We start from the raw sequence: 54,965 nt of genomic DNA on the forward strand, positions 1-54,965 counted from the left end.
AATCCGGCAAGTGTTAGAAAGTGTAGGGGCTGTGGAATCACTTCACCTGAAAATCATCATTGTGATCCCAAGTGCGCTACTTGCGGTGGCGCACAGCCAACTGGGGACCGAAAATGCAGTCGAAGATTCCAGATGCCTTATATTGTGAGGCAGAGGCGTCGAAGGCGCCAACGACAGCAAGCACGCTATACACAGGTGGCCGACGACATTGAAGACAGCGACAATTCCCAGCGCAAAGGGGTCGTACAAGAAAATGACGCCAACTTGCGCTCTCGCACGAGAGGACGCTCCAGCTCACGAGGGCGCTCCCGCTCCAGGGGGCGTTCTCGATCCAGAGGACAACCCAGCTCTGGAGAATCTTCTGGTGTCGACCCGCAACCCCGAGGACCTGGGGCAAGATCGAGGTCCCGTTCACAGTCGACCCCAAGAGCAACCTCGACCGATCGAGTCAAGAACGGAGGCCTTGGGAAACCAGGACAACCGACAAGGGCAAGGTCTAGGAGTACTAATGGTAGGGCACAGCCGGAACGTGAGTCAAATCCCCGAATATTGGCATTAGAATCAGAAAATCTGAAATTAAGGCAAGAACTGTCTGAGCTCAGGGAGGCTTTCAAATCGTTTAAAGAAGGGTCCGAAACACCCCGTAGACAACGGCTCCAAAACTCTTGACCGGCAAACCTAAACGTAAAGCCCCCCACCCTGTTCCCATTAGCGAAACAGAGGAGGAAGATTAAGAAACCTCTGAGGCAGAGGAGATGGGAGAGAGTGAGGCACCCCCCAAACACAAAAAAGTCAGAATAGCCGCAAGGTTAGCAACAATAGACAGGACTCTGGCGAAAATCATGCAGCTCATCACTAATCTAGATGCTCGAGTGGGTCAACTAGAAAGGCCCAAAGTTAAGGCAAAGGCAAGCGCAGCGGCTGCATGGGCAGTCCACGGAGGCACAAACGGTAGCCAGAGCGCGGACTCTAGGGGTTTGGGTAGTCAACCAATGGTATCATTTTTGGCTTCAAACGACAACAATAACATTAAAATATGGCAGTGGAATTGTTCGAGTTTCCGAAGGCGCAAGGCTCCCCTGCAGCAGCTCATTAGATCGGCCAAAGTTAAGCCGCACGTTATTCTCTTACAGGAAACACCAGCTAAGGAGGATATCTCTCTACCGGGTTACAACTCCGAAACCTTGACCATTCCAGGGGGTCGGGGAATAGCGACTTTGGTTCGAAAGGGTACCTCCTATGAAACTCACGAGCTTCCCAAGTACAAGGTTGGTCTAGAAGCACAAATGATCGAACCCATCCTGAAGAACAAAAAAGCAGCTAACGTGTATATAGCTAACGTTTATAGCTCTCCGCAAGATAGGAAAAGGAATTTTAAGACCCTCTTGGGCCGCATTTCCAGTCAGGCAGATACAACCCCACTCGTAGTGGCTGGGGACTTCAACGCTCCCAGCCAAGAATGGGGCTATGGTCATCAGAGCGTCAAGGGAACTAATTTAGCAACCACGGCAAGTGAACTAAAATTCGCTCTTACTACAGATGCTAACTTCCCCACGGGAACTGGTACCTCCACTACCAGAGATACAACCCCGGATCTAACATTCCTTCGGGGAATTGAAGGCTCATGGGACAATCTGCAGGAGAATTTAGGAAGTGATCATTACATAATTGAGGTCTTCTTACAGACGCAACCACCACCACTAAGGAAATATGAGTACGTGGACTGGGATCTCTTTCGTAAGTTGCGTAAGGAAACCAGCATAGATGACGAATCTTATGAGGAGCTTTTAGATCAACTAAAGGCAATGATTAAGAAAGCTACTAAAGCAGTCTCAACAGAAATCGAAGTCCCAAAAATGGACTCCAAGCTAGCTCACATGCTGGAAGCGAAAAATTCTCTTCTAACCAGATGAAAGAGTCACAGACTTAATAGAAGACTTAGAGCCAAGATCGCCCAAGTTAATCGTGATATCGAAACATACGCGGCTCAACTTTCACGTCAACAATGGGACGAAACTTGCTCAGAAACAGACTGCAGATTGCGCAGACGAGGTAAATGGAATCTATTAAAGAGCTTACTTAATGACAAGCTCTCCAGAGGTACTACAAACCTCGCCATAAACAGACTCGTCAATAAACAGACAACTATAGGGCGGACAGCAAGAGGTCGCAAACTGAGCTGCTGCTCTTTAGACAGGGGAGACAAGGTGTTAGAAACCTTGCGCCTTTAGAAACTCTGCCAATTAATATCACAGACAACACAGGACGGGTCATACCCAGAGTAGAGAAAATTAAAATTCTGGGTCTTCTCATTGACGCAAGGAGCTGTAAAGCTACGGCCCTGAACCGTCTCACAGGTCAGGCCAACATTACTTTAAAGCTCCTGGGCAGGGTTTCAAATCAAAATGCAGGCCTCAAGGAGGACAATCTCATCAGAGCATATCATGCATTTTTCATCAGTCATGTGACGTACATTGCATCATACCTGAACTGGGGAAAAGGAGAGAAGGCTAAGCTAAACGTACTTATATGCTCCGAACTCAAAAGGGCTCTGGGACTCCCGCACGGAACGAGTACTGAACTCCTCAACAAGTTAGGACTTCATAACACTATAGATGAGCTCATTGAGGCACATTCGATATCACAAATTGCAAGACTCTCAAACACTAAGCCAGGGTGCGAAATTCTAGATGAAGTCGGAATACTGCCTCGAGGAGGAGAAGTCTCTAAGTTCAAAATACCCAAGGAGGTGGAGACACAGTTAGTTGGACCCCATACCTAGAAATATTCATCCTGTCCACAACAAGGGCAGAAGGGACGCCAGGGCCAAATGCATTCTGGGTAAACTGCACCAACAACACAGCTATGCTCTTTTTGTCGATGCAACTAGTTATGGATCGGGCAACCGCTACGCTATTGCCGTGGTCGATGAGAGCGGTAAATTAATAAGCGCGGCGTCACTAAGAACGAGCTCCATTCATGCCGCCGAAGAAGCAGGCATTGCACTTGCAATTACAATGAGGAGAGGCTCCGCGATTTTCTCCGATTCCCGTACAGCTATTAGGAATTACTCAGCCGGCTTCGTCTCAATGGAAGCACACAAGTTACTTATACACAGTATTAATACTCATAATTACGACCAACTGGATAGCTCACACCTAGTCTGGTTTCCGGCTCATCAGGGCCACTCGGTCAGCCCCAATGGTTGCAATCCTAACGAGCAAACTCACTCTGCTGTGCGAGATCTCACATGCCGCGCATCAGATCAGGAACTGCTCCAGGATGACTGCGGCTCCTACAAAGACCCACTTACTACTTTTCACGAGATCACCTCACACTATAGGGACGGCAGGAGGTTTTTTCCTCCCCCCCATCAGAAGGTCAACAGAGCTCAGGCAGTCACATTAAGAATGATTCAAACTAAATCTTATCCCACACGTTTTGTGCTTAACAAAACTGACCAGGATTTTCCCGCGGAATGTAAAAGTTGTGGACACACTCCGTGTCTATTTGATCATATGTTCTGGCTGTGCCCCAACCAAAGGGCTTCGGATCTCAGCAGTGAGGAGGACTGGAGTCGGCGCATATCCAGCGACGTCCTCCAAGATCAACTCCTGGCCGGCCGGAGAGCTCACGACATCGGGAAGGCCTTTGGCCTACCGGTGCCTACGTGGGCGGAGCCACCGACTTAGCCTGGGGGCTTGTGCCCTCGAACCCTAGTTTCTCTGGACTAAAATAAAGTTCTTGCCATGCCATGGTAAAATACTGACTTTCAAACACTTTTTAAGAGCAACTTCGTTTCATTCCGGACGTTTTCCCACCTGTTATCTTAAATGTATTGTTAGTTCCTTTAGCGCTGTCAAAATTTCGTGTACGTCTCCCCCATAACGGCTACGTGGGGAACAGCGCGCTACTGTGCGACGTTTGTGTATACCGGGCCTCCGATACGCTCAAGTTATATATCGTAATAATGACTTCTGCGAAGGCCCGCAGGGCGGTTGGGCTTTTATCAAAGAATGATTTGTCGTCCGTCGCGTAGCAGTAAAGCGCCTAAGGGAGTTTATTGTCACGTTCATTCCTTCGGCCATAATTTCGGCGTATTGTCATGTTGCATTGATGTCCTTTGAGAACTATTCCCATAGACAAAAATTGTGAGCACGAAAATCTGTTACGCCGTTCTCGTTTGTGCCGTTCGTATCGCGCACACGTGGCGAGGCGCATGACAACGCTCACGGTCAGCCGCGCGGTGTCCCAGTGCTTTCAAAAGACATAAGGATATGTTTAGAGTCCCTTAACATATCAAACGTTGGTTGGGGACAAGGCTGAACGAATTCGCTTTTCTCAGAAGGGAGCAATATGACTATCGAGGTGCGCTGTCTTTTGCGCACTGAAGCGAGAACATTCACACATAGAAGGTGCGCGATCGTACCTCTGCAACTGCAAGCAATTTAGTATATTTTCGCTGACGTACCAATAGGCCGCGCTAGCTGTTTGCGCATAAATACAGCTACAATGCGCGTGAAGAGGCGCTGTGATGCTGTTGTGCAAGACGGACGTAAATTAAGGGTATCGGCTTTGAAGTGAAAATAAATAAAGAATCGAAGTGGTATACGCTTTTACGATCCATAACATCTGCAGTGCCACCGTTACCGGTGCTGAGGGATTGGTTACTTACGAAAAACACAGCAAGCCACTGGAAACGTAGGACAAATTAGTGACGTACGCAGGATATATAGCATACATATCAGGCACTCTAACATCAAAAAGGGGGCTGACAGATGGAGTAGCACGTGGTACAAAGGCAACGGCCATCGTTTCTATAGGAGGACCTGTCATCGCCAAAGGCGAAGATGGGTCCTCCCATCGAAACGTTGGCCAGCCTTTCTGAGGCACCTTATCCTTGTTTATAACGTTTATACCATAAAAGGCACTACGTAAGTTGGTTTATGGAAAGTAATATCGATAAATGTAACCAAAGGTTTCATCTGAGCTAGTGGTTCATCATTACTTCTCCTTATTTTTTTTCGGGGGGGGGGGGGGGGGGGAGTTGTTTGTCTGGAACCATACATATTGCCAAGACGTAATTATGCAATATCGCTTCTTAATTAGGCTGACAGGTAGTTTGATTTACGTGAGAATCGTTAAGTGAGAATTTTTGTTCATATGTGTGTACATTCGCCTTCATCCATTATGAATATTTCCTGTGCCTTAAATAAAGATTTCAGCTGCTAGTCAGCCATGTGTCGTGTTGCCTCCTTCATGTCATGCCTGAAAATTTAGGTTGTACGTTACAGTAATCGACAAATAGAGTCGAATTTCAACCTTTTTCTGTACTAAGAGAGGAGCAAAAAAAAAACAGTTTTCTCAATATATTCTCTCAGTCACTTGGAAATAAGCGTACTACTGTTGAAAACATCCATAGCCTTGACTTATATGAAAACATCTACCTTTCTTTCCTTCCTTTTTCGTCCTCCTCCTCTACCTTTCTAAAGGAAGTAAAAAAAAAGGGACACGCACATTATATCTATATGGGTTTAACACCTTTGACGTTTGTTTCACTACAGTGCCATACGAGATAAAGGGAACAACATATTTCGCTAATATTTAAGACATATGCTATTCGTGAAGAATCAGAGCACATTTCACGCTCTTTAGAGAGGCCATCATAGTGATGAATAACGGAGATTTACGAACAGTTGACAAGCACATGTAGAAAGAGTTAATAAAAGAATTGGGGACACAGTCCACCTCGGACGACTCCACCGTCAGCTCATTTTTACAAATGAAGTTTATTCCTCCACCTAGGATGGAAGCTCACAAGACCAGAAAAATTTTACTAGAACAGTACAGAAGACAACGTTAGGCTCGTTAGCCCGATAAAGTTGCTGCCAAATTACGAAGACGAGCCTGAAACGCACCCGTGTAGTGGTCTTCTCTGTACGTCTTACGCGCAGTGAGACAAAGCAAAAATTCAAAGTGCGATTTGTTTGATAGCGACTTTTTTTCTCCTTCACAGAATGTCCTGAATGGGTTTGCTTTCCCAGAGTTACCTATCAAATATTACGCTAACACGTGTATACAAGAAACACTACGTAAATCAACCCTTTGTTTTATTCAGATCGGAAGCAGGCTTCGCTTCCTATGGATACTCATATATAATGCGAGCTAGTCTACCTCCGCAAGCTTGCGGAAACGCTTACTTTCGATCCCGCGCGAGCAAATTAATAGCTCGGCTAGGAAATTAATAGGAGAAATGGACAAGCACTCCATACCTGGCGCAGAATCGGTCGATCCGAACTTCGAGAGCGTTGGGCGCGCTGCGGATATCCAATGTGACGACGCTGGCGTCATCGTTCGACAAAGACGCGCTCACCGAAGCCGCGCATACGTGCATGTAGCACCGCTTTCTGCAGGAGAAAGCGTCGCCGGCGCATGACAAGCCACAATTTCCAGATTAGTCTACGACTATCCTAGCCACGCCGCATCTGAGTGAACGAACGCGCGCGCACGAAGTCCTCGAGTTGGCGTCGCTTTGACAACTGGCTTCCCCGCGTGGAAACACCTGTCGCAGGCGCTTGGGCAGGGGTCACGTGACTCGACTGGCGGCTTCCCATTGGCCCGCCGCAATTAAAGGGAGGACCGGGGGCGAGTGCGTGGAGCGTATTTCGCCCGGCTTTTGCCGTCATCGGGATCGCTGCGTGGCATGGCACGCGCTCGTGCAAGCACGCGATTTGAGAGGGAGGGGGGAAGGTTTTTGAACGGAGCGCCGGGGATGGGGAGGCAGCTTTGAAACCAAAGTTGCAGGGGAGGCTTTGCGCGGAACGAGGGGTCCCTAACTCGTGTGCACGCTTTTTATGAGATCTGTGTGCATTGCTTGAATTGCGAGGCGCGAAACAGGGACCGGTGAATAAATGAATCTGGCGTCCTCGTTTGCTTCGGTGAGGCCTCAGAACCAGCGGTTGATGCAAGCCATGGTTAGCAACGTTTCTGACCTTTAGAGTGAGAGTGCTGATCGATATAGACGCTGAATTTTACCATTCAGCGCTTCTTTTTTTCTCACTTTCTTTTTCCATTTTCTTTCTTTCTTTCGTTCTTTGGCAAGGAACATAAGAATACGAATATTGAACTGCCAAACGCAGACGCATATATTTAGGGTAGGGATGTTTATTTTGGTATAATCTGGTACGACGCCAGTACTGACAGGTGCAAAAAAAAAAAAAGAGAATTCTGACCAAGACAACTAAAACATCAGTTTTAAACACAAGGTCATTAATTGTCATATAAAAGGAAAGGAAAAAGAAAGAAAGAAGAACCTGCACGACTAAAAATAAATTAAATTATGGGGTTTTACGTGCCAAAACCACTTTCTGATTATGAAGCACGCCGTAGTGGAGGACTTCGGAAATTTTGACCACCTGGGGATTCTTTAACGTGCACCTAAATCTAAGTACACGGGTGTTTTCGCATTTCGCCCCCATCGAAATGCGGCCGCCGTGGCCGGGATTCGATCCCGCGACCTCGTGCTCAGCAGCCCAACACCATAGCCACTGAGCAACCACGGCGGGTAACCTGCACGGCTAGCCTCTCAACATTTTCAGAGGCTACTCGCAAACAAGCTTTCCCAGAATCAATGCCTGCTTATGACTAGCTTTCCAAAAATGCTAAATAAACGGTAGCGGAAGAAAGATTAGAGGTTGTGAAAGGAAACACGTTAAAGGACTTGTGCGCTGTAGACACATCTGAAGGAACCGTTTCAAGGAATATATCGCTGGTTGTGGCATAATTAAGAGATATAACTGCTAGGTGATTACGTACAATACAAAAATAACTAAATGACAGACTACAAGCAAGAATACGTGCTTGTCGGGTAGGCTTTCACCGCGAAACCGTAAACAAAAAGCTTGCATTACTAATTTCGTTTGAGCAATTGCTTAGAAAAGTATTGTCGGTGCCTCACTTCCCGTAATTTGCGCTAGTTTGCTTAGCAGACAGAGAACAGCAGCCAGACTTTAAGAGTCTGTGGTTGAGAAATAATTCGTTAGTTTCGATATTCGAAAATACCAAGTAGTTTATTCTCATACGAATAGTTAGTGCGTAATATTCGATTCGTATTTGAAACTTCGAATATTCGGCTGCCCTTAATACATATGTTTGTCAAAAGCAAACGGAGCTTTGATGCGGAAATATGTGTTTACAGAGGCTAGCTTTTTTTTTATATTCTAAGGACATGATAATTCATAAACTACATCATGTTACATCATCACTTCACGCTAACTTGTGGACGGTGCCCATATATGCAAGCAACTCAATTAAAATACGGTAGCAGTAAACAAACATATGGGTCGTGGTTCGCAGACTAAAGAAAGAAGAGCATATTTGTTTGTGCAATTACCAAAAATCATACTAAGCTGATAATCATAGTTTAATTTCTTCTCTAAAAAGAAACATTAATGTGCATTATTCATATACAGTATACAATATGCATTAATACAGCAATACGAAACTCCATGTTCGCTTCGATGTGACTGGTGTGCTAGTTTTTGCAACACTATGACAGATAAGTATAGATGAACGCTATGATTAAGTATAGATCATGTATATAAATTTGTGACAATCGTTATATATGCGTGCATTGACGGTATATGGCCCACTGTGCCAGTATTCCGAGATTAATTCTGACAGACAGTATTCATAGGAACCGTGATGATCACACGTAAACAGACTTTTCTCACAAGTGCGGTGGATGTTTTCAGCATAAAATAGCATTATTTTAGCTCGAGCAAATTGTGAAATACTGAACAATAATCAAAAAGCAGGTGAGCAATAATTTTGCGATAAAATAAAAACGACACATTGGCAAACTGCGACGCAGAGCAAGAATTTTGCGATGAAGAGATCAAAAATGTATACGGAGAAATGAAATTAATAAATGTAGGAAGAGGGTACGCGTAATATGAAATGTCTAAACAAAACACGGCGTTTTGAACGTTTTGCTCAAAAGCACGCTATGGCAGCGGTGGGATTCGAACCCACGCCTCCTGAGAGACTGGTGCCTAAAACCAGCGCCTTAGACCACTCGGCCACGCTACCGACGGATAATCGGCGCACTATACGGAGGTTAGGAACATGGCAAAAGGCATGAACCTCTTTAATCTTCATTTGTTTTTTGGTAAACAATAAATTTAGACTAACAGATCATCCGCAGTACAGACAAAGCTTTTATCTCCTATTTTACATAAAAAAGGTGGTATCCAGGCGCGTACTGCTGTTTCGCAGACACCAATATGGTTGCCGGTTGTTTACTTCGTCCACGTGAGTGGCCGCCGGTGTTTATGAGGCGCGTATGTAAATGGTTATAACTGCGATCATTTCATGAAATACGCTTGAAGAGTGCAAGAAAATGTCTCTTTCGGAAAGTAGGAAGAAAATGTTCCAATATTCGCTTTCTCAGATAGAAACCTGCATTAAAAATGGTACGTTCGGCAGGGCGCTCGCGCATTTCTGCGTAGTTTTCAAGCTGCGGCCGTCTACGAAGAACGATCTCAAAGAGGCATTCTTGCTCGCAGTAGGTGAGATTATCACCGTCGTAAACCTTTCTGTTGAGAACTGAGTTAAGGAGCCACGATTTCGTGTCTTGCCGTTCGTTTACAGGTAAACACACCGATAAATTGGAAGCCGAGGAAAGATGGACCGAACTGTTCGATTGCTACGAGGAACTTCTGAAAGCATATTACTCGTGTGAAGAGCTACACCATTCGCTGGGAGCATTGTTGTTAAGGTGAGCGACTTCTTAAGAAATGTCGACATCCTTAGCTGGCTAGCACAATGTTCATGCTTGTCGTGTTCGTCTTTCGTCTTGCTCGTGTTACCTTGACGGGGGGCTGACAGAAGAAGCGATGGGCCTGATTTTGTCTGTGCAAAATTCGTTGCTTCGTAAGCACTTGTGTTCTGTTCTTGCCAATGACATTCAGTACATTCTTGCGACTTGTCGAAAACGACTCAAGGACATCCGCAACGCTATTGTGTGATAATATTTTCATTTTGGTAAGCTTGCTTGTATAGTCCTTGAAAAGGGTTTCTGGCAGTCACAAAGAATTCGGATCAGGCCACAAGCAAACAGCTTCACCACTTAGTAAGTGCTGCTAATGCAAGTGCAAACGCATGATCGAACTTCGTCATGCATAAACGAATTTAGTGGGAGTTTTTTCGAGTACATATAAGCGTTTGTTTTATACCTGTTTAACCTGCTCACCTACTCAAGCGATTTTTCAATGTGCGCCAAGCCCACTGCTGCTACCATATCTTGAAACCTTGGCAGTGTTGCACCTGTAATAGGCTGATCTTCCAGTGTGAAATAAGCATTCACTTGAGGTGCTTCTCCTTGAATTTCCCTGTACTGCTTTTATTTGCTAAAGCACCACAAGGTTCCAAGATGAAAAGCTAGGCAAGTTGCTACAAATTCACATTGGTAGGGCTAGTGTGAATGAACGGGCAGAAATAGAACAGAAGCTCATACGTCCATTTCTGTTCTACTTTCTTCTGTCATTATCACAATGAACCTACCACAGTTCAAACTTAAAAAATTGAAGTGTTATTCAAAAGAGTAATGTAGAACTTAATCACACGAACCTGCTTTAGTCTAAATTGCAAGCATGACTTCCTTATATGTTGGAATGATAGATGCAACAGCTCCTACTCTACTGTGATGTACTGCTGAAGTCTATGTTTTGTGGATCAAAATAAACAGCCTCATTACTCTAGAACCAGCTGACGCAGTGCCCATACTAATCTAGCCATGTTTTCATGGAGTTGCTGCGTGTACAGTTATATGTCTGAAAGTCATGCTGCTTTGAACACACTTGTTCACAGGTTTTCTTTATACCATGAAATGTGCTACATCAAACAACTCCTGCAGGCACGGCCACATAAAAGCGGCAGCATGCAGTATACGGAAGGCACTGGAGATCAACCCAAACTTCACAGCAGCTCGTCAGAGCTTGGATGGACTGAGGACGTTGCTCATAGAACGCTGGCACTTCCGGATGTTGAATGACTTGTCAAGAAATGAAGCTTTTCACGATGCCATCACAGCTGCTGTCCAGAAGGGTCATAAGAATGTGCTCGATATCGGAGCAGGAACTGGCTTATTAAGGTTTGTGAACCTTTAAATGCATAGAGCGTGAGTGTGATCTCCAGTGCTGCATTTTGAAAGCAAGCATTTTCTTTATATGGACACCAACTGCCATTTGTAGTAAGGGAAAAACTTCATGATTGTGAGATCGTGTTAGGTTGCTTGCATGGCATTCATTATAAAAGAAGCTCTCCGCTCCACAAACATGTGGCCAGAATCTCATTAATGTGCCAGAATATTTATTGACATTAAAATGCTTGGTATGCCTGTGAATGAAACGAGTGGCTTGGTAGAGGGCACCATTGCTGCACGGCTCAAATAAATCGCAGGATGCAGTATCTTGAAATGCAGGCAAATTGAACCGATGCAACTTCTTCGGCTATCATTGTGTGGATTTGTGTGCATTGAACAGGACTTATCTATTATGTCACATCCTCTGACTTGCTCATGGCACCATTTGTGGTGGCTCTGCAACTACGGAATTATGAGCAGGAGGTTCTGAGCTTGACAGTTGGCTGTGGTCGCTGCCTTCTGATTGGAGTGGAATGCAAGAAATGCTTACTATCACACTTTCGGTGCACACTAAAGGTGCCTATAGGGGATCAAAATTAATTTAGAGCCGTCCACTATGCTATCTGTCATAGCCTGTGTGTTGTGTTGGGACGCTAAATCTTCTCAGTATACTCCACTCATTCATGGCATGTTGAACTGTATCATTACTGTGCAGATTCCTCTGCCGATCTATAGCTAGTGCCACAGGTGATCTGTGACACTAGTGATCTTTGGAAATGAGCAGGCAAAATTACACTAAAGGCCCTCTGAGGGCCATACACACCGTTTGTTAACCTTGTTTTCCATCTTTTAATGTTTGCATGCATGTGTCATTTGGCATTGCTAGAACATAAACATAATTTCATGTGCTGAAGTTTGGTGTGTTAAACTGTGTGACACTTGTGAAAGATTTGTCTAAAGTGTGCCGACTTCAGGTTGAGCTGCCATGTCTTTCCACTTTCTTGCTAGCTAGTAGTGAGTGCTGCTGACACACAGTGAGCATGCAGGGGCGTAGCCAGGGAGGGCACACCGGGCACGTGCCTCCCCCTCCTAAAATTTCTTTGTACTAGCATCCAGTCTCCCCAGCCCCCTCTCCTGCCCCCCTCCCATCCGCCCTTTCTCTGAAAAATATTCCTGGCTACTCCACTGGTGACATGCAACTGGACCATTCTCATCAGATTTCTAGCCTCTCCGATCCCATTGCGGATGCTGAAGTCACAATAGATGCGGCATACGGAGCAGGTTGAAATAGCTTTTGATGGTTTTAGAGTGAGTATGAATAATGATATGCACACTTGTGGCTATTGCAACAACTCTATGTAACCTAATTTTTTCAATGGTCAGCAGCCTTTCGGTCTTGCACGTATGAACACATATGTGTGAACTAGTGGTTGCTATGAAAGGAAAAAAAAAAATTATGGGGTTTTACGTGCCAAAACCACTTTCTGATTATGAGGCACGCCGTAGTGGAGGACTCCGGAAATTTCGACCACCTGGGGTTCTTTAACGTGCACCTAAATCTAAGTACACGGGTGTTTTCGCATTTTGCCCCCATCGAAATGCGGCCGCCGAGGCCGGGATTCGATCCCGCGACCTCGTGCTCAGCAGCCTAACACCATAGCCACTGAGCAACCACGGCGGGTTGCTATGAAAGGAAAACTCAGTGTTACCAAAGAACAAAGTTTGCATTTGTTGGCTTCTTTTCATGCTTTTTAGGCGAGTGTTCCATTTCTGAATGTTTCACACCGCCATTTCTTGCAGCTTATTTGCCCTCTCTGCAGGTGCAGACAGGGTGTACTCGTGTGAAATGTCCTCGACTTCATGTGAAGTTGCACGCACTGTATTTGAGGAGAATGACTTTGGCACCAAAGCCTGCGTAATTAATAAGCACTCCACAGAGCTTGCCATTCCTGGTGATCTTGACGAGCGGTAAGAGTTATTGTCATGTTTCTGCTCAGTGGAATGGGCTTTATAGAGAAAAACAAACAACCTTTGGCTTTGTATTACTTGAAATTTCGTATGAAAGTATTACGGAATGCAGTTACCTTGGCATTTTGCAGCTCCATTTTTTAGACTTTACCAACACCTTATTGCTAAGTTTCCTGCCTTTTGCATAACATAAGGCTTAAACATTAACCATATGCATGCAATATTCAAGTGACGGTAAAGTGACAAGTTTGGCTGTTACAGAAGCTATTCCGACTCTGTTGCTTGTCATGTCACCGGTTTTTGACCACCCAGAAATTTTTGCTTCTTGCTTGAACGTCTGTGTACTACAGGCCGCCCCCTTGATATCACAACAGAAGTTACTGTTGTGGCTAAAAGTAAAACTAGTAAAAACTAGATAATGTTTGCAGGTTAGGTAATACAGTCCAAGACTAATATAAGAGCTCCACTGCAGTCCATGCATTCTTCTTTAGTGTTTGCATTTTTTGTGAGCATATGATTGTGTTCATTTGAGCAACAATCAAAGTTTTTTCAACTTTTCTTTTTTTGCAATGTCGCACATCACAATGCAACAGCATGATTGGGCCCATATGTTGCATTGCTTGGATATATCTGCGTGCAGTGGACTCCTTACTATCATTATACATAGATGCAACTGGAAAAAAAGATGCGGGCACAGCGTACAGCGCAAGTGCCATATCTTGTGTCTTCATGTCCTCGTATTTTTCATGCTCAAGCCTCAGCACGCTTTACTGTTGACTATAGGTGGGCAAACTCATTCACGAGTACACTTATTCATAATCGCTCTACACTCGTTTCACAGGCATGAGATAACGTGCTAAATGAGTGACGAAGGGTGTGAGTGGATGTATGAACGGGAGTGAGTGCCAGTTAATGCGAGTACAAATGAAAGTCAGCAACGATGAGTGTGAGTGGCCGCAAGTATGTACGTATTTGAGCGAGTGCTGGTATGTGGAAGTTGACATGAATATGAACATGAGTGGTGCCAGTTAGGGGGAATGGAAGAGATTATGAATGGGAGAATGAGCAGGAAACTGAATGAGTGCCGATCAACTTGAGTGCACATGAGTGTGAGTGATTACATAGCCTCCAAAAAGGTTGACGAGTGAGCATAGTAAAGGTTGTTCTTTTTTCTTTGAAGATGACGAAGTTTCTTCAAGGTGTTTATCCGTATTGATGAATCAAGAGGCAGGTTAGGGATGAGAAAATTGGAGATATATTGAAGGCAAAAATATTTACAAAGTCAAATGCAAAGCTTGCAGAGCAACACAGATGATAAACAAACAAGTAAACAGTGCCTTACTCTTCTACTTTTCCTGAGTTAGAGCCTAGGACAACTGTCACTACATACAACAAACTCTCATTGTTTGACCGCCAAGTGGTTACGGTACAGACTAGTGATACTTCATACGGAGTCTTACTGATCTATCAGCTTAGTGATTACAGCCTGGTAATGAATGAAATGGGTTCCTACAGCTTTAAAGTGCATTCCAGTAGACAAATAAAAGGGAGTGGCAGCAACTGCTGGCCCACTTTGACATTGCACTAGCCAGTGAGGTCACAAGTAAATATTAGCTGCCACCTACTGGGTTGTGCCTAATCTTGTTAGCAGAGTTGTTAGACCTTAAGTGAGCATTTGGCACTCTTTCGCATCGTACCTCTCTCCTATTCCTAGTTGCATGGGTGCCTCTAATTTTTGTCCTCACGCTTGTGCTAAAATTGTCCGATGGCTCATTGTCATAGATATCTAGGATGCCAGAAGTGAGATGCGCACCGGCATTATACAAGCACTCCGTCAAAGCAGCGTGTTTGTCACATTCAACGTTGTAATTTCACGAGGTCTCTTTGAGCATTCGACGACTGGTATGTTCTCTGTTTTGGAATTCTTGGCAATGTCTATGTGCAGGTCGGGAGACACACAGGATTTGTTCTTGCCATTGTGCGTACTTTGCCATAAGTAGTTAGACATGACAAAAGGAAGGGCAGTGTGAAGTCGTTGCCCCACCTTTGGCGACGGTGGTATCACTCCCATTTTCATGGGCGGGGGTCAGTAAGTAATTACACCTGCAATCAAGTGCTGCATGCACCGTCAGTTACTGTACAGAGTGCACATGCAGTGCGCCACATCACTTATTCTGCATGCTCAAGAGATGAGCAGCTTACACTCATGATCAAGTATTCACTTATTCTGTCGACCTATGCTGTTGACAGTGTCAAGTTCAACAGTGGTTGCATTAAAAACAATGCTAAAAATGTTTAAAAAGCTTTTTTGTTCAGTGGATAAACCCTTGTTTATGTATTTCCACAGTGAAAACAGTGATCAATGAGTGAACAATTGCATGCTGCCATGGCATGCAGTATGTTTCTGGCATGCATGCTATGCAGCATACACATAAGGAACAAATAGGAACCTGTAAACGAGCAACCCTGCTGTCGGCTAATGCCTCTTCATTGCTCTTCTGAAGGCCTCATCTGCCTGTATGAATAATAAACTGTTCTATATATTACGGTGACTCTTGCCTCTCCATCTGTTGCAATAACCTGCAGATCTATGACCAGAGCTTCTTGCTTCATACTTGGTTTTCAGCACCATATGAGGCGAGTGTATTACTGTGGCTCTGTCTCATTGTTGAGAATGCCTTTATAGTTCAGTTTTTCAAGTAGGCAGGTGCTATTGCAGCAGCAAAAGTTATGGCATAGAAATCTACTTGCTCCACATCGTCGTGCGTCCAAGATGGCCAACCAGTAGCCTTAGTTTTGGTATATGAAGTTGTAGCATCAGTTGCCATCCCGTTGCAAACTTGTAGTTGGTAAGGTAACATGTTGCAGAGACATTTCACATGCTGAATGAAATTAGTGCTTTCAGGTTGACTGCATCACTACCAAGATCATAGCTGCAGTGTTGAGCATGGTTCTAAGCCATCTGTCATTCTGAATTTATGTGATGCTCTTTCCATCCTGTGTTTATATGCTGGCTAAAGAATGAAAAATAACTCTTTCGAAACTGCACTTTTACACTGAAATACCCTCGAGTGGGAGGTGTGGGCACAACCTGATACTCTTGCTATCAGCAGGGTCCTTCAATACTTTTCATCTGGTCATGAAACTTCCACGTAGCGCTATGGGAAAGCTTCATATAGTGCGCACAGTGGATGCACCATGCCGCTGGCGCAAGTAGGTGGACGAGAAGATGCCGAACGGGCACCACGGGTGTTCTATGCGTATCCTTGCTATTGCGCAAGGATCGAGTGCTTGTGTCAGTGTGTGAATGTTGTCGACACAATGTGCAAATCGCCGCCCTGTTTCTGTACTGTGTTCAAAAACTTAAGTGCAAACAATGCCTTGTTTCATTTCCAGGTTCAACAGCATTCGCAGCAACGGCTTAATTCATAATTCAAGTTTTACAGTTGGACTACTCCATCATTAGAAACTGACTACAGAGCAAGTTCATGTTGCACTTTTATGTAATTGCATGTAAGAACACCTGCATTTAAAAATAGCAAATCTCACCAACCGATTAACTAAGTAAAAAAAAAAAAAAACTTGGTGGACGCTTAAGCTTCGCCTTCAAGAGTGGAAAGCGATAGCGTTATTGCACGCTGTTCGCACCGCCCACTCATTCGCTCGGCATGCTCTTGAGTCACACAAAGACAAAACGTGCGCCTGAGCAAGCGGAACGAACCAAAGAACTCAGTGCCTCGGAGGGAGGAACAATCTACGCGGGCCAAACATGGTGATCGGCACGGACATCCGGGCCGCAACGCGTCATGAAGGCGGACGCGATCGTGGGGCTTGCGCCTCGATGGGATCATCCTCTATCTTGCTTGGGAGCACCACGCAGACACATGACTCCTCGCCAGCAGCACAGCACACATCGCAGGGGACACTTTCCCACCAGACCCGTTACGGTGCAACGATCACGTCAGAGGTGTCCTGCATCGGACGCTGCACCTAGGAATCGCGTTGTGAGCGGAAAGAGGAGCCGCGTCGCCTAAACACAAGGGTTCGAGTGACGTACGCTGGAAGTTGGAAGGGGAGAGAGCGAGAAAACTTATTAAACGCAAGGGTATTGGGGCATCCTCGCACCGGTCCCCGCACAGCCCCAATGCGCTCAAATGAGACGAAGGGGAGAAGCGGGGGAGTGGTGCGCCACCTGTCGGGGCAGCGCCGTGCATTGCGAGGAGGGGGTCTTCTGTGTTTGCCACAAGATGGCTCTGCGTGTGCGCCAAGCGCAGAAGAAATGTAGCGGAAACGTACTTCGCTACTCGTTTAACTGCGACTTCTGTAATTTACATGCTCATAATTACCGATATACACTGCAGTATAACTTTCTACGGCACGTTTCTAAGGCAACACTGCATTCACTAGAGGTGCTTTTGTTCTGGTTTGAACCATCAAACTCATGGCTGAGTGGTAGCGTCTCTGTTTCACACTCCGGAGACACTGGTTCGATTCCCACCCAGCCCATCCTCCAAGTTGTTTTTATTTATGAATTGCCTTCCGGGGTTTTTCGCTCACGGCCAACGCCGCCGACACCGGCTTTTCTGCGACACGAGCTCCTTAACGCTGTCGCGTTAAAGTAGGTAATTACTGAATTAACAAAGCTAGCCAACTGATTACTAAACTAATTACCAATTGCTAGGCATTACTAATTATTGCCAAAGTATTGCTAAATTACCAAATAATTATTATTGAACTAATCACTAATTACAAACTTATTACTGAACTAACAGTTAACCAACTGGTTAATCAAACAAATATGATATTATTAAACAAATTACCAAACTAATAGCTAACCTAACTTACTAACAACTACATTAACTAACTCAACGCAACACCAAGCAATGTAACTACAGTAATGAAACCAACCTCACCAATAAGCTTATCAATCTAACAAAGCTAACCAACTGATAACTAAGCTATCTAACAAATAATGAGAGAAATGACCCTATAAAGTATAAATTACTAATAACCTATCTAATTATAATAACGAAGCAAATATAATTAGCTTACTAACTAATGAACTCAACTAAATAACACTGAACTAGCTAACCAAATGTAACGGACTTATCCAACTAACTAACTAGACAAACTGCAAATAGATACAGCCAAACAAAACAGTTTCTGCAAGGAAAGCTACTAAGGGGGAGCTGGCAACGTCAATCATTAAACGGTGCCGTTTATAATTTCAATGCAAACGCATTGCACATTAACTTATTTTGCCAAAAGCTCCCATTGCATGGTCACTCTATAAACATGCTGAAATAAACTTGAGAGAGGCGCCTTTCGTCATGAAAATATTTGCATGATCGTGCAGCCCGGCCATCTGGTGCATCAGATTGTTCACCTTCTACTTATGCCAGTGCCTTTGGTGCCACCTTCTGTCCCTATATGAAACTTTTGGGGAAGTTTCATGACCAGATGAAAAGTATTGAAGGACCCTGCCATCAGCTTGTCATCTGCTGCAGTGATGTATATTGAAACTTGACCACTCTGATTGCCATTGAATACTCAATGGTCCTGTTGGGATAAGCTCACGAAATCAAGTTTGTCATACAGTGCTCCAACTTCACTTTACACTGTTGACACATGGTACAATTGAGCTGGAGCTAGCCTTCCCAATAATTCCATTACGCTTGTGCAGTTCAGTCTTAGCCACCTAATTGTAGCTGCTCTCACTCAGGTCTCTCAGGTAGACAGATGGTACCAGTGTTCTCATAGCTAAGTGCCAGTTTGGGCTTGGAACTCCTGTGACTGATCATAGGAAATACATGTGTAACACACTACATTGCTTCATTATAATGAATAATTGATCTCTCAACAGCCATACCAGTAACAAAAAAGCATGACTCAGCTTGTATGTTTTCTGTTTGCCATGTTTTTTTAATGCAAGTGCTTTTAGCTGCTCTTTGTCATAGCAACTGGAAAACTTTCAAGACATTTCGTATACAAAATAACCTAAAGTATCCGTGCTTATGATAACAATGTTAGTTAATAGAATTGTTTTTTCTTTCAGTGTCACGCTTGTGGTTACCGAAACATTTGATGCTGGTTTGTTTGGAGAACATGTTCTGAAGAGCCTGAACCATGCATGGGAGTACCTTTTGAATGTGGAACCATCGTAAGTTAGGTGTTTATACTTACTGCCTTATCCTCAGAACGAAAGGCATTGTCGCAGATAACATTAGGAAGTACAGATTAGCATGAATGTAGATCTGTCAGTTGAATTGAGTGTTGGTCACAGGTGACATGATTGTATTCACTTTGTACATGTACTGTGTACATGCACTGCGAGTTTCAAGGGCACAGGCCCTTGAAACTATTAACAACACATAAATTTGAAAACTTGGGTTTATTGGTGTCTTTGTGTCTTATTAATAGACAAGTGCTGCTACATTTATGTCGAATGCATTGCAGGAAAATTGTGCGCAGCCGCTCATTAAGGTGGCCAGGTCTATAACTTTTTGACTGCAGTAGTAAAAGCACTGATAATATCAGCCCTTCAGGTGAAATCAATTCCCTTTTTTTTAGAATCTTGCTTTAGCACATTTGTTGCATCTTTGGATTCATTAAAAAGAGAGCTGAGTTACATGTTAGTAGTTTTGAGAATCAACATTCCAGTAAATGAAGCTCTAGCCTCCCGATTTATATTATAGCTACCACTTTGCTAACACATGTGTGACCACAGCTACAATTAGTAGTTGCAATGATCTTGTCCAAAAGCCTCAGTGCTTTGGTGAGCTGATGAAATATTATATTGTGTTCAAATAATGAACCTCTGCACTGTCTGTTTCTGAAACAGCTATTGTCTGTAGTAGTTCTCTTGCATAGCTTCTGCAGAGAGGCTTTTGAGATTTGCAGTGATAACTGTCAGGGGCACTTCCCCTACTTAAAATTGAGTGTTCCACCTGCTTTGTCTTCAGTAGAAGACTGCAGTATGTTGTAAATAAAAATAACATAAAGATGGAGCTGCCATCCATGGACACTACTGCCAAATAGTTTTTAAAAAAGCAGCATGTCAGACATGCGAAAACAAGGATTTTAATCTTGCGACCTTGACAGTGACAGCCATGTATGTTACCACAACACTATAGCTGGGCTGGGCACTGTAATGGATGTACAAGTCAGTCGTCATCGATAGCAATGTTCAGTGCCTAAATATGCTATGGAACTAGTACCATGCCACCTTCCTTAATGTTTGTTAACATTGGACACAGGTTTGCAGGCACAAACTGTTCAACATGTATTGGTGTGGTCTTGTGCTTTTGGTGCCATCTGGTGAAGGCACAGCAAACTTTATCCATTCGAACTTCGATAAAATGAAAACATATGTAGTGAATTATCAGATATACTGAAGTAACTACCATATGCTCCAAGTCATTGGCAATCATTGTAATAGTGCGGCAACTGTGGAGCAGGACTGCTGCAATTTTTGTTTTTAAGGAGTTATATAACTTTCCATAGTGCTATTAATTCTTTTTTTCAACACTCACTAGCTAATGTCTCTTTTCCAGTGCATGTTGCCAACCAAAAGCCACTGTGATACCTGAAAATGCTGAGGTATTTGCCTGCCTAATTGAAAGCCAATGGATCAGGAGTGGGCAAAAGTGAGCAAGCCTTTTCCATAATGATGCTTTCCTTACTTTTTAAATCTGTTTAAACGAGGATTTTGTTTTGTACTACAGGACGTCTGTCTTTCTTTTGTGTCTTCTTTCTTCATTTCTTTATTGACCAGTGTTGTTGCTGGTGCACAGTTGTTTGCACGGCCTTATGCAAATAAGCAAGTTTCCAAATTTCGTTATCGATTGAAAAACATCCACCAGGTGTGGAATTGTACCTTGCAGCAGCACCGGGAGCAGGTGAAACATCATTTCGGAGAAATGGGGTGGCTAGCCATATGCTTGCAATGGCCCCACATGTGCTGTGCTTCAGCCAGAGTGTCAGTTAACAAAGGCGCCTTCAACTCACGTATGTTAAAAGTAGAGTAGCAGTGCGAAAATAGCAGGTTGACCGATGCGAGCGAGAGAAAACTCTCAGTGTACCGATGCTGCAGGCTTACATGCATTGAATGAAGTATGCAGAGGTTTTACGCTGCATGCTGCGGAGAGTGTATACAGCTGCTGTGGCAAGCACAAGGAAGCAGCCCACATATGGGGATCCAAGTCCGGGCACTTAACTTGTGAATCATGTTCGTCCTCTTTCTTCACATAGGATGCACGTTTTGAACAATTTTAGTTTGTATACTTGAAGCATGAGCGCAATGCAAGCAGAACTGCCTTGATGCTCATTCATAATGAGCTGGAGCTTTATTATCAGCCTCTACAAACTATAATAGTGCCACAGCTTTGATTTTAGGATATACCTGCACATGCGATGTATTCCTGCAAATAATACGGGCCTAAGACATTGTACTGCAAAGGAGAGCTGTTTTAAAAGCTTGACCCATGAATTCGAGAGCAAATACACAGTGTTACAGGGAACCTAGCCCAGGTCTGAAGTGCAGGTTGCTGTGAAAGAAGTGTGTGCGTAAGTTTCATTTCCAAAACAATGCCTGTTGAGCATGCTATCCTAATGGATACTTAAGGGTGCACAAAGCCATTAGTGTTGCTTCACTGAGTCTTTGAAGTTCAGGTAAATCTGCTGTTTATTTATCATCAGACAATGAAGACAATTTCTGAAGCCTGAACGGCCAGACAATGATGATCGCTGAACCTCTTGAGACAACGCTGCCTTGCAACTGTGCCATAGGAAAGATAATGTATGACCACTGTTGCAAGAAGAGCACTGTGCATATTGAAAATTCCCTGTAATCATGTCGTGTTACAGCACAGATGTCCAATTAACAGCCGGTGGCACCATCTGTCATGGACTTCACTAGTGTTGCAGCCAGAGAGGTGGCTGTAACTGAGGCATGTGTGTGTGCCACTTCTTAATGCGGTGGCCAGAAAATGCCCGTGGTACACTTGAGCTGTTTTTCACCCACCCTACAATGTTTAGAATAAAATAAGATTAGCAGATCATTTACAGTGAAACCAGAAAATGTCTTGGAACAAGTCTACTCATGGCACAATTCACTGACTATGGTGCAAGATGGCACAATAATATTCCTATGGCACAAGTGGCACAGCTGTTTTGCCCCCTATATCTTCTGGGGAAGTGTTTCATAAGTCAGTGCTAATTGAAATATGCATAGCCTTTTGGGGGCTTTTTGGCCCGAAATATTTAGAATATTGAAACCATGAGCATTCAGTCAGAAAGACAACAGTCTGTCAGAACCCACTTATTCTGAAAGGTAGATTGGTGGCATGCCTAGATAAATAAGTGCTGCATTGCAGTGATAGTGAAGAACCAAGCATTGCCAAAATGCGAGTTAGGAAGCAAACTCCTTAACTGGCAAACTTGTGTCCAAAATAGCAAGTTAAGAATGAATCATAATGGCCGCAGCAAGCATGGTCGTCAATCGTTGAATCAAAACTCCAAGGTCAGGCAAATCTGCTATTTATACACATATCACTGTACTACATTCTTGAGTAATTGCTGGTGCCCGTGTATATTTGAGAAGGTACAGCACTGCATTCCTATCAGACAAGACTCTTTTGCTAAAGAAAAAGAAAAAATTAAATTATGGGGTTTTACGTGCCAAAACCACTTTCTGATTATGAGGCACGCCGTAGTGGAGGACTCCGGAAATTTCGATCACCTGGGGATCTTTAACGTGCACCTAAATCTAAGTACACGGGTGTTTTCGCATTTCGCCCCCATCGAAATGCGGCCGCCATGGTCGGGATTCGATCCCGCGACCTCGTGCTCATCAGCCCAACACCATAGCCACTGAGCAACCACGGCGGGTAACTCTTTTGCTAAAGAATTGACACAACATTTAAGAAATCTTGCATGCATATACCATAAAATACAGATCAAGCACCCTCACTTCTGCAAGTGCCCCCCATTCTATTATCTGAGAACTTGAAGTTCTCTAACACTACTGAGCAACTGCTGCACAACTCCTCCTCCTCACCGCCCCCCCTCCCCCAGGACGCTTGCCCATCTGCATGCTTACCCTGAAACTGAAACAATGTGTAGATTTCAGCTGCATTTCTTTGCAGCAATCTAAGTCGGCCTAATGTCGGACATTTTCTATGTTTAAAGCTATAGTTTCAAGGGGGATCCAACCCAAGGAAGGACTGCTTCTGAACAACACTCAGTTTTTGCAACGTTCATTTGGTGGCGTGTTGCATGGTAGTGACATCGCATTATTGCATTTCTGCACAGTGCAGAAAATGTATTGAAATTGTGGTATGTCATATGAAGGCTAGACGTGACATCTTGCCGCTTCGATACTGTTTATATCGAAGAGGATGCACTAGTGAATACGTCAAGAGAAGATGCAAAAAGGCACTCCGTGAAAGCCATCACATCCCAACTTTGTAGCTACTGTTACAAAGGAGACTGTTGCATGCTCATTTAAAGGGGCCCTAAACCATCCCTCGGGCTTGGTGAAAAAAATAAAAATGATCCGTGGATAGCATAGGCTGCAGTGAAAATATCAGCCAGATTTTGCAGTAATGTGCGGCGCGTAGCTCTCTCAAGCAGTACGCAAAGTCACCTTTCTCTCAGATGCTCTCTTTTCAACAGAAGCCTGCTCCTCACTCTTTTCTGGATGCTACATTTCATAATACAGTAGAATCCCATATGCGGCTGCTCTTGGCCAATAGTTAATATCAGCCAAGAAGGGTGTTTGGATCAGTGCACTGCTTCCAGCTGTTACAATGTATATTTATTGACGCAGTTTAATAAACAGGCTAAAGTTAGTAAACATATTGACACGTGTGCTTATCTTTATCGGCCTACCACGTTTCGCCGCTTCACAACTGTAATCGCACAGCGAGGGACGCGCCTGCATGTATCCGACGTTTCTGGAAAGTTATCGATGCTTCTACCCGGCTGTCTGTTGTCGCCGAACCTTGTGTTATCTGATTTCATCGCGTGACGCGAATGGTGTAGAACATTGTGGAAGGCGCGCGGGTCCGAACGATTAGTCTGGAACATTCGACGACTGCTGTATAAAAGCCGACGCGCTTGCCTCGCTGATCAGATTTTCGACGATCGCCGAGCGTGTTCGCCGCTATCGTTGTGCTATAAGTGTAGCCTGTTTTGTGGGCACAGGTTCGCCCAATAAAAGTTTGTTTTGTCGTTCACAGTATTGCTACTGTTTTATTCAACGTCACCACCACGTGACATCTGGTGGAGGTGCTTTTCGTTCATGTACCGGACGCCCCCGACAAGCCGTGATCCAAGCCCGGATCGCAAAGAGAACACCAACGTAGTCCCGGAGCATCGAGCTAGCCGCCGTCTTCAACAGCTGCCCCCGGAGCACGGACTTCTACCTGAGAAGACCAAGAAGATTGTGGACAAGGCAACCCCAATGGCAGCGCCAGCGTCCCCCATCGTGCTGCAGCAGCCCAGGGAACCTCCGACGTTCCGCGGATCAACATTCGAGGACCCGGAAACCTGGCTCGAAACGTATGAGAGGGTCGCTAAGTTTAACAGTTGGGACAGCGACGACAAGCTGCGGCATGTCTATTTCGCATTGGAAGACGCCGCCAGGACGTGGTTCGAGAATCGGGAAGCCACCTTAACGACGTGGGACCTTTTCCGAAGCGGCTTCTTGCACACGTTTACAAGCGTCGTGCGAAAAGAGCGAGCCCAAGCTCTACTAGAAACCAGAGTGCAGCTGCCAAACGAGACGATCGCGATCTTCACGGAGGAGATGGCCCGTCTTTTCCGGCACGCCGACCCGGAAATGTCGGAGGAGAAAAAAGTTCGCTTCCTGATGCGCGGCGTCAAGCAAGACCTTTTCGCCGGACTTATTCGCAACCCACCGAAGACTGTGGCTGAGTTTTCTGCAGAGGCATCGACGATCGAGAAAACTCTGGAGATGCGCACCCGGCAATATAACCGCCAGGGGCACACGCCACAGTATGCCATCCAAGGACTGGGTTCGGACGACCTTCAAGAGACCATCAGGGCCATTGTGCGCGAAGAACTGCGCAAGGTCCTGCCTTCGTCGCAGCCTCAAGTAGCTTCGATCGCTGACATCGTGAAAGATGAGGTTCAGCGATCGCTTGGGGTTCCTGAGGTGCAACCTCAATTACCGCAGCCCCAGCCAGAAGCGATGACCTACGCCGCCATCGCACGCCGTCAAGGTCCCCCTCCGCGACCACGCCAGGGCCCTGCAACGACGCAATTCCGTCGTCCGCCGCCGCCGCCGCCAGCACGCCCACCCGTCGCCCAGCGCACCTACGCGAGGAAGACTGACATTTGGCGAGCCCCCGACCACCGTCCGCTCTGCTATCACTGCGGAGAAGCCGGCCATGTGTATCGCCGATGCCCATACCGGGAGATGGGACTGCGAGGTTTCGCCGTCAATGCTCCGCGCCCGCAGCGAGGTGAACGCCCTCGCGATATCGCCGACTACCTCGCCGCTACTCAGTGGAGCTCTCGACGACCGTCGCGTTCGCCATCACCAGGCCGCTACCTGTCGCCGCAGCGCCGACCATACACTGGCCCAGCCCGGGGCCGGTCAGCGAGCCCGTATCCGGAAAACTAAAAGCAGCAACCGATGGAGGTGCGGTTGCTGTTCGTCGAACTGACGAAGATCCTCCGCTGCCGACGAAGACGACCAACAAACCATCTCGACGACCTAATGACGACACGCCGCCGTCCCGACGAAGCCAGGAAGCCAAGACTACACCGACGAAAGACGACTTGACGACTCGACGTTCCAGCTTCAGTTCAACACGACGCAGCCGTGATCCGACGCCGAGACCTAACTGTAACGCAAGACAAAGAACCACCGACCTCGACGTGCTTCTCGACGGCCACGCAGTCACCGCCTTAGTAGACACAGGAGCCGATTACTCCGTCATGAGTGGACCCATCGCCGCCCAGTTGAGGAAAGTTAAGACTACATGGGAAGGCCCTCAAATTCGCACCGCTGGAGGACACCTGATTACGCTGACTGGGATCTGCACGGCAAGAATTACCGTTCATGACCGGACTTACCCTGCCACCTTCGTTGTACTCCAACAGTGTTCACGAGACGTCATTCTCGGCATGGACTTCCTGAATCAACATGGCGCAGTCATCGACCTGAATTCGAAATCGATAACGCTGTCACAAGATCAAGCGATACCGCCGGAGAGCTGTCGTAGTCACCACGCCTTGAGTGTGCTCGAAGATCAAGTGAGCATCCCGCCGCGCGCCAGCATTATTATTTCCGTCGGCACTGAAACACCCGCTGACGTAGAAGGCGTCATCGAGGGCGACCAACATCTACTGCTCGACCGTGAAATTTGCGTCGCAAGAGGGATCGCTCGACTCCACGGAGGGCAAGTGGAAGTTATGCTAACCAACTTCAGCCAAGAGTTCAAGCACATCAACAAGGGCACGACAATCGCATACATCGAGGAAATTGTGGAAACCAGCAATGCCTTTGTCCTCTCGGATTCAGCCGCATCTACCCCGATGAGCATTGTCCCCGAACCAGACTTCGACGTGAATCCAAGTCTTCCTATGAGTAAGCAGCAACAGATCAGAAGTCTTCTCCGACGATACAAAGACTGCTTTTCGACGTCATCGAGGATTCGACAAACACCAGTTGCAAAGCATCGCATAATAACCGAAGAGAGCGCTCGACCACTCCGCCAGAGCCCTTACCGAGTTTCGACACGAGAACGTGAAGCTATTAGGCAACAAGTCGACGAAATGCTGCGCGACGACATCATCCAGCCGTCGAAAAGCCCGTGGGCCTCTCCTGTAGTCCTGGTAAAGAAAAAGGACGGAACCCTACGCTTCTGCGTCGATTATCGTCGACTGAACAAGATCACGAAGAAGGATGTGTACCCCCTTCCACGGATAGACGACGCATTGGATCGGCTCTGCAACGCTAAATACTTCTCGTCGATGGACCTCAAGTCTGGCTACTGGCAAATAGAAGTCGACGAGAGAGATCGCGAAAAGACTGCCTTCATCACGCCAGACGGCCTCTACGAGTTCAAGGTCATGCCATTTGGACTGTGCTCGGCGCCTGCAACGTTTCAGCGCGTCATGGACACGGTGTTAGCCGGACTGAAGTGGCAGACGTGCCTTGTTTACCTGGATGATGTCGTTGTCTTCGCCGGAAATTTCGACGATCACCTTAGGCGGCTTGCGACAGTGTTAGAAGCCATCAAGTCATCAGGGCTCACTCTGAAGCCGGAAAAGTGCCGCTTCGCTTACGATGAGCTTTTGTTCCTAGGCCACGTGATCAGCAAATCAGGAGTACGCCCTGACCCACAGAAGACAGCTGCCATCGCAAAGTTCCCGCAGCCAACTGACAAGAAGGCAGTGCGCAGATTCCTTGGCATGTGTGCCTACTATAGGCGCTTTGTCAAGGACTTCTCACGCATCGCGGAGCCGTTAACACATCTAACCAAATGTGATGTCGCGTTCAAATGGGAAACGCCGCAGGCCAAGGCATTTCAAGAACTCAAACGACGCATGCAGTCGCCGCCGGTACTTGCACACTTCGACGAGGACGCCGATACCGAAATCCACACTGACGCCAGTAGCCTAGGCCTCGGTGCCGTCCTAGTCCAGAGGAAAGAAGGACTTGAAAGGGTGATATCGTATGCTAGCCGGTCGCTGTCAAAAGCGGAAAGCAACTATTCTACGACGGAAAAGGAATGCCTCGCCATCATTTGGGCTATAGCTAAATTCCGCCCTTACCTCTATGGCAGGCCATTCAAAGTCGTCAGTGACCATCATGCATTGTGTTGGCTAGCTAACTTAAAGGACCCTTCAGGACGGCTGGCGCGGTGGAGCCTCAGACTGCAAGAATATGACGTCACGGTAATATACAAGTCCGGAAGAAAACACTCCGACGCCGACTGCTTATCGCGCGCCCCCATCGATCCCCCGCCGCAAAACGACGAGGACGACGACGCCTTCCTTGGGATAATAAGCGCGGAAGACTTCACTAAACAGCAACGAGCAGACCCGGAGCTAAAAGGCCTCGTCGAGTATTTGGAAGGAAACACCGACGTTGTCCCTAGGGCATTTAAGCGCGGGTTGTCGTCGTTCACGCTACAAAACAACCTGCTCGTGAAGAAGAACTTCTCACCAGTCCGCGCCAGCTACCTTCTTGTTGTACCGTCAGCGCTGCGTCCAGAAATACTGCACGCCCTACACGACGATCCAACCGCTGGGCACCTCGGATTCTCCCGGACGCTGTCGAGAATACAGGAAAGGTATTACTGGCCGCGTCTGACCGCCGACGTCGCCCGTTACGTCAAGACATGCCGAGACTGTCAACGACGCAAGACACCACCGACAAGGCCAGCAGGATTACTACAGCCGATCGAACCTCCTCGCCGACCATTCCAGCAGATTGGGATGGATTTGTTGGGGCCGTTTCCGATATCAACATTCGGGAATAAGTGGATCGTCGTGGCGACGGACTATCTCACCCGCTTTGCTGAAACTAAAGCTCTACCAAAAGGCAGCGCAGCCGAAGTGGCGAAATTTTTCGTCGAGAACATCCTGCTGCGACATGGTGCCCCAGAAGTCCTCATCACCGACAGAGGAACGGCTTTTACAGCAGAGCTCACCCAAGCCATTCTGCAGTACAGCCAGACAAGCCACAGGAGGACAACTGCCTACCATCCGCAGACGAATGGTCTCACGGAGCGCCTGAACAAGACCCTCGCCGACATGCTAGCAATGTACGTCGACGTCGAACACAAGACGTGGGACGCGATCCTGCCGTACGTAACCTTTGCGTACAACACGGCGGTGCAAGAAACAACACAGATCACGCCGTTCAAGCTGGTCTACGGCAGGAACCCGACGACGACGCTTGACGCCATGCTGCCGCACGTAACTGACGAAGAGAATGTTGACGTCGCTAGCTATCTCCAGCGCGCCGAAGAAGCCCGACAGCTCGCCCGCCTGCGAATCAAGAGCCAGCAGAGGACCGACAGCAGACACTACAACCTCCGACGACGCTTCGTCGAGTACCAGCCTGGCGACCGTGTTTGGGTCTGGACCCCGATACGCCGACGAGGACTCAGTGAGAAACTACTCCGACGCTATTTCGGACCCTACAAGGTCATCCGACGTATTGGCGCTCTGGACTATGAGGTCGTGCCAGACGGCATTTCGCATTCACAGCGGCGCCGCGCACGATCTGAAGTGGTCCACGTGGTGCGCCTTAAACCCTTTTACGGACGCTGACGAACTTCGTTATTTTTGTTCTTTTCTTTGCTACGAGTGCTTTTGTTTATTAACTTCGTTTGTTTGCAGCATCGGGTCGATGCTTTTTAAGAGGGGGGTATTGACACGTGTGCTTATCTTTATCGGCCTACCACGTTTCGCCGCTTCACAACTGTAATCGCACAGCGAGGGACGCGCCTGCATGTATCCGACGTTTCTGGAAAGTTATCGATGCTTCTACCCGGCTGTCTGTTGTCGCCGAACCTTGTGTTATCTGATTTCATCGCGTAACGCGAATGGTGTAGAACATTGTGGAAGGCGCGCGGGTCCGAACGATTAGTCTGGAACATTCGACGACTGCTGTATAAAAGCCGACGCGCTTGCCTCGCTGATCAGATTTTCGACGATCGCCGAGCGTGTTCGCCGCTATCGTTGTGCTAGTATAAGTGTAGCCTGTTTTGTGGGCACAGGTTCGCCCAATAAAAGTTTGTTTTGTCGTTCACAGTATTGCTACTGTTTTATTCAACGTCACCACCACGTGACAATATACTTACGAATTTCAATAATAAGTACGTACTTCCGGAAGCAGCCGACTATCGTCTGCTCAGGCTACGCCATGGCTGCCCGCATAGGAACTAAATTTGGTTACTACTAACTATCGGTGTGGTAGCCGTTGGGTTTCGCTAATTGCGACTGGTTTTGAACACTGAACTAGCCTCAAACCACACAAAACTTAAGGTCAGACCACAAGCAAGCTTGCCAGCATATGCTCACTCCTGACCGCTCCTGGTTAGGTGCCTTGGCAGACTTTGCTTTGTAATGATCGAGCTATTGATAGTGCTTCAAAATGTGCAAGTTGGATGTGGCTACTATCCGTCAGCCAAGCTGGTGCAGGACAAAGCCGGTCCACGCCATGTAGAGCAGCCAGACAAGAGCGTATGAGCGCGGGCACGCATTCTGGCCCTGTCGTGCACAAAGCAAACGCTGCTGTTGCATGTAGCTTGTGGTCTACTACGTAATGTAGATATTGTGGCCACCACGTGGTGCCGTGACGAGTCCGCTGGCTCAGTGCACTGCAGCTCGCTGAGGACAAGCACATTTGGCACGTTTGGCTACGTTTGGTGCGTTGTAGGAATTGGAAATAGTGGCGTCTACATGTACATCCAGATCATATTTTAACTGCGCGCCGCTGTGACGTTCGGTAGGTGGAGTGTTGTGGGCATACCCCTCTCCGCCGTAGCCTTTGCAGTGCAAGCTATCGAAGAAGGAGCGGAAGCACCGTAAAGGGCATGTTTGATTGCCGATAACACCGCTTCTACTGGACGTATTGAAGTGCTTTTTGCAGCAAAGTATTTCTAAAATAACCTAATTTAGCTTCAAATGCATTTCTCTACTTTGATAAAAAGCAGTTCAGGGCCTCTTTAAAAATTGTGGCATTTCCAACACACTCAAAAGCTTTTGAGTACGGCAAGCTGTCTGGCAGGCTCTTGTTGATGCTGGAACTTCATAATAGTGCAGGCCATATTCCTTTGATTTATTTTTTGGTCCCGACATTGAAGAACCTTTTGACAGCGCATCATCACTATCTTATCGATAATTATATTGCTCTGCTGTTTGCTTCAGCCAGGAGCACTGTATTGTGATGTCTAGAGAATTGCAACAAATGACTGTCATGCCTATAAGTGAGTGTTACTACACATAAAAAAATGGCAGAGATCTCGAAATGTTTCGGGAAAGAGTAGGCAATATCTTGAATGTAACTAAGCTTTCTGCTGCTTATGTGGGAATACAGTAGAAATTTGTTGATACATTCCTGTTTATTACGTGTTGCCAGCCTTTACACTCTGGGAGTGCAGATTTTTGGGCTAGTTGGTTCTTTGTATCAATTGAAGTCATAGCGCTGGATTGACATGGACAAGAAAGATGACAGGACGTGCGCTAACTATCAACTGAATTTTATTTCAGGAAAGGATGGTACTTATACCGGCTCAAATGAGTTGAAATCATCGCACGTGGAATCCTACATTTTCCAGATAGGCAGTTTCCTTTCTGCTTAGAGTAATCGACGGAGCGCTGATATAGTTGGCAGCTTCTTTTTCAATCAAGCTTGCTTCTACAGTTTCCCTCGTATCTCTATCTGTGTTTCTAAACACGACTACACAATCCTTAAATAGTGGTTTTCACCTGCAATCATCAGAATGCACGGAGACGTGTCCATCTCGATAACAGTTCAGTTGTTGCTTGCGTTCCCTTAGCCTGTCATTGACGCATCTGCCTGTCTACTCTTGTACACATTGCCGCATGAGAAAGGGAACCGATATACGACACCTTGCGCGCAGTACACAAACAGCAGCCGATGGTTCATTGTGCAGCCTCGGTGGCCTTACATAAGCTTGATGGCTTTTGTGGAGCTGAGAATATGACTTCCACTTTCACTTTTAAGGCCACCTTTTAAACATGCGATATTCCATGCATGTACGATACAACCACCTTCTTTCTCTTTTCATGGCTGCGCTTGCACTTACGACCCGGTTCCGGTAGTTTTTTTTCAGTTCATTTTCCACCACTGATAAAAGTATGTGGATAGGGTAGCCTGCTTCCAGTAGCCGCTCTTTTTGTCTCAGGAAACTCCCAGGCATCTGGTGGGGGCGTGATTTCTGATTTGTGGAGCGTATTTGCAAAACATAGGTTCGTGATTGCTTACCAATCATTGCTGTTGGGAATATCACCCTAGGGAAACAAAGATGCTGCTTCCGCATGCCTCATCACATTCAAAGTTAGTGAAGCGAGCAATCGCAAACCTATGTTTTTTTAATGTGCTCTGCAAATCATGCCCCCACTGGATGTCTGGGAGTTTCTTTAGACAAAAAAAGCAGCTACTGGAAGCAGGCTACCCTATCGACATACTTTTATCAGTGGCGGAAAATGAACTGAAAGAACTAGCGGAACCGGGTCGTAAGCGCAAGCGCAGTCATGAAAGGAGAACGAAGGTGGTTGTACCATACATGTATGGAATATCACATGGTTCAAAGAAGGTGGCCCGAAAAATGGAAGTGGACGTCATACTTTCAGCTCCACAAAAGCTATCAACCATATGTAAGGCCACTGATCCATTGAGAAAGATTGCACCGAGGCTGCGCGAAGAACGATCAGCCACCGTTTGTGCACTGCACGCAAGGTGTCGTATATCGCTTCCCTTTCTCGTGTGGCGAAGTGTACATAGGGCAGACAGGCAGATGCCTCATTGACAGGCTAAGGTATCACAAGCAAAAACTGAACTGTTATCGAGATGGACATGTCTCCGGGCATTGTGATGATTGCGGGCTTAAACCACTGTTTAAGGATTGTGTAGTTATGTTTAAAAACAGAGATAAAGATATGAGGGGAAATTGTAGAAGCAAGCTTGTTTGCGAAAGAAGGTAATAACTGCGTCAGCGCTCCTTCGATTACTGTGAACAGAAAGGAAACTGCCTATCTGGAAAACTGGTTGCACGTGCGATGATTTCCACTCGTTTGAGCATGTATAAGTACCATGCTTTTCTGAAATAAAATTCAGTTGATAGTTAGCGCACATCCTGTCGTCGAATTTCTTGTCTGTGTCAATCCAGTGCCATGACTTCAATTGATCTTGCACTCTGAATTGAAGGCCCGCTTTGGTTTTCACAGGGTCACGTGCATTAGTGTCCCATCTGGCAAGGGTTTTTTTCCCCAGTAATTACGTCCAAAAGATAGCACTGCACACTACCAATGATGCCATGCATTTGCTTGTTACATTGTGATACACTGTTTGTGGTTTAACTATGCAGCATTGATTTTGGAAGGATACGTTTCAATGTTTAGAGGGGTAAAGGTGCAACACTAATGGGAATGCCAACGTTCGTGCAATACATTGGCAATGCCAATGAGTTTGCCGAAATGGTGCATGGAGCTTGAGGATCTATGGCACAAATAATAGCTCAAGTCACCTATCATGAGTATGTGTCATTTGATGATTGCTTTGGTACATCTGAACCGCTGAGCTTGTCAGACATCGTCACCGATCTCAGCATGACTCACAATGTCGAAACCAAAGATCAGGTGGATGAAGGCATGAATGGTTGCCTCACACCTGTGCACGTTTGCGGACATTGTTGTGGCCTTCAATATCTTGTGTGGGTACTTTGATATATACATGGCTTTGCATAAACTAAAGAAGGGCTACGACTGCTTGAAGAGAAGTTATCTTCATTGAACACAAGTTGCCAATGGCAATTATGAGCTTCATTTTGTGCGATTCACAACTTCTGATGGCAAAAAAAAAAGTAAGTTTTTAATGTTAATCCTTACCTCCAGGCAGCTGTAGTGAGCTTTACATTTAGTATGTTTTCAATAGTTGTTGGCGTTCTATACAACTTCAAATAAAGTTTTGCGTGAGAGTAGCTTTTTGCCTGATCTGTAGTGTTGCGCAAGTATAATCACATGTTACATTTTCTTGGGTCATTCATTATTCTTTGCAGTCTCCTAAAGAATTTATCAAGAGGGTTCTAGTGTATTCCGCTTACATGTTCATCATGACAGCATTCATTAGTGACTGGGCAGGTTCATTTACTATGCCTAAAATGTGTTGCAGGTGATCTATTAAGTTTTTCTTTTTTTTAAGTGCGGAGAAATACAGTAAATGATGCCTTTGTGCTACTCATTGAACATTTGCTCTCACTCAGACTTATAATTGTGTACTCTACAAAATTACAACTTTCCAAGCTATTTGTTTTCTAGGGTTAGCAGAGACGTGCTGGAGGACATTTTGAAGTTGGAAAATGTTGAACTGAATGCTGCAAGTCATGATGAACAACCATACGACTCGGAAAAACTGAGCCAGGTGAAGCATGGCTTCCTGAGGCTTTCTGAACCTTTTCATCTGCTCTCAGTGGATTTCAACAGTCGCAAGGTATGTCAGAAAGCTTTGGAAAACATCTTGTGTAACACGCTTTCTTTCATGACCATTCTTTTTTTCACTTAAAGTTAGCCTCTGTGCTATAAAATGGGTTATGCATCTTATATGTGTGTGTACAGTAGCTTGCTTTCTACAATTAACTCCAGCAGGGATTCTGTGGTAATTAAATCCAGCAGGTATCTACGGTGTCCACAGCTGGTACAGTAGTCTGCTTGTAAGTGACTTGGATGTAGCCTCACTTTTGGCAAGTAGTGGCATCTTGTTGAGCACAGTCAGTTGGGATGTAAGAGCACCTGACAGAATGCAGAATAGACAAGTGATGCCAAAAGCTGGCGACAGGTTACAGAGGTTCCTACTTGTGTCACTGCAGCAACCATGCATCTCCTTCTTAGCACAAGCTGTTCTACGTGATATATACTGCACAGGTACTCTGATAAGCATGGTGTTATCAATGTGTGAGCGGCAAAAAGCTTCCCTTTTTCGGGTGAGTGCTGGGTGTTGCGGGAAGCATAGTAATGCATATATGGCTGGAGGTTTACGACTAGCTGAACGTGTCCTGGGGAAGACAAGCCTGGGGTTCAAATAATATGCATTGCGCAGGGGAACCTCGACACTGCAGTATGCACTTTTGTCTACGAAAAGTGATCTACCGTATTCAATTCCTTGCAGAGGTCATTCACTGTTTGGGCTGATTCTGTCTGTATAACTATATTTCCAATGTTTCCCATGTGGCATTAGGGATTGTGAGAAGGTTAGCATATTCTATATGGCCTGCAGCTCAGTGAATAGGCTTTTCATTTCTGACATTACTTTTCTTACAGGAAATTCAAAATCTCGTCAAAGGCATACAATGGAGAGAGAAAGTCTGCTGCACCCAATCTGGCATCCTGGACGCTGTTTGCTTGTGGTTTCGGCTCAAAGTTGGAGATGCGTGGCTGGACACAGGACCAGACTCAAACAGCTGCTGGGAACAAGCCATATTCACAGGTAGCCACGCAGCATGATGCACTGCTAAAATCCAAGTTGTTGATTGCTTTCTATAAATATAGACACCTTGTTATATAGAAACATTAGCTGAAAGCAGTTTGGTTGGGTGCAAAAGTATTATTTAGAACGTCAGAAGTTGTAAAGGGCTGCCAAAGCGGAACCTCAAAGCCACTGTTAATAGCAGCAGTAGCTGTTTCCCTAGTTAATTTGTGCGTCAACTTGTTTTGCTGTTACAGCAGTTGAGAACCAAGAACTGGGATTGCTGTGTCTATTCACCCATTTGTCTTTTCCACTATGCTGTCATCAGTGTGTTGCTGTTATTGTGTTTTCACTATCAGGCCAGCCCCACATGTCATCACCGCATGTAAAAAAACAACAACTTTTGTTTGTTATTGTCACTGGGAATCGAACTCTCACACCTGTGGCACTACGCAGTTGGGAGCTGAACACACTAGAGAGTTTTAGCTTGTCCAGTATTAGGGTAAACGCAGGCGGACTGGGCATTGGGGCGGAGGCATAAACGTCAAAAACAGCTAATATTGCAGTAACCAAGTATGCTACTTCGATGCTGGTGTAAATTTTTAGAGCTGGCGTAATCGTGTTGCTACCGAAAATTTACACCCATAGCAAAGTAAAACACACTTGGCTACTGCAATATTAGCTTAGCTTGCCTGATTGAGCTCTGCGCCACCAGGTGGCTGCATCATGTAGGCTGCTCACGTTTACACCTGCAACCCTCTGCCCCAATGCCCAGCCTGCCTGCATTTACTCGAATACCAGACAAGCTAAAACTCTCTACTAACTACTGAGCTGGTTGTTGTTCAGCAACCATGCTTCACAATTTGTATGGTGTTTTGTGCACCATGCAGACACAAGGAGGCTGTGTCTGTGCACGTACTTAGGAAGTCACAGCAGGCAATACTGTGGCAGGTGAAGATGACTGTGCTCATTGCAAATAAGTTATTCTTGAGAAGTCCGTTGTTGTCGCGGTAAATGAATTCAGCACCAAAGGAATTGATGAAGTCTGAATATTATTTTATGTCTTATTGTAATGACTCGTTACTATGATTACCTTTCTCGTGTTATAACCTTTGTTCTGTAACATTTGTGCTATGATAACTTTAATGAATAACTTGAAACCAGGTGGGGAAACAACTTTCACTGTTAATGGTGCAGCTGAAGTTTTTTTTCACTGCTTTGTTACAATATATTTTTTCTTAACTGGCTTCAAGCAGTGTCTGTTTCTGGTATAATTCTATTTCATGCTAGTGTTGTTATATCGTTTACAAGGTAGACACATATTGATACAGAACAGCCGCCACAGTGTGGCTGCACTGAGGAGGAAGAAGACGATGTGTGCCCGCTTGATATAGCGTCGCCATTTTGGCCTTCGTTAGCTCCCCTGTAAATAAATTGTAAATAGCATTGGGCATCAGCTACAAGTGACATTAATTTGGTGGAGGCAGATGTTCCCCTTACCCGCCATGGAGCTCCGCAGCGGTTGCAACGGTGACAGTGCAACTTCGGCTCCTGCTGGCGGCACTTCATCTATGCAAGTGTCTCCGCCTGCAGCCCCAACACTATGTCGCCGTTGCCCCCCTTCGGGATCCTAGTGTTTTCACCGGAGTCAGCAGTCCTGATGTTGATGCAGGCTCCGCTTATACAAACGTGTTAGCACCAGTCACAGGTGGGATCCGACTATTATGCTTGCCAACGTTCTTTTCTACCTCGACGGAGCTCTACTGGCATGGTTCCAGACTCACGAAAAGGAGATCTCGAGCTGGGATCTCTGCAAAGAGAAGCTCTGCGACCTTTTTGGCAATCCGTTTGGTCGCTAAGTCAATGCCAAGAAAGCCCGTGCCACACGTGTACAGACGTCGACCGAGTCCTACGTGTCGTACATTTTTGACGTCTTGGCCCTTTGTGCCAAGGCTGACCCGAACATGTCCGAGGACGATAAGGTTAATCACATCCTCAAAGGCATTGCTGACGACGCCTTCAATTTACTGGTGTTTACGAACGTCACCAGCATCGATACGATCCTCAAGGAGTGCCGCCGTCTCGAGCTTGCTAAAAGCTGCCGGGTATCCCAGCACATCACGCGACTTCCCAACACAGCTGCTACGTCATCTTGTGACGACTTGAGTGTGACAGTGTGACAGTCGCAGTGTGACAACTTGAGCCGCATCATTCGTCGTGAGGTCAAAGCAGCACAACCGGCGGCCCCTTCATTCCTGTCACCTGATCATTCTCCGGTGACAATCTCCTTGACCCAGGCCGTCGTCCAATGTTGGCCTGCAATCCATTTGTTCCATATGCTCGGAATCTCTTTCTCCACGCACGTCGGCACCCCGCTCTTCTTACTCCTCTTATGGACAGCACAACCCCTCTGAATGGCGAACCGTGGGCGACAAGCCGATCTGTTTTAACTGCCGACGCATTGAACATGTCGCTCGCCACTGCCGCAGCCGCTGGACTTCTCCGACGCGCTATTCTCCTGATTACCACCCTCGTCCTTCTAGCGCGCCCTTTTCCTTTGCTCCTTCTATGCCCGCCCCATCATCGGACCCTGCGACACCTTTGACAGGACCCCGCTACTTCCACTCGCCTTCTCCCTCTTGCCATCAATCTCGCAATCTCGTTCGCCCCCGTCACGCCATGATCCTTCTCCGACCTACTCGCCGCACCCCCGGCCGGAAAACTAGACAGTGCAGCTTCTGAAGGTAAAGCTGCAATGACGACATTGGCACGAAATCCTCGCTTCACCTTAATCATGAACAAGAATCTTGTGGATGTTCTCGTCGACAATGTTCCCGTGTGCGCGTTGATTGACACTGGGGCGCATGTGTCCATTATGAGTGCTGCTCTTCGCCGTCGGCTCAAGAAAGTTCTGATGCCTGCCCCGAACCGAGTTGTACAAGATAGACAGAGGTACTCTCGCTATTGTTGGCATGTGCTCTGCCCGACTCACTATTGCTGAGAGACACACCGTCGTCCTCTTCACCGTGATCGAGCATTGCCCTCACGAACTCATTCTTGGTCTGGATTTCCTTGCCAATCATTCTGCCCTCATTGGCTGTTCGGCCGGCTCACTTCGCCTTGACTTGCATCTTCTTGCCGACCCTGTGGACCCGCCTCCAAGCCATTTGAGCTGCATGGATTTTATTAGCCTACCGCCTCACTCTGTGACACACGTTGACTTGTTGTCCTCACCAGCTATACCCGACGGCAATTACGTGGTCGCACCAATTCCGGCCGTTATACTTACACATGGTGTTACCGTGCTGCACACTGTGCTGACAATTACTGGCAATCGCACCCGCCTTCCCCTTGTCAATTTCACGCTAACCGCGCAAGTTCTGCCTCAAGGGATCTCATTGGCTATAATTAGCACTTTGCAGGATGATGAGGTCAAGCCATTCACAGTGGAAGATTGTTACAGCTCAGCCCATACCGTGACGTCATCGCACAGTACTGACGTCGACATTGAGAAGATGGTTTCCTCTGACCTTACACCTGCTCAAGCTGAAGCCCTTTGCCGCATTCTTGAAGGCTATCGTGACATTTTTTACTTTGACAATCGACCCTTAGGTCAAACGTCCGTTGTGACCCATCGCATAAATACTGGCGATGCGAACCCTATTCACCGATGTCCATATCGTGTTTCTGCGTCGGAACGAGCTGTTATCCAATAGGAAGTAAAAAGGATGCTTGAAGAGGACATTATCGAGTCTTTCTATAGTCCCTGGGCTTCTCCCGTCGTACCTGTCAAAAAGAAGGATGGAACGTGGCGCTTTTGTGTAGATTATCGCCACCTGAACAAAATCACAAAAAAGGACGCGTACCCTTTGCCACGTATTGATGACTGCCACGTATGACTGCCTGTACGATGCCACCTATTTTCCTTCTATTGACTTACGGTCTGGCTACTGGTAGATATCCGTCGACGACATGGACCGAGAAAGACTGCATTTGTTACCCCCTGACGGCCTTTATCAGTCGAAGCCGTTACAGAGCCTTTCGGTCTCTGTAAAGCGCCCGCCACCTTCGAACGAATGATGCACTCTTTGCTTCAGGGGTTCAAGTGGTCCTCCTGTTTGTGCTATCTGGACAACATCATCGTTTATTCGCCCACATTCGACACGCATCTAGACCGTCTTTCAGCGATCCTTGACATGTTCTGCTGCGCCGATCTCCAGTTTAATTCGTCAAAATGTCACTTCGCTCTCCACCAAATCACTGTCCTTGGACACCTCATGGATGCCAGAGGCGTGCGACCTGATCCGGACAAAATTCGCGCAGTTACAAATTTTTCTGTTCCGAAGTCTACCAAGGACATTCATAGTTTCGTAGGGCTGCGCTCTTATTTCCGACGCTTTGTGAAGGCTTTCGTGACCATCGCACGTCCCCTTACCAACCTCTTGAAGAAAGACACTCCTTTTTCTTGCAGTCCTGACCACGCCGCCTCTTTTTAGCAGCTCGCTACTCTCTTTACCACTCCTCCAGTTCTCGCCCACTTTGACCCGTCTGCCTCAACGGAAGTTCGAACTGATGCCAGTGGTCACGGCATAGGAGCAGTGTTAGTACAACGCAAGCGTGGACATGATCGCATTATAGCCTATGCCAGCCGACTTCTATCACCCACCGAGCGCTATTCAATCACAGAGCGTGAGTGCCTCGCTCTTGTGTGGGCTGTTGCGAAGTTTCGTCCATACTTGTACGGACGCCCATTCTGTGTCATCACTGGTCACCATGCTTTCTGCTGTCTATCCTCGCTCAAGGACCCCGCGGGACGACTCACTCGCTGGGCGTTACGCCTGCAAGAATATACCTTCTCCGTGGTATATAACACGGGACGCTTGCACCAAGATGCCAATTGTTTGTCCCGCTACCCCATTGACGAACCGGCTGATGCGGACGCCATTGCTTGGGTTTTCTCTGTGTCCCACTTGCTTCAAATTTGCAACGAGCAACGCCGCGATCCTTCATTAGGAGCCCTCATCGACCCTCTAGAGTCAACGCCTCTCTCCGGATATTTCTCCTTAAGGAGGGGACATTATACCGCCACAATTTCGATCCACACGGCCTTGACCTTCTACTCGTCATTCCGTCGCACCTACGTTCGACTGTCCTCAACCAACTTCATGACGCTCCCTTGACTGGACACTTGGGCGTCTCGCGCACGTACGACCGTGTACGCCGTCGATTCTTTTGGCCGGGTCTCGCCCGCTCTGTGCGGCGCTACGTTGCCGCTTGTGAGCCCTGTCAGCACCGGGAGAAGCTCTCCACACTTCCAGCTAGATGTCTCCAGCCGATCGACATCCCACCAAAACCCTTTTTTCGTGTTCGTCTAGACCTTCTTGGACCAATTCCTCTCTCGGGATCCGGAAATAAAAAGGTCGCCCTCGCTACTGATTATGCTACATGGTACGCAATCACCAGAGCCCTCCCAACAAGTTGTGCTACTGACGTTGCTGACTTTCTTCTCTATGACATCATTTTAGTGCACGGTGGTCTGTGCCAATTAGTCACCGACTGTGGCCACAGCTTTCTCTCGGCAGTCGTCGAGGACATCCTCCGCTCCTGCTCGACAAAGCACAAGTTCAGCATGCCCTACCACCCACAGACCAACGGCCTCACGGAGCACCTCAACCAGACCGTCACCGACATGCTTTCAAAGTATGTTGCGACCGACCACCACGACTGGAATCTTCACTTACCATATGTGACGTTCGCGTATAATTCATCGCATCACGACACCACCGGTTATTCACCATTCTATCTCCTATATGGCCGAGAACTCGCAGTGCCCTTGGACACTTTACTGCCCTTGGCCACACGTTCAGCCACTGAATACGCCTGCGACGCAATTGCACACACTGACCACCCACGCCAGCTCGCCCGCACCCGTCTCGAAGCCTCACAGGAGCATCAGAGATGCCTCTATGATTGCCGCCATCGCGACGTGCACTTTTCTCTGGGTTCTCTGGTGCTTCTCTGGTCACCCGTTCGACGTGTGGGCCTTTCCGAAAAGCTACTGTCGCGTCACACTGGCCCATACCATGTGGTGCGACAAGTGACCGATGTCACGTATGAGATCATCCCCGCCAACCTCTCAGCGTCATCTTCAGCTGCAAGTGACATCGTTCACGTGGCGAGACTAAAGCCACACCACACACCTTTCACCGTGGATGTGTAGATTAAGCACCGGGACGGTGCTTCTACTGCTGGGGGTTATGATGCGGAACAGCCGCCACAGTGTGGCTGCACTGAGGAGGAAGAAGACGACATGTGCCCGCTTGATACAGCGTCGCCATTTTGGCCTCCGTTAGCTCCCCTGTAAATAAATTGTAAATAGCATTGGGCATCAGCTACACATAACAATATTTTTGGTTCCACTAAACTCACTTTTGCATCCCATTACCTTAGAGTCACCTACTGGTGGTCATTTGGAATCACATGAATTAATAGTGCTGCTTGCAGTATTAAGAGGAAGCTTTAGCTCGGGCCCAACTCCGACGCGGCCTATTCAGATACATGTAAAAACGCAAAAACGTTTTGATGAGATAACCCCTGGACCGATTTTGATGAAATTTGTTGCATTTGAAAGACAAAGTTAAATTCTAGTGACTGTTGGAAGCGGAATTTCGATTTAGGGCTTGAATTTTCTTAAAACGATTTTCAAATATTTGACCGTCTGAAAAAAATAGAGGCACGAAGTTTACAAATTCATAGCTCTGCATCAAGAACTGATATCGCGGTTCTGTAAACGGCATCCATTAGATCATTCAAAGCGGACAAATGCAATATGTCATTTTACATCTTACGTGAATTTGTTACGTTGGTTACAACGGTTTTGCAAAAGTTGTATTTCCCTAGGATTAAATTTTTTTATATTCATGTGTAACATATCAATTTTGTCCGCTTTAGATGTACTATTATATGAAATTCACAGAATTGTATTATCATTTTTAGTGGTTGAGTTACAGAGTTGTAAACTTGATAGTTTCGTTTTTAGAAAATTTTCAATTTTCACCAATTTTTAATAAAAAATTGACGACCTAATTCAAAAATTCGAAACCAACAGTCACTAGATTTTAAGTTTTTCTTTTAAATGCAGCAAACCCCGTCAAATTTGGTGCAGTGGTTGCCGAGAAAAACGAATTCTCCTTTTACATGTATTTAGATAGGAGCACCCGAGCTAAAGCTTCCTCTTAAGCATGGAACCCAGCTTCGAGGTAATAGTATCAACAAGGCTGGAAGAAATATTTGTACGCTACAGATTCTTATTGCTGCTCTTAGTTCTTTGCTACTGTTACAAGTTACAAGAAACATTTTAACAACCTCAGTACAGGTAAACTAAAGAACTATGAACATTGTGTAATTTAGGCAGTCTTAAGGTGCAGGCTTTGTACATACAAATACATTAAGAGGCGAATGAATCTATCGCTGTTAATATAGTGGATAATGCTATCAGCTAGATTAGATACTATTGTCCACTACCCCACTTGCTTTAACTACATACGCTGATACCTGACATGTGGCTACTTGAGATGTTGTTGCAGTTGCTGTTGGTATTCCAGTGCTGCATACCATAACAATTTTTTTCTTTTTTTAGTTTAATTGACGCTTACTGAATACCAATTATGAGTGGTAGGCGTAAAAGCATCAGTTGGCACTATAGGCACCAGGCATGGGATGAGTTTGAACCGGTGGTGGCTACATGCGGCGACACCACAGATGTAGTGGCATGTGACGGCCGAGTCGAGCGCAGCAGGTTCAGTCGCCAGCTATATTGATTTATTATGTTCCGTCATTTTTTCTGTTTTGCATGTTGCCAAAATACCATGTGGAACCACATCTGAACATATTGCTGGAATTTTGGATTCACAATCAGTTACTAAAACATGACTTAAGCTGTGAGACCTATTGAGTTTCATCCATTTTCGTCTCGGCCTCACCAGATGGAACAGCAGAAAGCCTAGATTCGCACGGTCCTATGCTGTTTTGCTTTTGTTTAGTTGTTCTTCTGTAAATAAGCAAGCCATTCATTCGCTTGAACATAGAGTTCCATGTAAATTGTGTTTTCACCTCCACAGGTGCGATGGCTCTGTAGCTTTGGCACTTAAGGCAAACACACGGATTTGAAGTCATAATTTTTCCATCCTCTCAGTGGCTCAGTCTATTTATATTAGAGTATATTTTCCTTCCTCATGCTTCCCAGCTCTGACTGCATCTGGTACACGACTCTGTGTGCTTTGCAGTGAATGCACCATCAACACTGGGGACTGGCCGCTGCTGACGTTTCTTGTCACGCGAAGTTGTGCGAAACAAACCACCAAGGTGTGCATTCAGATAAGGACCCACTTGGGGGTTGGGGGTCCCTACTATGTTTTGTTTTTAGCAAAAATTTTATATAAGGTGGACAGATGTCTTTGTAGAAAGGAATGAATCGTTGGTTTGTGAGACGCATCACAGATAATTAGAAAAAAGAAAAGAGATTGTAATTCACTAAAGGTGGAGAATATCTTTTTCTTGCTACTTGCACATTTTGCGTTTGAACACCTATCACTCCAAAACTAAAACATTACATACCGCGAAATATGTTTTAGTCATCTTAAACTGCTACAACTACTGACCAAAGGAAACTTAGACTTATGTCAGCCACAATATTTTCTTTGTTAAGAAGTTGCCAAACTTTGCTCTTTGAGGAAGCGCCTCTCACTGGCCCCTGTGATTAGCGGTTTTGTGGGGCCATTTTAGCTAAGGCAATGAAGGTGGAAAATTTTCTGACAAATCTTCAAATGATTTCTTGCAAAATAATACAAAAAGTAAGCAGCTACATAACGTATTTATTTTGTAATAAAAACCCAAATACGTCGAAATTGACTGATTTGGAGGGTGTTAAAACAAAACAAAAAAGGAAAGCAATATTAGCCGATTTTCATTAGAATGCCCTTGCAGGACGGATGAATCTAGCACTGCAACATAGTTTGCATTATTTAATTTTAAGCAAGAAAATTGAGCCTATCTTTGTACCCCTGTAAACTCTAAGAAAAGTTTACACCCTTTGGGTTGTATCTTCCCACACAACAATAAACGTCATCTCTCTTGTCCGCATTTCATTTCTTTAACACTGTGAGCCCTGTACTTCCCAGTAACGAACAGCGTGCGCGTTATCAGCATGACATAGCATTCCCGACAGGAAAGTAGCGGGTGCGGCGTTTTCAAGAAAGGAAACGCAAGCAAGGCAGATGACGATTATCGTTATGTAGCAGATATACACCCCAAAGAGCGTAAACGTTTTTTAGAGTGTACAGTCATTGCTATGATCTGTGTAATTCTAATAATAAAATCGAAATTACATTCATATTACATTCTGAGCATGTTGTTTTTTTGGTGTTAAAGAAAAGTAACTCAGATTGTGGCTCTTTTGCCTCTTCCGAGCCATGAGATGAGGTGAGCTTTGGTTTTCAGGGCTCCTGTATCCTTATTTCCAGTACGGCATGTTAAGGTAGCAGTCACGTGAGAGCGCGCATATCGAGCTGTTTAGGGCTGGCCTGGGGAAACTATTTCTGGCAATACTCTCTAATTACTCCTGCTATCTGAAACTCTTCCCCGTGTACATGACCGATGCACCAGCCCAGTGGCAAAGCGCGATGATGCCACTGCAGTGGAGGAGTCGGCTGGGTGTGTTCAAATAAGGGCAGCCACAAAACAGGTCCCAAATATTTTTTATTTTAACTAAAATTTAAATTAGGTAGAAAAACCCTTCACGCAGTAGAACTGAGGCTACTTTTCCTCCAAACTACCTTGTTTCACACAGAAAAAAACCTTAACTGAGACAAAGGGCAATAATCTCGTTACTCAGTCGCAAAGTGTTGCAACTTAAAAAGCGTGTGGTATAGAAAATATAGTTTTCTACGCATTAAATGTTTTACTCTAAATCTATACAACTTCTCTCACGGAATTAAAGTAAATGCAGTTTAATTAATCTTAGCACCCAAACTTTTCGGTTCCCGAAAGCTTTTTGGTTCGACACCCTTGTTGCTGCATGTGTGTTAGGCAGAAGCATGCAGAGTCCACTGGAGATGCTCCCGACTGCACTGACACAGTCCACATTTTCAGCACCTCCACTTCCTTGTGATTGTACAGAGATAACCAGCCGAAGGTGGCTTAGTAAAGCAATAAGCTCCACCACTCGCCTCGCCCTCCTCCTTATTTTATTTAAATAAATTGTTCGTAAGGATGTCTACATGCTTCTTTGCTCTAACATGTGATGAAAAGGGAAACACCATACGAAGAGTAGCCATGGTGATATACAGAAAATGCTTATGGAAAAGGTATTGTTAACAGTTCACGAGTCGTGACAGAGCTACCACACCACACCACAATACAAGCTTAATGCATCCCATGTGTGTGCAGGAGCTGTTGAAAAAGTTCGTGTGAAATTGTAATCTTTTGTACTTTGAAGGTTCTTAGAAACGAACACTCAAGAATCCCAGTGCGTAAAGCTGTTAAAGGGCCCCTGAAACGGTTCTGACAAATTTTGTAGGCGCGTAGGGTACAGCTTAAGTAGAACATTCGCACCACAATTTAAGTGAAGCGTTACGTATTAATGGAGCTGCAAGCGATTAGAAGTTACCCTCCTCCTCCCTAGCTATGCTTTTCCTCCTCAACTCGCTCGCCGAGCGAGCGGCGCTAAGCTCCGCCTTCACTGGTTCAGCGTCACGATGCGACGTCACGTCGTTCACTTCCGGTTGTTTAGGAGCACGCCCCCTCCCGCGCGAGACCTCTCCGCTAGCCGCTTGGCCGTCGACCGAGAGCTATCGAAGCAGCGTGCGTTGCGAGCATTCTGTCGTAGCGCCGAACGTGTCCGGTACTCCGCTAAAAACGGGCAAGCTGGTCATTTCGGCAAATGACTGGAGGCATAAACTCAAGCTGATGAAGGAACTTTAACCTAGACGTACGTGAGCAGCCTGATCGGTCTCCACGGTCCAGACACTTGCTGGCGCAGCGCTTAACCAGTCAAACAAAGCGCTAATACTGCTCTAACCAAGTGTAAAGCATTTTAAACATACATAAATCAACGTGTTGATGATTACACTCCTGCGAAAAATACACACCAGCAGCAAAGAAGAATACACTTCGTTGCTGCTACTGTGTATGGTTGAGCTCTGTGCCACCAGGTGGCTGCACCGTGCAGACCATTCACATTTGCCCTTCTGCTCATCTCGTGGCTCATCCCGGCACAGTCAAGCGGCCAGACCCTGTCCCCTTGCGCTTGCGTTTGCCCTGATACTGGACTCGCGAAACGGTATTGCGTTAGTAACCTTCCGGTGTAAAGTGACGGCCACAAACGCGCAAATCCTGGCGCCGATCGGATACCGGCAGTCCCCTGCGCAGCAGCCAGTTCGCTTGTATACTGCCTTGCAGAGGGACACGATGTCGCAGCTTGACATATTGCCAGTCGCTAGGTTTGCAGTCCACAAGGCAACAAAGTCGAATCATAGTGCTCGCGAAAAGACTGAGACCGACTCTGACCGCGGAGCTCTCGTCAAAATGGAGTACGTTGTAACACAAGCAGACGACACTTGCTGTGTGCCGGAAGTGCTGAAGTGTACTGAAAAATTGTTCTTGTGCATTCTCTTTATGTTACTTTCTTTTTATATAAACAAATGAACTAACATTCCAACTATTACGAAGATTATTTGTTTACCATACAGTTGGAAAAATTATCGACCACGCGCCCTGGTCAGCCAATCAGATAGCTCGCCCACGTGACGTCATATGGGTTATTTGCATCATATGGGTAGGGGCGGCTTAAAATTCCGCCGAGCAGTGTGCTACGATCGGCAGCGATGTGTATTTTTAAAACCTTATAATAAATTACACGCTTTACGCAGAGCACTTAGATGCATCAATTAATGATCAGAAGGACCTACTCTAACGACTCAGTACGTTTGTAGAAAATCGCCAAAATCGTTTCAGGGTCCCTTTAAGCATACACAAATAGTACAAAAGCACTCCATTCACCTTGGTCGATGTTGAGCGCTTAATGAACCCAGAAACCTAGAGATTATAATTATCTGTTACTATTCTTATAACTTTACAAATATTTGTAAACATACATTATTGAAGGCTTCTTTTTTTACATGAACATTTGTTAAAAAATTATTTTAGCTTTTCATGCCATCGGTTTAGCAGCTTTCCTGTTTTTGTTTTCTATTTTTTATGTTTGCAACACTTGATGTGTCAATGTGAGCAGAAAGGCTTGGTAATAAATGCAATACGTGCTTCTTGCATTGGAGCGTACTTGCTGCAGTATGCAGATTGAAAAGAAGTAAAATAAAAAAGTGGCCTCTTAAGTGCCGAGCAAAGCATTGTGAAGCAGTAGCTTACTAAATAAGGTTCCTGCTTTTCAGACCTCACACGGAAGTGCCATGTCAGTTTCTTTTACCGTGATGATGGGCTGCACATATTAATATGCAAAACAGGTCGGGTGTGTTAACAAATTATAGTGCCTGTTAAGATTACTATCGGGCCTGAAACGAGACTTTCAGTGCCTCTTTTAGAGGCCTAAAACCCACATTTTTAGTGCCAATAATCCGGCTCCTAGTTATGACATTCTTCTGCTAAGCACGAGGTCATAGTTTAGACTTCTGGCCGTTGCAACCACACATTTTGATCAGTGTGAAAAGGTTTGCACGCTTATATTTAGGTGCATGTTAAAGACCACCAAAGGTAAATATTAAATCAAGTTAAGGTGATAGATTAATGCTCAAAAAGATCTTAAGTTGTCAATATGATAGATAACAGAGCTTTAGTAAGCGAGAAGTTGTAGCAGATGTAGCACATGATTTGAGGCTGTACCAGTACATTCTATTACTAGCCCGGTGACATCGTATCGCCTCATTATTGTGTCACTAGTGCTCAAATGATAATAAGGAGATCATTGCATTGCATTGCATTGATGCTACTATTCTACTTCTATTCAATACTTAGAAAAAAGAACTCATTTATGTCATCATTGACCGCAATGCAGGTGGTAAAAAAATTTTGCTTTTCGCTCGACGCTGCATTGCCGGCACTCTCATGTTTGGCAATTTCGATACGAAGTGTTGATGCGCTGGTTTTGCTGGATTGCGAGGCTTGTACTAACTGTGGGCAGCAGAAAATACTGTATCCATGCGTTGTCATAAGGTGCCCTCCACATTTAACTTTTTCTATACTGAAAGCAGTAGTGCAGGCCCTCGGGCATCATTCTCACCAATGGCAGTATAAGAGGATGATGTATGCAGCACCAGACCGCCTCGCTCGTGGTAGGCAATTTGAATTGCGCTGGGGTAATGCGGCTCCATCAGCCACGATTTTCTTTGGAACCAGGACTTTTCTTGGCACGGAAAAGCTCAGGAAGATTTCTGGAAGGGTATATTAACAGTTCACATTGACTTAGCATTTGCCTTTAGTGTACCTTTAAAGAATTCCTGGTCGTCACAACTAATCTGGAGCACTCCGCTATGACATCTCTCATAGTCCCAGTGTTGCTTTGGGACGCTAAACCGCATAAACTGACTCAACTCATTCAGTCAAAATCTCTAAATAAAATTCAAGGTTATTTTGGATCTGCTCACAACATCCCACGTGAAAAACATGGAGAAGTAGCGCATTATAGGAGCTTACACTTTCTTGGGCCAAATGCTGCAAATGTGGTTAGAAATTTAACTTGGTGGCTTTAGTCTCTGAATTCATTACTTATATTTAGGAATTGGTCAGCTGCGTATTGTAGCTTTCACCTCATCAGCTAACTTATTATTGCTGTTTTGCTTTCTTTGTGCAGGTCCAAGTGCACAGGTGTCATGTGGCGAAGTGGTTGAGCTCGCCGTGTCCTGCCAGAGCCACATCTCCATGCGCTGCACTTTAGAGTCACCGGGCAAAGCCTCTCAGAAGGAAGTGTTGAGCTTAGAGCCTGCCATTGTACGTGCAATTAATGGACAAGCACATGCAATGGCGCAGATTTCTGAAAAAATGAGTGGAACACTCGAAGAACGCTCTTCACAAAGTATACTGGATATTTCAAGTATCCCAATCCTAGGCTTGCTCCTTGTGCAACGTCAACCTAACTGGAGGCTCACTTGTATGCAAAACTCAGATTTGAAAGATATTGTTGCCCATTTTGTGAAGGCTCATAAGTTGGAAGCGTCTGTTTACATGGCAGAAAGCCTGGAGGAACTGTACAGTGACAAACAGAAGCAGTACGATGTGTTTATCGTTAATGTTTTCGAATCATCTGGGCTTTTGCGGCAAGGTATTCTTGAAGACATTGCTCTGCTAAGGTAAGTTGAGGTTGCGCTGCAATTTTCTTTGTGGAATACAGATACCTCTTCTTTTTTTTCACTGGTAAATGTCATTTTAGCAACATTAGCTGTAATTCATTCACAGCTCTGCTACAGTGCTCATTTGTTGTTTCGTCAATCTAGATTTCATGTGACCAGTTAGTGGAATTAACATGCATTACAGGCTAACAACATATAATGCATCGTTTGAATTACTCAGCGAGTTCAACAATCGTTGCTTATTGGTGTACAGTGCATTTCGTGCTTGGAGAAAGGACATGAGCATTTAGCTCATGTTTTGCATGGCACAATTCTTAACCAATCTGCTGCAAAAAATGTACGAATGGGTTAGAAGCATTCACTGATTAGCTGTGGAGTTTACCATTCCAAAATAGAATGCACACACCATTCTCAAAAACAGCAGATTAATTCTAACCACCTGATATTCTTTAACATGTGCCCTATGTTAACGTGTTGTAGGAGCCTGCTTTCATTCTGCCTCCCTCATAATGTGGTCGTGGTGGCCTGAAATTGAACCCCCAGTCTTGTCTACTGTGGCAGAATAGTACTGCTACTGCACCAGGCTTGTAGAAGCATGTTTGTTGCAATGCTGTATGCTGTCGTGACTTCTAGCCCTCAAAAAGCTAGCTCATGCTTTGAGTCAACCTTGCTGAAAGAAAATGAATAAGTTGCTAGAATATGCATCTAGTGTTTGGATCTGTGCACTCAAATTCTCGCAAGTCGCACTGAAGCGGCACAATATCGTAGCGCACATTTAATCTTCTTGAACTAGTACTATCTTTCCAGCATATCATCAATGAAAACATCGTTATGCCTCGCTTCTCTTTCTTCATGTAGAAAAATAATGTGTCTCTCTTTATCACAATATTTTTTATCACAATCTGCATCACAAAATAGAGTTACTTTCCAATCACTCATTTATGCCATCTCATATCAGCCATCATTATAAAGCATCTGTTCCTCATTGTCGTACAACCAACACTTTCATGATTTCATTCCTAAAATGCAATGACTGGGAACACTTGCCCACGTCCATTGTCTGACCCGAATGACTTTAAACATGTGCTTGATGAACATGTCGTGTACTGATATTTCTGTTCTTCTGTAATGCCCTGCTGGCCATAAATAAATAAATAAATAAATAAATAAATAAATAAACAATAATCTTAAGCAGTTCGTTGTTGATTCCTAGTCTAATCATAGGAGCTTCCTGCCAACCACTAATGATTACTTAGTAGCTCTTGCATCTGCTTCTTTTGCTTTCACCTGCTACAACTTTGACCCCATAGCAAAGAAGCAAGGTTACGGGCAGTATCTTATTTCGCTCATTAAGAAGTGCTGTCTTTGTCAAAAGTTTCGAAGCCATTGCATGCGCAACCAAACCTGCCACTTTGCTGTGTACCGGTACTACTGTACACTCTAAAAACTTTCTGCACCTCTTGGCGCTTATCTTCAACCCAAGCATTAGTCAACATCTACCGTGCGTGTCTTTCATTTTTTTAATGCAGTGTGTCCAGTACTTCCAGGTCACAAACAGCAAGTATGAATCAGCATGACATAGCATTGTTGACCAGAAAGTAGCGAGTGCAGTGTTTTAAAGAAAGGAAAGCACGCAGAGTAGATGATACTTGTTATTCGCTGGTTAGATCGTTTTTCACGGGAAGGTGACGAAAAGGGAATTTGTACTCAGGCAAGCGAGTTACGGCGAAGGCCTGCCAGGTGGTCCAAATTTCCGGAGTCTCCTACTATGGCGTGCCTCATAATCAGATCGTGGTTTTGGCATGTAAAACCCCATAACTTAATCTTTAATTTATATGTACATATGTGGGGTTCGAAAAGCTACCCCCCCCCCCCCCCTCCCGCCCTGAAAAAGTAAAGCTTTCCGCCCATGTTGTTTACCATGAAAAGCTAGTATTAGCATTAATATTCCGATTCATTATAGTGCATGCGGTGAATTTGTGTGCACAGTGTTCCGTGATTCAAATGCGATAATCGGTCTGCGTGGCGGTTGGTGCTTCTTGTTCCGCCGGTGGGCGCTGGAGACACCGAGCTGAGCCATTGTTGTATACGATGAAAACGAGGGTCTTTGTGGTGTATCGCGACTGCATTTGGGTCCCCAGTAATCGCCCAGCGTTCACTGCTGGCAGCTGTGTGTGCTGGCATGTTCAAACACAATGCGCAGATCGAATGGTGGCCAGAGCTTGCGGTATCGGTGAGTACCGAGGGGATGAATGCATGTCACAGTGCATCACACACGCTGTCACTTTCATGTGATACAAAAATGCATCAGCTGGGGTTGTACCCAGCGCCCACTGGTGGCACAAAGAGTGCCAGGTAGCCACGCGCTCGAAGTATCACGCTTCAATTGCTGAGCACTGTTCATATCAGAATGAACTGGCAGAATTTTTTTTCAGAAAAAGCTGCCTGAAACCTGACATTACCATGGTTCCTTCTTCGGTAACTCTCCGTGCTTTACTAGTTGAGAGCGAAACGTTGGAAAAACAGTCACGCCTAGTATCTGACAGCAGCACCCTTGGCTTCAGAATTGCGGATTCCATCAATGCTTTTCAGGTGGGTGCTTTTTTCTTTTGCTGTAGAAGAACTTGCACAAGTGGAATCATTCCAAAACTGCAAATTTTTGTTTTACCATGGAATATTGTTATCCTGTGGTTAAAAAATGGGCATCTTGTTTGTTGCACTTTGGCACTCAAGTTCGTGTCAAGTTCGTTAATTAAGCTGAAGAAGTGGCTTTCTTGATCTCTTAATGAGCAGAATTTTCTTAATGAAGAAAAATGTGTGAATGGTGCTTGAACTTGCTTATTTGTGTAACAGGAACATCAGGACGTGTTGCTGTGGTCCTGAATATCAAATGTTACCATGTTCTTACTAATTTCGTGCCTTACAAATGTTTCTCATTGGCCTTTCTTTTTTCTTGCTGTGTTGCTCAGCCCTGGTAAACATGACGTTTGAATTAACTGAAAGCTTGTTTTAATCTTGACTTAAAAATGCATTGAAAGCCTAGTAGCTCCATGAATACGTTCACCTTTTATTGAATTATAGAAATTTATTTATAATCCAAGTTTTCGTGAAGCAACGGTGTATCTTGACACTCATGCATCTACGAGTCGAGGCTAAAACTCCGAGTATAAGCTGTGTGCCCAGGCTTTGAAGAATATTAGTCTTTTTATAGATTCTGCACTATAGAATACTTTCAGTACCTGTCTGCAAAAATTTTCAGAACATTTGAACTGAGAAAAGTCTGCTATGTTCTGAAACTTCAAATGTACAGTGACAACACAACTGTGATGCCCAATTATTATATACCATATACATCTGTGCACAAAAATTGTCGACGAGTTACCGCCTGTACTTGACAAAGATGCTATTTTCTTGCTTTACGGTGCAAATTTAGACTGGACACAAGGAGATACACAGGACGAACACTGGTACTGACATGATGTTTCACACTTGTCTTTCATTTTGTGCTTAAGTGCAGACTGCTAAAGCCTAAATAGATGCTTGAATTTGTCAAGAGCACGCTAAATAATTTACTATAATACTTTTTTCTGCAGGCCAGTTTTCGTTTCAGTACTGAAGGGGTGGATGAGTCATGAATCATGATACATTGGCTCACTTTGTTTCTGCAATCACTGTGGCTGCTACACATGAGTGCAGCCAGAAAAAATACATGCAGCACCGGTACTGTTTTTATGAGCAACCTCATCGTGCCTAGTTTTAATGCTAGATTGTGTCGGGAAGTTCTGCTCTATGTCATGACGTCGCAATAATGTAAACAACGCCAGGTCAAGATGAACTTTAACGTAAAATTAAAATACCTTATAAATGCTTTCCGACCTTCTTAATTTTCATGTGTCATTTTACATGCGAGAAGCATGTGGTAAAGTTTGCACAATTTCAAAATGATGTGTCTTGCAGCGAAAGCAATGTGCTTGTAGTATTTTTTTTCCATCTCCCACGCTAACCTGTTTGCTTGGATGGCCTTTAGGTACAGATGCAGCAAGACATCTGCCTTGCAACACTTCCGCATCGTGCGCTGTCTGATGTATTCACTTTGCTGGAAATCAACATGTCAAACATTGGATTTGATTTGCCCGAAATCTCGGCAGTTCGGTCTGTGCCCTTGCTGCAAACAGGGCGGATATCTGGCTGTTGCTATTGGTTCGAACAAGAGTGCTTTGGTGGAATCACTCTGAGCAGCTACAGTGTTGAAGACACATCTCTGCAAGCAGGTGTTGTGTTTAGCAGTGGTGTGCACGGTGCTGCGGGAACTACAGTAAGGGTTGGGACATCGTGTGTGGACAGTAACATCAACATCTGGCTCGACAATGTCAGAAATGGAAAAGTGTTGCAGTAAAGGTCTTGGTGTCAAAAAAGTTTGTCTTTTGTATTGCTGCAGCAATTTACCTACACTTGGTGACAGGCTAACTATTCACTACAAGCTCTGCCCACAAAATTGCAGTGCACCTACCTTCTGTGCATCTGGTCTCTGAAGTATGCTTCCAATGAGAGGCAGATTTTTAAAAAAAGTTGTGAGAAGCAGCCTCTCATTGGATAAAGTGCATGAGAAGACGGCACATACCCTGCGCATTTTCCTTCCTCGCATGTGCAAGAAGACACCGCCGCATAAAACCACTGTCCATCTCAGCTCACCCTCATACTGACAGCGAACAGCGAGCGGCCACAATCTTATCGCACTTAGATATTATACAAAATACCACGGTGATGCCAACGGCGAAACTTCGCCTGCAGTGTCCGTGTAATTGCTCTCGCAATAAAAGCTTGGCATTTTTACTCTGATTGTAAAGCACTGACTGCTATAGCAAGGTTCAGCGTTGTGCATGAGCTTCTTGGACGGTGTTCTAACTATACACAGACGCGACATACAAGGGTGTGCCAAAATTTATGGTGCCTTTAAAAGCTTTAAAACACAGTATAGAGCCTGTAATGATATCGCACAGGCGCCACTACGTTGCCCGTAAAGGGCTGTGCCACCAAAATTACATCAATTTCAGGTTTGAGCACTAGCTGATAATGTTTTACGCTTTTAATATTTAATATTCCAAGAAGATTTAAGATAAAATGCATGCGCTGTGATTGTTATGTCTCATGACATTTGTTTGTGGGCTGCCATTCTCAAAATTCTGAGGAATAATTTAGTCAAGAATCTAAGACCTGGTCTGAGCAACTTTAGTAATTGAATCATGCAGCAATGTAACCTGCAGATACGGCATGCATAAGCATATTAAGGATATAGCATAACTAT

At 45.4% G+C, this 54,965-nt stretch overlaps 1 protein-coding gene and 1 non-coding gene across 3 annotated transcripts; one reads left to right on the plus strand and one right to left on the minus strand.

Moving 5' to 3' along the window:
* Positions 1-9,008: 9,008 nt before the first annotated feature.
* On the minus strand, positions 9,009-9,090 carry TRNAL-UAG (transfer RNA leucine (anticodon UAG)). Its single transcript has one exon. It is a non-coding gene; the product is annotated as a tRNA-Leu (tRNA).
* Positions 9,091-9,275: 185 nt separating this feature from the next.
* Positions 9,276-54,075, plus strand: LOC126535768 (protein arginine N-methyltransferase 9-like). Of its 2 annotated transcripts, XM_055073410.2 has the most exons (12): positions 9,276-9,569; positions 9,652-9,778; positions 10,916-11,152; positions 12,944-13,111; positions 19,167-19,271; positions 20,665-20,757; positions 34,160-34,331; positions 35,159-35,324; positions 49,165-49,660; positions 52,096-52,252; positions 53,094-53,127; positions 53,688-53,833. In XM_055073410.2, exons 1-12 carry the CDS (start codon positions 9,401-9,403, stop codon positions 53,741-53,743), a joined length of 1,980 nt encoding a protein of 659 aa, XP_054929385.2. In that variant the 5' UTR covers positions 9,276-9,400; the 3' UTR covers positions 53,744-53,833. The 2 variants fall into 2 exon arrangements, with proteins under 2 accessions (XP_054929385.2, XP_050038515.2); XM_050182558.3 differs by lacking the exon at positions 53,094-53,127 and having other exon boundaries at positions 9,277-9,569; positions 53,688-54,075.
* The last annotated feature ends 890 nt before the right edge of the window (positions 54,076-54,965 follow it).

This window comes from Dermacentor andersoni, chromosome 4, assembly GCF_023375885.2.
Source record: "Dermacentor andersoni chromosome 4, qqDerAnde1_hic_scaffold, whole genome shotgun sequence".
Taxonomy (NCBI): Eukaryota; Metazoa; Arthropoda; class Arachnida; order Ixodida; family Ixodidae; genus Dermacentor; species Dermacentor andersoni.

Excerpts from the sequence above, each read along its gene's own strand:
- LOC126535768 (XM_050182558.3), top strand. The coding sequence starts at position 9,401 with ATGTCTCTTTCGGAAAGTAGGAAGAAAATGTTCCAATATTCGCTTTCT. Across the intron at positions 34,332-35,158 it reads TGGATTTCAACAGTCGCAAG|GAAATTCAAAATCTCGTCAA; the intron begins GTATGTCAGAAA and ends CTTTTCTTACAG. Across the intron at positions 49,661-52,095 it reads GAAGACATTGCTCTGCTAAG|AAAAAGCTGCCTGAAACCTG; the intron begins GTAAGTTGAGGT and ends ATTTTTTTTCAG.